Source organism: Plectropomus leopardus, chromosome 13, assembly GCF_008729295.1.
Source record: "Plectropomus leopardus isolate mb chromosome 13, YSFRI_Pleo_2.0, whole genome shotgun sequence".
Classification (NCBI taxonomy): Eukaryota; Metazoa; Chordata; class Actinopteri; order Perciformes; family Serranidae; genus Plectropomus; species Plectropomus leopardus.
Window position 1 is genome coordinate 11,985,099 of NC_056475.1, and position 66,477 is coordinate 12,051,575.

At 39.5% G+C, this 66,477-nt stretch overlaps 1 protein-coding gene across 3 annotated transcripts; it reads left to right on the forward strand.

The window, feature by feature from the left end:
- Nucleotides 1-5,229: 5,229 nt before the first annotated feature.
- Nucleotides 5,230-60,429, forward strand: larp1 (La ribonucleoprotein 1, translational regulator). 3 transcript variants are annotated; one of them, XM_042498755.1, is made up of 21 exons: nt 5,230-5,872; nt 28,654-28,718; nt 31,101-31,166; nt 36,660-36,731; nt 40,763-40,913; nt 43,628-43,762; nt 44,306-44,455; nt 47,586-47,748; nt 49,238-49,382; nt 50,118-50,292; nt 50,412-50,593; nt 51,512-51,601; nt 52,024-52,350; nt 54,229-54,352; nt 55,208-55,413; nt 55,575-55,681; nt 56,590-56,747; nt 56,894-57,038; nt 57,258-57,367; nt 57,549-57,676; nt 58,439-60,429. In XM_042498755.1, exons 1-21 carry the CDS (start codon nt 5,494-5,496, stop codon nt 58,661-58,663), a joined length of 3,303 nt encoding a protein of 1,100 aa, XP_042354689.1. In that variant the 5' UTR covers nt 5,230-5,493; the 3' UTR covers nt 58,664-60,429. The 3 variants fall into 3 exon arrangements, with proteins under 3 accessions (XP_042354689.1, XP_042354690.1, XP_042354691.1); XM_042498756.1 differs by having other exon boundaries at nt 50,412-50,578; XM_042498757.1 differs by lacking the exon at nt 36,660-36,731.
- Nucleotides 60,430-66,477: the final 6,048 nt, after the last annotated feature.

Consider the following 66,477-nt stretch of genomic DNA (forward strand, 5'->3'; position numbering starts at 1 on the left):
ATGCTTTGAGTTTTTATCAAATCAACTACTTTTTTTGAATGAAAGTGTTGGAATTTCAATTATTACAAAATAAACTGTAACATAATTTTGAATTAAGAAAGAATTAAGCTGTTAAGTACATTTTCCCCATGTTTTTTGAAAGAAATCAAACCAGATATTTCTCAGAGTTTAGGGGTTTAAATGCAATGTGAAAGGCATCTGATGCAGCACCAGAAAGCTGCTGTCAATCCAGGTGTTAAAAGGTTAATTCACATCCACAAGTTTCTTTGATGATGTCAGATATAATAATAGCATGTAATATTTATAGAAATTATAATATAAAATCAGTTGTACAGGCAGAGTGACAGCGCTATGTGTCGATTGGACTCATGAGTCAGCACCGTCAGAGTAGCACAGGTATGAGGAAGATCTGTAGGGTGTGTGTTAGTGTGTGAGATGTGAACTCGTGGTCACAAACAGCATAAGAGCAATTTCTTCCCTCTTTAATTATACGCACATTTCTCATCCTGTTAACACACCCCGTCATTCGCACACCAAGGAGTACAACCAATGCTGCACCCTTCACAACCATTTACAGTAGGCAGTGAGAAACTACACGTATGTCATGAAAGGTACTAGCTGACAGCATATTTGAAGTTTTAGTCATCAACAATCCTGCAGCCTGTGTGTAGCAGCTGAAGTCTTGTGAAGCTCCTGCACTGTTTGTCAGCACATATTTTAACCCAATACACTGCATATGTTTTTATATATTTTTCAATAATTTTACTGCAAAGATTAAACATAAAAAAACATTCTGGACAAACTAGAGTTTATTCAGGCAGACACTTAACATTTATAATGTATTTACATGTTTGCTAATTGCATAGCCCTTTTGTACGCCGATATCATGCTATATGGCCTTTAACTAGTCCTTTCTTTAGGCATCTTCTGCATATTTACACAGAACCAGACAACGGCATCACCATGCTGCTCCAGTGTGTAATTTTAAATAGCGTACCGGCATCGTAGAAGCAAAAGAGGCGTGACAGGCTGTGTTTAACACAACAGCATTGGCCTTCAGTGTGACATATAACATGCATTGGCAGCATATTCTAAACAATAACAATTGCATAACATAGCATAACAATCATTCATCGTCCCTGTTATGTGTTAGCTATTTTTCGTCCTCTGCTCGGATGGTAAAGAGTTCTCAGATCTCTTTTTTTTTTTCCAATTTGCAGACATTTATGGTTGCTGTTCTTCTTGTTGGCTCATCTTTCTGATTGGAGAACTGTAGCTTTGCCTGACAATTTTTTTGCAACTTTCAACTTTGCAATTGAACATAATATGGAACGTAGGTAGGAGTATTCTCTCAAGCTCTTTTTCTTCATTCTTTACTTCAACACAACATCATGAATAACTCTGAGGAGAGACTGAAAATATGTGCTCTTATCTCCATTTGTGGGATTTAACTTGTCCCACCCTTCTCTATCACAACAGGCTTTTCACCCCACCTTCAAGTGTGGCCATTCAGACCAGGCAATTAAACGTTTGCCTTAAAATGTGGTGGGATGAATGCTTGACATCTCCAGATAGTTGTGAACTGCCGCCTTAGGCCATACGAGCACAATTAAGATGGAAGTAAGAATTTACTACATGTACAAACACGATTTCTATTAGTTGAATTAAAGAGGCCTTTAAGGGTTTTTAAAATGAAAACAGCACAACCTAAATTATAAGTCTAAATGCAAAGTTTTAAAAAAAAATCCTCCTATATGAAAAAAAGGCTAGTTCTGGCAGTAGCAGTGGTATGGGTGTCGGCCTGTAGCTACTGGCCTCTGTTCATACATGTAGAGAGTCGTAAGCACAATTCCTGCAACTGTACATGGCATAGAAGATGATTAATGACTGTGGAGGGTTTAAAAACATGCCATGTCTGGACAGTTGTCTCTGTGGACAGTTGTAAATGTTACATCAAGATGTTATTACATAACTTATTATAGTTTATACATAAATAAAATTGTTACTACTATCAAATATTGTTTTTATTGTTTATTTTGTACATTCATCAACTTTATAATTTATCTATCTCCACTTTATGGTTAGAGACTAAACTGTATTTTTTTGTATTTGTTTGTTGGTATTTATGGTATGTTTTGATGCAATTCTTATAAAATTTAGTTATTTAGGTTTTGAATGCAGGGCATTTACTCGTAAAAGAGTATTTTTACAGTGCCTTACTGCTACTTTAACTTATGTAAAATATCAAAGTACATCTTTCACCACTGACTTAAAGCAGTGGTATAACAGTTTTGGAAGAAATGTTGCATTCAAAACCTTACTGAAGGAAATGTAGGCCTGGGTATTACTACCAGGATTAATATTAGCCTGCTGCTGCATTAATGTATATGTTGCATTTTATTGCTGTGTAGAACTTTATGCTAATTTTAACTCCCATTATATACTGTTGGTTATATTAATCTACAGCAATGCATCATATTCTATAAGATCATCATATGTTGGTAGTTTTGCTGTCCTGTGAGAACTACACATCTGTAAACAGTCAACTTTTCAAGAAAATGACCCCCCTGAAAAAAGCCCTGCTTTCAGCTTTGTGACCATACATTTTCCACCTAATCCATTTAGTTTAAGAACTTTCTCAACACACTTAATCCTTCAGTTTATCAAATAAATAAATACATAATGAATTATAATTAATAATAATAAATGAAGACAATAATAATAATATTAATTAATATTAATATTAATATTAATAATTAATATAATAATAATAATAATAAATAATTAATAAAACAATTATAATAAATGAAAAAAATCATATTTGTGATATTATTTAAAATCACTTCATTTGGTAATGCATGGTTGTCAGTGGATATGAAAGATGGCTACGAAAAATTGCAATCTCAAAAGTAAATAAAGCTGTCAGACAGATGTAGTAGAGTACCCTAAATGGTACAATATTTTCCTCTGAGCTGTAGTAGCGTAGAAGTAGGCTATACAGTTGTATGAAATAGAAATACTCAAGCAAAGTACAAATACATTGAATTTTGTATGTTACTGAGGTACACTTAGGCTCGATATAGGCCCACTTATAGACCTAAATAAACTGTGTTACATTCACTGTTTCACGCACACACTGAGTATCAAACACATGGTAAGTCCAACTCTTTTATATAATGAACCACACATTCTGAAAAAAAGGCCTTTTAATGTTGACCCGCACGTTGTAGCCTATGTCACTGAACGCAACACACACACACTTTACACACTCACTCAAACAAGCAAAGGAAACTGACTGAACAAAGACACGCACTTGAGCCTCCCTGTCTGTTATGATGAAATTCTAAAGTTTTAGAAAAAAACATGCTAAAATTTTGTGGAGGACTGGACTCAGAGCGTGAGCACACACGTGGAGCTCGGCTTTGGACACGTGTGTTCTGTGCAGGAACAGTGAGAGGGGTTTAGATACGCTTTCCCACCTTCTTTTAATGCTTTTAGAAAACAGAGAGCTATAAAACACAACAGTGAAGGACAAACAACTGCCAAGTCACTATCACAGCGTTTTGTAAAGTTGTGGTAGCACTAAAATCCTTGTGTTTTGGACAGATATTTATTAAGGTAACGGAGATTTGTTGAGCTTTGAGAGGGCGAGACCGACGTCACTCAGGGCTTCGTGCTGCGTTTACTGTTTTCGGAAAAATCTAATTTGTTTTAGAAACGTATTAGGTTAACAAATAAGTAGACTTGGTTAGTAAATGCAAAGGAAGGGAAAAATAAACGCAATATATACATCATATGTATATTAATTAAAAATACACAAATGATATAAATATTATATTAATTTAAATTGAATTAGCCACAAAATGTGCTGTCCCCTGGCTTAGTGGGCTAGCAATAGTGTAATAATAATGATAATTATAATAATAACAACAATGTGGATTTATGTAGCGCTAGTCAAGGTACCCAATGTCTTTTTTAGAGTAAGAAAATAGAAATAAATAAATAATAAAAAATCAACCAGCTACTAGGCTACAATAAAATGCTGCTTATGTGTCAATGCACCAATAATGATATCCCAATGATAAAATCAATTAAACAATACTATTCTGAAATTCACAATTTTAATTAACTTAAAGTATATATATATTTTAAACTCTACAATTTTTTAAATAATGACTTAGACTTTAAATTGAGCAATTTTATATTGTGGTTTCACAACAACAACAAGCCAAGTAAAGGGTTTTAATGCTTCTTTAACCACTGATAGCTTGTCTTAAATTAAATGGAACAAATGTGATATTAACAGATCAAATACAGACCGTTCTATATCTATGTCTGATTTGTGAATAGTCTTCAGGTCATATGCTACAGTGATAGGCTAATGTAGACCTTTGTATGTCTGACTGGCTATAGAGATGAATCACCCCCGCAGACAAAGAAGGTAATCTCATCAATTCACACAGATGTGACAAAGTTGATCTACATCTGGTAAAGTAAATAAAAAGAAACCAAAAGAAATTATAGAAATAGCAAAAAAAAAACATAAACAGGGGTACAAACATGCAAATATATAGGCTGCATTTAGTCAGAGGATTCAGGGAAGAAATTGGCTTAATTCTCCAAAAGGCTGACACTTTTTTTGTCATTGATTAATTCAAATTACTTAAGGAGAGCTTTCAGTTCCAGGAGGAAAGATACAAACTTGGGGGTTGACTTAGAGATTGTCTGTTTGTGAATGAAAAAAATAGCATTTGGAATAACAAAATTCATTAGATAGCTAGGTTTATTTCAGAGCACTATGGTCTGGATTTTTATAATAACATATAATATCCCCGAGGTTAAATACGAAGACTGAGTTTGAGGTTTCAAAGAAGTGAGAATCCAGATTTGTCCAAAATGTTTAAGATATTTCACATTGAAAAAAGACATGCATAATAGTTTCTGTGTTTTGTTTGCAAAAGGAGCTGGATGTGTCAATGTCTGTGAACTTATCAATAAGGCAATTAGCAGGGTATATTTTACATACATATATTTGATAAACTACTTGAACCTTATGTGAGATAGGCTACAGTACTTATAAGCACTCGGTGACTTCCGACATTGGAAATGAAGAGGTTTTACGATGAGCACGCACTTGAAAGCAACATCTCGACCTGACCCAAAAGCGCGCTCCCGGCTTTACGTGGCTACTCCCCCTGTTCACCGTACGTGCGCGCACCCCTCTATCGCGTGGTGGAGATCATCCATATTGCTGCTAGTGGAGGAGATAAGGTTGTAATCCTACGAGGCCCTCGGACACGTTTCTTTATTTTTATACATGTTTTAACTCGGCGCTGACTGCTCTGCGTCTTAGACTGAAGCTCTTTTGGTCTAGGAGCGACAGAGGAGCGGCAGACTCCGCGGAACAACTTCACATTTCCTTTAAATTGAAGCCGAATCGGGCCGGGGGGAGGACTGGTAATCCTGAGGGGGGAAGAAAGACGGTGGTGGGAAATGGCCACTCAGGTGGAGACTCTCCTGCCCGGCAACCCGCTTGCTAAAGCGGAGGAACACGGTAAAGTGATCCGCGGCGAGCCGGAGGTAGAGGAGGGCGGCCGGGGCGACGGGGCCAAGCGGCAGACGGGTGTCGCCGAGCAGGGGAGCAGCAGCAGCAGCAGCCCCGGGCAGGGAGGGACCCCCGGAACGGAGGAGCAACCCTCCAAAGAGGCGACAGAGGAGAGCAAAGGGGGTTGTGACAGCGACGACAAGCAAAACGAGGAAGGTGTTAAAAGCAGAAAGGAGTTTACTGAAGCTCCCCCGCCCAAGGTGAACCCGTGGACTAGGAAAATGAATGCGGTGACCGTGGTCAGCGTGAATGGACAAGCACACCACGGTTTGTACCCTCCCTATGTGTTGATTTTTACTGGCTGTCAGTGTTGTGTCGGTGTCTGTCCGTCCAGGTGTGGTCACACAAGATGACCGAGCAGCTGTCACAGATAGCATTTTTACTGAAACCAAAAGAGTCAAGTGAGTGCATAAACAAGCCCCGTCTGTGGTCGACCCCTTGTTGCTCCCTGCAAGCTGGATATATTTGGGAATGAAAGCCCCCCTCCTGCTAATGAAGGCTATTCCTGGAGTTGCGGATTCATGGCTGGCTGGTTGCACAAGGGATCACACCCTTAAAAAGTTGAAATGCTCCAAAATGTTATTTTTTTCTTTTAATAATTACATTTGCTTATCATGTGCACAAGGACAGTGTTGCACCCCTTTAAACACATGCTAAGCAATATCAACTAACCTTTTTGCCTATCTATCTGCTTCTCTTAGATCATATGAATACTTTAAAGTGCAATTAAGGAATTCGTCTTGTGTTGCACGTTGTGTTGTGGTGCAATGGTTGTTGAGTCGCTGTATTTGTCATTTGACCAGACAAACCATTATATTTTAAGTTTTAGTGTGTTTTCTTGTATTTTTTGGTAGGTAGAGCATGCTAACTTCAGTAGTGTCGCCATGCATGTTCACTGTACTGACTTTTAACTTAAGTCAGAGTATCTCAGATGTCACGTTTAGCCTGCTTCATCACTGTGTCGTCCCTGCCCTGTGTCTCATCTTCTGCCACCCAGACAGTCAAACCGTAGCTGACACACACTCTTCGTTAGCCAAATATTTAAAACCGGTACTTACTACTGTTTACACGTTTGCTCAGGGGCTGGTTTGTGATAGACAGCATCGCCAGACATTAATGAGGCATCCGCCCATGTCTCGCATTGCATCAATTACAAGAAAAGCTTGGTCGGGTGCATTAGCATGCTAACAATAGCACACTGACTCCTCTTTGGCCTAGCGCGTCGTCAAGCCCTTCCCACTCAGATGTTAGCTTAGCTTCCAGGTTATACCTTTCCACTCATTTTCTGTGAAACATGTCAGCTTTTTAGTCTTTTTTTAAGATCGATTTGCAACATCAAAACACCACCCATCGTGAAACTGTGCTGGTTTAAGCTCTAAAATGAGCAGGCTTGTTATGAGACATCACGTGTTCACTCCACGTGTTCCCCGAGAGAAAGGCATGGGCGCTGCTAACTTGTTAGCGAGCCATTTAGCTGACGAACTGCGCTTTATCCGTGCAAACTCGGAGACTATATATGATAAGAAGTTATCATGAGTCAGACTGACTGGTTGTTTCGTTGTTAATAACCCGGTTGTCACTTCGTGTGTGTGTTGTCAGCGCAAACCCGGCTCCTGTCAGCTTGTACTCAGCTAGCGATTATTAGCATGGAAGCTAACAGGCAGGCTGGTGAGAGTCATCATGGCTTCTGCATGATCTCACACACGTCAGAGATAGCACTACAACTAATTATGTTGTGTCACGGGATTTAGGCATGCAGTTTTTCTCAAATCAAAGGCCGATTGTAAAATCAAAGACACACTACTTGTTTATGTGAAGTGAGTATTGGTGATGCACATGAGGGCAGCTCCCTTCTATTCTCTGTGGCAAGGCAACGTGGTTTTCTTAGCTCTCACAGCCATGTGTGTGATTTTTCCTGGACAGTGTCTGCTCTGCAGTTGCACAGCCAGGTCATCATGATATTGGCCTGGGCCTGTCAGCGGTATCTGTTGCCTTTTTGTTTGCCAGCTGGGTTTGTTTGCTGTGTGTAACTGATGTAGACTTTAGGTTCAGGGTACATCCTGTTCCCTGAATCTGGACCAGTCTGGGTGGGTTGGATGGATGTGCTCCAAAAGCTGTCACATCAGCAAGTAAACCTGGTCTGGAGCCAGAAGTTGAGAGAACCATGCAGTGTCATGCCCCCTTTTTTATGTTGCATTCAAAGAAAAAATGCTTGATTGCCAATTGTCAGCTAGATTTTGTATTTTTGAAGCAGTGGTTTCAAATTCTTTCTCTGTTTTGATACTGTGATACAAAGCCAAGTTCTTCTGGGATGCTGTCGACGCAGGTTGTGTGTCTATGACTTGATTCTTTACGTTTGAGTGATTTAAAAAAATAAAAAATAAAAAACACAAGGAAGCAAAGCTATACATTGCTTTGCAAGGGAGGAAAACAAGGATGTGACTGTATCACAAGGAAACCTGCTTGAGTTTTAAATTAAAATGAAGCAAAAGTTTTACTGTTTCATTTTCTAGAGATAGTGGCATCCTCGGTAAAGTTACTGTCCTGGAATATTTCAATTTGGTCCAAATGACAGTTACCAAAAAATAAGAAGTTGTGTCTTCTTAACAGGTAGAATGCTCTCTAATCAGTTATGTGTATTCTGTGTGCCCTTGAACAAGACCCTGGACTCCCGTCCTGGATAAGAACACAAGCTGAAAGGCTGAAAAGGTATTTCCATGGCCAGGGCAGGCAGCTAGTTTTAGGATCACAGTGGGAGTGATCCTAAATGGATTTGGATCCTGAAAAAGCAGCACATTTTTACAGTCGCCTCAGACGTGCTACCACTGACTGGGTTTACTGTTATTTATTTGGGAAATAATCGTTTTAGCCAAAAGGATACAGCAGCAAGCATGTCACCAGCTTGATTTTCTTTCTCACTAAAGATGCCATTACTTTCTTGAATTGGACAACTGAACTTTCACCTTTTCTAAACTTCCTCAAAAAAAAATCTCTTTCTTCTCTTCTCTTGTGAAACCCACACAAAAACACACAGACCTGAACACTAGGCACAATAGATGCAATACATAAAACATACAGTAGTAATATATGTAAGACATGGGCTAAAACCTACCACATGAATTCAAGTGTAAATATAAAGACAGAAATAACAAAACTTGTGGCACATCCAGCAATTACAATCCAACCTAGTCACCAGTGACTAAAAATTATTACGGTCAGCCACCACTTTTTTTGTGGAAACTTGAACACTTTGTGATGACATGAGTAATACATATTATTGAGTTTTTCACCCTAGTAGACCTGACCTTTGATGCTCAAACTCTTCATACAGAGGCCAGACAGGATGTCGTCAAAAATTGTTTGAGACTTTAAAAATAAGAGACAGATCAACGACAGATTAACCCTACATAGGCCGAAAAAAACATTGCGATGGAGCCTGATCTTGTCATCTGTAAAAAATAGTTTTGTTCTAGCCTCAGAGAGGTGTCTCACCCATGTTTGACTGCTAGTGTTATTAGTAGTAAACATGATTGCGACTGTCTCGTCTGTGGGGTGTGTGGTGGCATTCTGTATCCTGTCACCAAAAACCACTGTTGGCACTCTGGCATGCAACAGTAATTTTCCTCAGACTGGCCTGTAAAGAGTGCTGACCACAGACTTAAAGGTGCCCTGTGGAGTTTTAGTTACATTCAGGGTCACTCACCAATATTTCCAGCATGTTTCCCTGAGGCCTGACAAACCAGTTGAATACATCTACCTCCTCCTTAATACATTTGCATAACAGAGTTTGTAAAACAATACAAATTTGTGTATTGTTGACATCCATCTTTGCTTGAAGCACTTTTCTTCATCACTGCTGATGTGCTTGTTTTGTTGTGTGTTGCCGTCACCAACTGCAGAACAGCAGAATAGAATAAAACGGGCAGCAGAATATGCATTGAGTTACATTTGTGTACTGCTGAAAACAATAGAAATAAAATTGTAACTCACTATGTCAAAACCTATGGGGTTGAAGGTTCTTCAAAGTTGGGATCACATTGGGTTTCACTCCCAATAATTTCTATGAGGAACACAGGTGAGAGGTATTACCTTAAGGTTGCGAGGCCTGACTCGTTGTGTTCGGTCTTATTGAACTTTGACAGGCAAAATTACAAGGCTCCCCAGGGTCCAGTCAGTTGAAGAGAGTGTGTAAGCCTTTGTCTTTTATTCTGAAAATTATGTTTGTCTATATCCTTGTTTACAAAATGCGTGGTGAGATAATGAAGGAGAAAGAGAGATGCTGCTTGGCTCCAGTGAGGTTAAAGCCACAGTCATTAACTTTTATGAAAATAAGTTTTTGTCATATTGTCACCACATCCACGGTCACAGTATTACATGAAGCAGTTAGTATGTGAAAAATAGTGTTCCTCCTCCCAGCTACAATACAGTTGAGCGAAAGCTACGGCTAGATCACAATCTTTTCATTTTCCAGCTAAAGAGAACACTAAAATATTTTTCTAGAAAAAATGAGGCTAGAAAACAAAACTCTGATTCATTTTTGATCAACACTGCTGAGTTTGACTGTTTGACTAAAGTTTACAAGCACTGATTAACATGATTGATAGCTGCGTTAAAGACTCCTTGGCTCTGATTGGTTGTTTTTATACACATGCAGTAATGCCATTAGAAGCACTGAGAGGAGGCAGAGCAATATGATTAGTCTCATGTACTACTGTGTGAATATAGTGACAGTTTAAGTAAATGTGACAAAAGGTAGTTTTATAAACGTTACCAGCTCTAGCTTTAATGGCAGCTTGATTATTGCAGTTTTTAGCCCTGCTTGCCTCACTTGTTGCTACTCTTACAGCCCTGCCCACAATACTTCCTGTGCTATCTGCCTTTGCTAGATCACGTGACTTAAAGCCAGCAGGTAAAATCTGGTCAGACTACGACTTTATTTGGGCAGCCCGGACTGTAGAGTTGAAGCCGGTCTGACATTTATGCATTTGGCATTTAGCTGAATGACTTCTCAGTTTGTAGGTCTTGTGACACTGCTTGTGCAGTGGTAAAGATCATCTACAGTGTTATGCTTGCACATTTTCCTGAACTTTGGGATTTGCTGCAGAGATGTAGACCAGTTGAAAAAAAAACAAACTTAAAATTAGTGAGGTAGTTGGGTAATCATGATTACATTTATCACACTAACCTGATGCAGTCAACGTCCTTTTTTGCTTTGTTTAAACTAAACTGGGTTCAGAACAACATTTCGGTATATTTTTGAGGTGTGTAGCTCAGAAGTTGAATTAATTTGCAAAACAAGTAGGCTCAGTTCCTCTGAACAGTTAAATTCTTCAGTGTATTTTAGCCCCAGAGGGAGTAAATGGTGAATTAGTGATAAATGCTAGCAGTGCTGTTGCCCGCCTCGTTCTGATTGGTCACCACAGAACAAGGGTTCTACTGTCTTTTATAAGCAGACCCTCTCTGTATAATTTCTTCCCAGAGTTCTTAAACATTATATTTCATTGATCCAGTTAGACAACATGGTGAAATGCTCTGGCTGCAAAGAAAAGCAATGCAAACATGGTTTTCAGCTGATTCTCGCAGCTGTTTTGGTGGTAGCAAAATCAAATGTACCGAGTAAAGCATGGTCCAATTGATCAGACAGCCCAGTGCACAAAATTATCTCAAACTGCCTGCAAAATAAATCCACTTTGGCAAAGCAAGTTGCTATGGAGGCAGTTTCAATTTTTAATTGTTGTGGAAATTATTATGTGAATATTCTACTTGGGAGATGTACAGTGTACTCTGAACTGTTGGGCGGCTTGGATGGATGTGCTGAACAGATGTTGATACTATAGGGCAATAATTGCTTGAAAAACACGGTGTCCGTGACAGGATTGACTAAACACATTATGACTGTTTGTAGGGCTGCAACAACGAATCGATAAATTGATTATAATTGATTATTAAATGTGTTGGCAATGAATAAAATTATCAATTCGTGGTGACGCGCATCATCGTTAGTTGCAGCCTTACTGTTTTTACACTCAAAGGCACATTTGTTAATTGCAAGGGCACAAATCGGCATTTTTGTTCATTTTCGCAGTGAAGACCCAAATCTGGTCAGTAAACATGATGCAACCCAAGATCCTGAGCTCTACTGTTTTTCAGTTCTATTTAATTCATTACTGACCACTGGCTTTCAATCTTACCTCTATTTACAACGTGACACACATAGATTCAGACCATCGGCCCAGTCAGAGAGAGAAACAGCTGATGAGTTTCGGCTGAAAATAACCAAATTGGAACCCATGAGAAAATGAATGTTTTCTGCTTTTAATGTATACATTTATGTTTTTAATTTCATCATCTGCTCCAACCCCCCCCCCGACCCCCCCCCCCCCCCCCCCCCCCCCCCCCCCCCCCCCCCCCCCCAGTCACAGTGTGATTTTTAAGAGTGGAAGTATCGAGAATCATTTATTTTTAACACAAAAATAGCTGGGAATCATAGTATTACTGCAAGGACAACACTGAGTAAAATATTTACTTTGCAGATGTATCCTTCGAGCTATGTGGATGTCCACTCAGCAAACAGGCTTCCCATTAGTTGATGTTTGTATGACTTTACTGTAATGTTTGGTGAATTGCTGCATTAGGTTTTTCAGTTATATAGGACTTCAGGGGATTTACAGCCGCAGCAGTGTGTAATGTAGCTCCTGTAATAAGTGCAGCAGACAAGACACATGATCAATCACAAACTAATCATCCAAAATAACTTAAACACTGTAACAAGATAGGAACATTACTTTTGATAATGATAGCCTGACCAGTTTTGGGGGTTTTGGGCTGGTATTAGTACAATTTATTGTTACTTTTTAAAAATAAACTTTTAAATTATGATTCTTTGAATCTGAATTTTTGAGTTGTTGCCACAATTTACTGAGCAGGACATTTGAAAGTTGAAAGCAGGATTTACCATAGACTAGCCCAAACTTTAAATATATAGTTTTTGACATAAGGTTGTACAGGTATTAAACAATTTACTATCCTGGCTTCAGTATTATTTTTAAGAATTATGCTAGTTTTTTCATGAAAAAATTGGGTGATTTTTATACAGTTGTTAATTTGAAGTATCACAAAAAGTACTGCCTTATTTTAGGTTTAAAGTCCAGTTTTTTTTTTGCTGTTGTGAAGAATGCAGGACGATATTTAACACTATCCCATAGATGAGGTGTGACCCCCATGGTCAAGGAATCAGGACTGACTGGCAGGTCTGGCAAATGAATGAATGTAAATGTAGATTAAGCTGTATGAATTAGCATTCCTTTAGCATCATGCAGGAACCTTAATTAACACATGCAAAAGCAGCCCTCTTTGTCTGAGTCTTTGGTTGGAAAGGGACTGTTGAAAGAAACGCTGCATTTTGTATAACATGACTTTTGCATTTGTTTAAAAGAAAGAGCAACATCAGAAAGGAAGTTATGATTTTTTTCATCATTATTTTACTACACGCTGCTTTGAGCAACGTTATATAGTATTTATATGCAGGATATAAACAGTAAACAGTTCATTTTTAACACTAATGTAGCTGTGCTCAGATATAAGGTTATTTTTAGTGCTTATTAAAGTGCAGTCATTTATCATTATTATTAATATTTCTTATGAAGAAAGACACATTAACTTAAGTGTTTTACTATCACTATCACTTGTTTATCCTCCACTTATTGGTGTCCACATAGGAGTTATAGTGCATGCATATAACTGCTAACAAATAATAATAATATAACCTACAACCCACACATGGGACAGTTGAAGTAAAGTTATTTCATTGGTCTTTTATAGAATGTTTTAAGAGCTTTCACTCTGTGTGCTCGGCTTTCCTGTTAGTTCTAAATTAAGCTGCGAATTTGAATGACTGAAGCGTGTGATGATTTCCGAGCTGCTTTGCATTCCTGCAGCGGCCACTTCTTCTCGGGGGTTGCCGTTTCAAAATTAGCATGGACACTTCACTTGTCTCTGACATTTGTCTCTACTCTGGGAATCTTGTCCTCTTTGTGGCCTTGGAGATTTAGACCCCCACCTTCCGTCATCAGACACCATTGGAGCTGTTTGTAGCCACGTTTTACGACCCGTCAAAGGTCACAACCTTTCACGTAAAGGGGTAAAGTGGAGCTACTGCTGCAGGACAGACTGCTGCAGGACAGACTGCTGCAGGACAGACTGCTGCAGGACAGACTGCTGCAGAACAGACTGCTGCAGACACTACTGTTGCTTTTTTTCAACTGTGTTGATGGGAGCTTAGCTGATTGATCAGGAGGTTGTGTCTTCATGTCAGCTAGTGGTTATAGTGGTCGACTAACATCTGACATGTCCTTGGTTTTTTTATTTTTGGTTTAATGCTCCACTGATGGTGAACTTAAGATACTAACATTGGTTGTATAGATCACACAGTTTTCGCTTTGTTGTTTTAACTCTTATAACTCATTCTTATTCTGACTGAAACTTACAATTATTTTAATTGTCATTTAGTCTGTCCAATATTTTCTTGGAAAATTGATTAGTTGTTTGGTCTACAAATATCAGAAAATGGTGAAAAACGTCTTAGACATTACTAGAGATGAAAAACATTTTCTCCTTTCTGGCCTCTCAAATTTGCTGATATGCTGTTTCTTTTAAAATAATATCATTGATTAAATTGCCTTTTTTTACGTAACAGTCAATCAATATCAACACATCAATTAATAATTACAACTATTCTCAGTTGCAGCCCTAGATATTAAAGAATCTTGGAAATGTAAATCATGAAGAATATTTAATATGCCTCATTTGTCAAAAAACTGAAGCACAAATCTAATTTTTGTTTGACTTGTAGACTGACAGAACCTCAGAGCAGATGTCCTCAGAGTGGAAACGCAAAGCTCGCTAGCAGCCTATCGTCTGTTGTACTCACTCGGCTCCACCTCTCACTGCTCACATCACACACACTCTGTCAGCTGTTTCAATGCGCCCTTGTCTTAAGTCATCCAACTCGAGCTGCTTTATCTGTCTCAGGGTTGTGTCTGGACTCGATGATAGCGGCACATCCCTCTGTGCTCAGGATCAGGGTGTGGACTGTTTACATCAAGGATGTGTCGAGTTAGTGTATTAAAAAACGTGACTAAGCCCCTGTAGTCAAAGGCTTCAAGAAATGAGTCCAGTGGGATTTACTTAAGAAATGAATGTGACGAAACAAGTTAATGAAAGTGTGTATTACTGAGCCATGAAGAGAAATGTGCCTACTACTCTGAGGTAGCCTGTACTTCTTTCATGAAGTATGGTGAATTTATGATTCTAGAAAGGACAAGACAGGATTTTATTTTCAAACAAAAAATACTTAAGTTTAATTGTTGGTGAATTGAGTTTATGCTTTCACTCCAAACCAGTATTTTTTTGCTGTGATGTCTTTTAATCGATGTGAAAAGCGTAAATCTGCAGCATCAACTCTGACATTTTTTCAAGAACAAGGTATAGCTGGCTGTCACTGCACTGGGCTTCTCCAAGTGTGAATACAGTGAACAGATGTGGCCCTGCTGTGTCCTCACTGCACCTTGCATCAACTTGCGCAGTGAAGCCAACCTGTGTCTGTCTCCTGTCCCAAATCAAGCTGTGTCTTGTGGAAGGCTGTGCTGTCAGTGCAGAGAAAACTGCTTTTAAAAGTCCCCTTGTGTTCAGATCTCAGAACATTTGTAGACAATAACTGAATCTCAGAGCTCAGTTTCACCACTGCGTTTTTGTGTGCAGTCTCCGATATCAGATATATGTGACATTCTGATGTCAAACAGAAGGCTTTTACTTTGGAGAAGCTAAAGCAAATGTAGTGTATTATCACAGTTAGCAGAGCTTTGTTAGTTGTGCTCTTCCTTCATGGTAATAGGTTTGCACAACAAAATGTGCAGTGGCAGTACCTCAGTCTTTGGGGACTTTGTTCGGGAACCAGAGGGTAGCTGGTTCAATGCACCAAGGGCACTGTGTTATTCAGCGCTATTATGTCAGTGTTGAATGAAGAACTAATTTTGACAGGTTGTTACTTTTGGTTTGTGAGAACACCTCCAAAACCCCTCAGGTCAAGAGCATTGTTTAACTCTTTGTACTCTCCAACCACAACAAATTGGAATCTGAGCTATTTAGATGACAGATGATATGTTTTACAAATGTATATATTACGGAAAATGGCCTTTGATGTCACTTTGATTAGTTGTTAAAACGTCAGGTTTTCCATATGTACCGGCTGTTGGCTAGACAATAAAACATTTCCAGCCAACTGTTTACTGAGTGTTTCAAATCATATCACCGTCATGTCCTAGATATTGTTTTTTTTGACACTACTTATTGTCATAACAAAAACAACACATCAGTAGACAAGCTCTGTTTTGTGTAAGAGGTACGATCCTGAAATGGGACAGAGTTGTCTCGCCTTTAAGCCGCAAATGGAGGTAGTAATAGCCCCAGATTGGCGTCTGTGTTAAAGGGACTGCCGGCAGAACGGAATGGGATGCGTGTGACCCACTTTGGGTGAAAAGTAGCTAGCAGCAGTTAGCCATTAACTCAAAAAATAAGAATAGTAGCTGAAAATATCACAAAAATGCTCAGGTTCAGCAGCTCCTTACTCTAAGCAGAGGATAAGATCAGACACTGTATAACAGGGATGGTAAATTATTGTTATTTTCATATTATGCTGTTGTTATGGTTTAGAAAACGCTACCAACACATTTGTTATATGTCACACTAGAGGCCAACGCTGTTGTGTTACATGTCATGCCTGTCACGCTTTTTTTTGTTTTCACGATGCTGGCATTCTGTTTCAAAATACACTCTGGAGTGGCATTATACCACCATTGTTTGGTTCTGTGTACAAATGCAAAGGCAGTGTAAAGAAGGGTATTCGTATAGCACAAACTTTAACAAGCGCTAATGTTAGTGTCAGCACAACTCAGCTATGGTTATTATTTTCACCCAGCTGGACATTGTATGCACTTGCTGCTTGTCACTCTCATGTTTCATGACCTGACTTTAGCATGTGTGTGGGTTGTTACTTCAACTCAGTGAATGCAGGGAGATGCCTCCCGGCCCTCTGCTGTCTGAGCTTTTTACTCTGCATGAGGTGATGTCACTGCACTGATCATGTGACGCCACGGAGAGTCTATGGTGTGTGTGTGTGTGTGTGTGTGTCTGTCTGGTGTGTGGCACGCAGGCAGTCTACCGGCATACGCTCTGACTGTCGTTTCCTCCATATTTGGTTCTTGCAGAGAGGCTTCCCTCCTCTGTCGTCACTCTGCTCTACTGTTAGAGCAACCGACTGCAAGTGGCTAGTAGACAATATTGATTAGATTTAAATGTTAGATTTTGTTATTTAAATGTTAGATTTTGAGTGTGAGAGATGATTAACCATTATAAGGTGACTATCACACATCCTCATCCAGTTCTTGTTGCCTTTAATGAGCAAATGAGACATTTTGGCTTTCTTAAGTGCCTTTTTGGGAACTTGGTGTTTCTCATTTCTTTCATTCAAAGACAAACTAAAATATAAATGTGTGTGTTGGTAATAAGGGTTTCCTCTGTTGGCTTCTGTGAATTTTTGTGTTGCATGTTATCCTGCAAGGATGATGACAGAGTGCTTCTTTTACCCCATAGCTAGCCACATTAGGTGGAAAATCCCAGAAAACACTGACCTCTAAAAGTGATTCTTTCAAATACAACATGACCTCAGAATGACAATAAAATGCATGTGGGAGTAAAAAAAAAAACCTCTTAGCCAAAGCCAACAAAAAGTCCCAGCATCTGGCTGAGGACTGGGCCTGTTTCCCAACACTACCACTGTGTTTATCTAAGACTGCAGAGCCGACGTGGCACAAGGTTTATTTATAGGCTTCACCAGCGATACCCTGTGGGCTTTGGAGCAGGTATCTGTGCTGCAGCACTCATGGGAATTTGTCTTTGCTCTCCACCTGAGGTGTGTGTGCTCTGTTGTGTGTTTTCTGAGAAAGAGAGAGGACGGCATTGTCTGTTGGGGTGGTGAAACTGGAGATAACAGTGAATGAAAAGATATTTGACAGAGAGCACTTCTGACAGTATGTTATGCAAGTCGATGTAATATACTGGGAGGACCCCTGCTTTTCACTTAAATTAAAGGAAGCATTTCGAATGTGCAAAGTGATCTTATATAGAGGCAACAAAATAAGTATTGGAGTAACAGAGGGAGAGGTAATGGTTAATGTCAGCTGGCAGGGGTTGATGGTTGCTAATGTTAATGTTAGCCTCTGGCAGTCAGCAGGCTGCAACAACTGGCTTTGAGTGCTGTGAAGAAAGATGCTGGGAATCAACACAGAGGAGAGTGAAATGAGAGTGAATGGTAAGGGGGGGGGGGGGATGATGGAGTCGACAGTAAGATGACTGACTAGTAATGCGTATGTGATGATTAGGGAAAAGCATGTCATGGATGAATATATTGTTTCCTCTGTCAGCATTATTACAGTGACAATTTTACATTTTAATCTCATGTCTGAATAGCTTCCCAACTCCATCTAATCTCATCATTGCCAACAACACACAACTCCATATAAAAACTACAACACACATTTTATTGTAGCCCAGTGAAGTACAAAAACACATTTTTAGTGCCTGCCTGCTGTAAAAATATTTTGTTTTGTTTCAAATCCAGATAAAAATATGTGTGTTTTTATGTGTTGCACCACTTTGTCAGTGTTTGTTCTCTGCTGTTGTGTTGGTGTTTCAGGTCATATTTCAGGTACAGCTCCTTTGGCTCAATGATGCCATTTTGTTTTGTCAATTCAGAATTTCAATGGAACGATACATTTACAGGTCAAACAAGGTAGTCTGTGATTTCAGGCTTCAGTGTGGGAGCAGAGTTTCAGTTAGTGCTGTAGGATTGTGTGTAAAATCAGAGTCAGAGTTTTGTAGAGATAAAATGATGACGTGCAGGTCAATGCTCTTTTTGTGGATGATATAGCTGGGACTTTGAGTACTGTTGTCTAGCTCCTCCATATGTAATTTGATGTGACATTTCAGATGGTTATATACTAGGACTGGTTATCGTTTTAAAAAAAAAAAGACAATCGCAGTATCAATACCAGTACACTTAAAGTGATACCGATACCATTAAAGTGCATCATTTGATACCCATAATGTGAATGGAGTGGCGTATAGTATAGCCATACTTTCAAACGTTTTAGTGTTATCTCGCATGCTCAACTGCCAACTCTGTCAAATAGATGGCACTCGCACTGTAATTCAATTGTTATTTCCAACATCTATTGCCAGTCTGTCCGTCCTGGAAGAGGGATCCCTCATCATCCTCTGCCGCGCTTCCTGAGGTTTCCTCAGTGAATAGCAGTGTTTCCTCTTCCTTGGGTTTGATACAATTTGTTCTTTTGATGCAACGTGGGGATAAATTAGGTGTACTTGATCTGCCTGCTAATGCAAATGCAGCAAAAACATAAACACTCCTGTTCTTCCCTTCTCCTCCTCCGCATGTCTTCACTTATCTTTTCTTCTTCGTATGTTTGTGATAGTTATCCATATGTCTCTGTAACACACACATGCTCACACACCCGATCTGCCCTTGAGTTTTAGAGAACACTTATCAGCACTCTTGTACAGTGGAGCAAATAATGTTAAGATAACAGCCTTCACTCCTACCCGTCGAGTCGGACTGTTCTTGATATAGTTTCAAGCCCATGGTGTGGTTTTGGGGAAATAATACCATGAAAGGAACAATAATTATTATGGCATCTGAGTTGGATTAGTCACCACTTCAGTTTTTGGAAGTTGAACTAGGGAGCACGGACTTTTTGGGGGGCAGGAGCTAGAATGTCCCAGAAACCAAATCTGGAACTTGCACTGTGGATTCCTATGATTAAAATGCATGCAAAGTTTATGTTTAACCAAAGTACTAAATAAAATAAAAAGGTCATGAGATTATGACTACACCAGAAGGCAAACTGCAATAATCATTGCTTGCATTCCTTGAAAAAAATGAACCTGGGAAGCATTTAAAGCCCTGAAGAGGCAGACTTCCACAAGACAAGGTCTTGTCTGAAAGCACTGCTGACTGTGTGACTGCTTGAGGGAGTAGCAGCTTATAGTTTGGCAGACGCCTTGACCGTGGGAGGCTCTCCTCTGACCTTAAACTATCATCTGATATGCACTGAACACTGAGCAGTCCTGTGGGCGATGCATACGTGCCCTTAGTGGGGGAATCTTGGTGCACGACTCAGCTGATCAGTAGAATGTTGCAGAGCTCGACAAACCTGCCGTTTATCACCGAACAAACACTGTTTGTTCACCCTTTACAGTGGTTCACAGACTGCAAAATTCAGTTAAGGGTCCTGAGTCACATTCGATGCATGGCTTATGGTCAGTGGTGCTCTGTGTTTGTTTCCTAGAAAGGCTTTCAAAGGATCTTTCACCAGATTGATATCAAACCTACCAAAGACTTTAACAGCTTTAGGGCACGGTCTCGTGTGCAAAATTAACATTGTATTAATATAATATTTATTAAGATTTTCCATGTGTTCACATTCATTCAATGTGAGTTAATTGATGGAGCAACATTCCCCTCTGCTGTCAAAGCAAATTGGCATCTTTGCATTATGTGAAGTTCAACTCTGATGAGCTTTGACTGCTGAAGTTACAGCCTCAACCAATAGCAAAGAAGTATGGAAGAGACATTGATTATTGCTTTGTCTAACATGCCAATATTTTATGATATTGGCCGTGAAAAATACAACATTCACCACACGAGAGATGCTGCCTTGCTGACAGCGGGTCGGTAGACAGGCAAGAAACATAAGAAATTGAAAATGTACCAAAAAACATGAAATTTTGCTGAATTTATTAGCAACATGTACAACATGTATTTGTTAGCTAGCAAACTAGTTTTCAGTGTTATCCACATCTGGCACTGCCCACATTTAGCATGAGTGTCGCTTCATCGGGCGACTGCATTACTCATGTTTGTCTGTGTCCTTATCGTTAATACTGTTAATAATAATCATGTGGTCTGTAACCATAAATAAACAAAAAAACAGGAGCCTGTAGCCATGCAAGCAGCCCTATGAGGCCTTAATAAGCCACAGTGATACTTTGACTTAAATTGTAATGTCAGCATGCTAACATGCTCACAATTACAATGAAAACGTGCTGATGTTGAGCAGATTAAATGATGGCATGTTCATCATTTGAAGCTAGTGTGTTAGCATGCTAACATTTGCTGGGTAGCACATAACACCTGAGGCTGATGGGAATGTCTTCGTTTTGCTGGTACTTTGTCATAAAACAAAGTTTTGAGGTGGTGATGGTGCTAGATGAAAAGTTATAATTCATCTTGATGGGAACATGAATGTGTGTGTCCATGGCAAGCCATCCAACAATTGGTGAATTATTCAAGTTGGGGACCAACCATCAGACATCACATATTGAAAACAAATGTGTGTTAGTTAACTTCACCTGATGAAGACCATTTGATCATTGCAGGTCAGCCTTCGCCTTTCGAAACGCTAGCACAAATAACTGAAGGGAGTAAAAAGGCTCCTGACCTTATTATATGGAAATTCTATAGAATACAAATAATATTTTCCTCCTGACACCAGATAACTGTTTTAGAGGCTGCCAGAGTCCTCTGTCATGATGACGAGGCAGAACAGTCTGGGTAAGTTGTCTCACTTCCTGTGATAAGCATTAAAAAAAAAGGCTTCAGGGGAAATCAGTGCAGTATTGTTTGCTGGAAAGATCTGATGCAAACCATGTAAATCTACCACCCTGTGTGTGTGTGTGTGTGTGTTGTTGTGTGTTTTTGTGTGACATGCTTTGTCATGCTCAGTAAGCAACAATGTGACATTTTTTTAAACTACCTTTCACACTTTCTGTTCAAACTAAGCAGATAAGTACGGAATAAATACTAGAGGAATTCCTGACTCAATTTAGCAACAGCATTGTTGCACAGAGTTTCTACTTTGAGTTGTTGAGTGGAGATCAGGAGTTTTTCTTTTTATGAAATGTGTGTTTACATGGCCCAGGTATGACTGTGCACCAATGTTGTAAACTTCTTGCAAAGACTGTAATTGGGTGCTGAACAAATGTGTGATCAGCTCCTGCCTGTAATGTTTGGTGAGTCAGTGGAAGTTGAAAAACACTGGAGAAGTTATCGAGTGTTTATATCTGCCAAAGAGGTTCTGTTTGTTAGGACCTGGTCACACCAGAGAGTGGCACGCTGAAACTAATCCCCATGTCTTTGCAATATGTTTGGTTCTAGGAGCTTAGTGACGACTCGCTCTGATCAGCTGTAGCTAGTGGGTGCGCTAACCACTAACATGCTAGCCATGTGGGACAATAGCTCCCAGAGCTTCTTTCTATTTTCTCTGTCATGTGCTGTTTGCAAATTTGTATGTCCTAGGATGTTCGAGAAATTGCCCACCCTACTCTGCCTCTGATTGTCTTACCCTGACATTCTTACCCTAACCAATCTAACTCCTCTTGCCTAAACCTAACCAATCTAACCAACGAAGGCAGCGGGTACTAGCCAGCCAGAAGGAGAGTATGGCAGGTCATGCCTTTGCCATCCCCGGAAATGCATGCCATTTTACTCGATTCCAGTATTTTGCTCTGGGGATTGTAGATTGTTCCATTCAATTTAAAGCAACTCCACCAAAATCAATTGTTTTTGTTAAGAAATTTTTATTTCTGGTAGGTGTTTAGAATTAAAAGAAAATGAATAAAGCTTTGGTGAAATTTTGTTGTAGAAAAGGGAGTTTTTAACTTCCCTAGTCAGGTGATTATTGAACATAAATGTGAATACTTGAGGAACTACTGCATGCATTTGGATAAAGGAAGCTGTATGTATCCCATGACTCCCCATCATTGTGTTTATTTTTGATGAGCATGATGAAATTTAAATTGAAATGACACATGAAGCCGATACTTTCGGTTCAGGTACTACGGTTTTATGGTTTGTGTTGGGGAAAAAGTCCTATGAAGAGGTCATGAGGTCAGGTGATGCTCAAGGGTTAACGCTCATAAAACCTCAGAAAGACATTTATGTCAGAAACGTGAGCCGCCATTATTAAATCAAACTTTTAATATGATCCTGATTCTGAGTTAGGGGCAATCTTGTAAACTTTGATCAGTAGTTATTTTTGGCTGAATGGTAGTTTCACGTGATGTCATCAGCCATGATTAGGATTTTCAGCAGGCTGTTGAAGCAACATTTGCCCACTGAGTGTGAGCTGTTGAGTTAGCCACTTGCAACCACACTAGGTTATAAGAAGCTTTTATTTTACAATAAAATGTAGGCAGGTTAAGAAGTTAAGCTGCTAGCTTCACAAAGCAAACATTTCAGTGTTGAATTAGTTCACACAGCCTCTTTATTAAAAAGGTTTTATAGACCAAAATTAAAAGGAAAGAGCACAAGGAACCAAAGTAGCTGCTTATGCCAAATATAATGGACTAGGTGTGCAAAATTGTTTCACTGTTATATTCAGTTCAGTGTGTCATTTCATAATCTGTAAAAACTCTTCACATTAATTCACAAACATGGTGCACTAGATCCTGGAGTTTCGTGTTTCAGAAAATTAGAAAACCCAACTTTGTGGATTTAATAAAGCCTAAATATGCGCTCACTGCTCAGTTGTAATCAAAGAAAATGTGCAAATAACTTTAAACTATAATTGTTAATGAGCAAGTATCCACTTAATTTAATTGCAGGATAAGTTGTAAATATTCAACTGTTGCTATCTGTCTTAACCGTATTTAGTTTTTCAGGTCGTTGTCCTACTTACTTTCTTATATTCAGATTCCATTTGAGCAAAACCTGAGGGAAAAAAAGAGTTTTATGGTGTATTAAATCAGTGTTCTTTGCTACCCAGTTAATGTTGCAGATAATCATGCTGGGGGGAGAACATGTGGTCATGTTCAATGATCATTATAGTGTATTATCTAAATATGTGCGGAACAAACACTCGCGCCCTCAACCTACTGTGGGCTCAGGCTGCATGATTGTTGTTGGATTTTCTGTCCTTGCTTGGATTCTTCTGGGCTGGCTCTTGATACTGGGTGTAATTTCCAGCCTCCTAGAAATTGTTTTAGAGAAACCTTTCTACCCTCAAAGTTCTGTTGAAAAACTCTGGAGGACACATGACCGTGACACTGTGTAGCCAACAAAATGAAGCAAAGGTCAAAACTGTAGTGTTGGCAAGTTTCAAGTTAAATCTCTTTCTGATCTCTGCAACTCAAAGCTTAATTGACAGTTCAAGTTTGAATTTCACAAGTCATGTAAGGTGATGTTCCTGACATCACCTTACATGCCTCATATTTCTGGCATACTAAAGGAGAACTTGAGAAACGAGAAACATAAGATGCAGCTGCAGTAAAGCATTTGGTATCAAGGACTGGCTCTGCATTGGAACATATTTCAAATATAAAGAGGAGTACTGCTGCATATTTGCAAAATGTCATATAAAAGCCTTTCGTGCTCCAGAGAGAGCTGTGTGTGAAATCTGATGAATAACTTTGTGATGTCGCTTGATTTAGTGCTGGCTGGGGTTTGTAAATAAAAAAAAAAACATTTAAAAAAAACTCCATTTGTTGGGACAGAAAGGTGCTCTCTTGCCAGACCTCTGCAGCCCGCTCCTTTTCCTTGTTGCAGGCTATAGGCTGCAGGCTGCTACTAGCACTTGATTTTTTGAGCTGAACTGTGTGTGTTGGAGTTGCATTGTGGGTAATGTAGGCACCAAGTTTTATCAAGGAAGAGGAGAGAGTGGAACAAAAAGATGATATCTCTGCTTCTGGATTTCAATACTTTGTTGTCTGCTTGCTGATCCCTGAAAGTGAAGTTGGACCTGCTGTGCTTCTGTTGTAATGTTGGTTACTTGTGTGCGTAGTTTTTAAAATATAGTGAACCAGAGATGGCACTTGAAAAGTGTGGCTGAAAGGGAGCGTAGATACGAGGTCTGTACCTGACTCAGAATAATGCCTGCTGAACCAGATTTGGCTGTTCAATATGAATATTCAAAAAAAAAAAAAAAAAGTGTTCTCCATATAAAGCTTTAAAGTTTGAACAGGGCTGAGCAGGACGTTCAGTATGACACTGCATTTATGCCATACAGTAAACAAGCTACCGGCGCAAACAATGGATCGCAAATGTGCAACATTTTTTGCTGATATTAAATATCAACAAAAGCTAGAGACTGTATCCTATTAACTTGCTGTGAGCTGTAAATTCCCCACTTTTATACCATATACAGTGTGGTCTCTCCCTCCCTCAGTGCTGCTGCCTGCATCTTGCAGCTGCAAAGAGTAGTGTGAAAGTCAAGAGCACTCACTCCAAAGCCAAATCTGTAGTGAAGTAGTACACCACACAGAAAAAAAACAAATGCTCGATTCGAAGCAGTCTGTCATCTGAGGGTCTCAGACTGATGATTCGAGTCTCTAACTTTCAAGGGGCAGCCTTAGTAGATACAAATGCAGTGATAGCTCAAATATTGTCATGCAGGGAAGTGACATTTTGTGAGACGTAAGTATTCTTGTGGGACCCAAAATGCCTCAAAATCAGCTTATTTAATAGAGTCCAAACCCTATTGTTGAGTTTATCTCTTTGGGGTTGGAGATCTCTTTTGTTGCAGTTCAGGAGACAGTTTTGTATCATGTTAAGTTTTGATTACGTGGAGAGCATTTCAGTGACTGCACTCGCTACCTTTTAAAGCCTTATTTTCACGTGCTTCTGTACAGTGTTTCTTTCAGCTTGACAAACCCCTCAGTGTGGTCATACACTCATGCTCTCTGCAAACGTGACCTCCAGTTGGTCACAATTTTTACTTGAGAGATTGTATGGCTGTAAGTAAGATCAGTGTACAGTATAAGTGCTGTGCTTGCACTAATCTCCCTTTCAATGGACTTAACCCCACAACATTTCTGACTTCACTTCTCTTGTTTTGAGTCAATGTTATGCAGGTTTGGCTTCTCTCAGAGCTGAAAACTATTTCTCAAATCCCTTTTAGAAATTCAGATTCTCCGTCCGTTTTCTCTGTCATGGAATTACAGTGTCTTTAGCAGGACCTTTTGCTTCTTATGATCTTCCTCTCAATGGCGTCTGGTCTGAGGAATGTGAAAAATGTATTGTACTCCAATGTAAGCTGATGGAGAAACTGACATGTGAGCACACTTGCAGCCGAGGTTTGCTCCAGACGTTCCGTAAAGTCGTGTGTGATGTGCAAACACAAAAATGCAGTAGAGACATGGGCATGATATGGACTCTGTATTTCATAACGTGGTAGGTACATTAAGTAAATGTGTTGTATTTTAGTATAAGATAAGGTTTATATCATGATAAATTCCCAGTTATCTTAATAAGACAGAATGTAATGATATAACTGTATAAATACGTCAGTGCAGGATATTTCCTGTCTTGTTTTGACTCACCTCTGATGTGTTTTGGGGTTTTTTTTGCTGTTTGACTTACTTAAAGTTGCTGTTTGACTAACTTAAAGTTATTTCCATTTGCAATTAATGTATCTGTTGTGTTTTTGAATAAAAGTTTATTAATTTCAGAAGAACACATTCAAATAAGAACGGCAAATATTTTGAGTTTTTGCTTCACCTAAACAGTTGATTATCATAATTTTTCCAGCTTAATTTTCAGTCCAGAGATTCACTGATTAATCAAGTAATGCATGAGTTGATTGCCTAAAAAATAATCAATTAGGGGTGGGAATCACCCACGGTACAATAGTGTCTTGACACTTAAGTCACAATACAATATTATTGCGCTTTAAATGTTTTGCAGTGTACCTACTAGTGGGAAAACATTTTGTTTATTTTTTTAAATCTCTTTTTATCTTCATGTTATGTCCCGAAAGAAAAGTTCATCAACATCTGAATTATCCAACATTTGTTCATCTCACTTCACTCTTTTTAGTGTAGCAGTGTAGCAAAAGTATGCTTCTAATCACAGAAGTTAAATTTGTGTTTGTAATATTTATAACTATATTATAAAAATGACTATATCAATATCAACCCCCCCCCCCCACCCCCACTATTATAATCCGGCTTCTTAAATATCCGAATGTGTTGCTTTTCTTTGCCTTATGGTAGTAAAGTTAATATATTTGTGCTTTTGTACTATTGCTTAGACAAAACAAGACATCTCACGATGCCACAGTACACTGTGAAGGCTATTAATTGTTGCTGCCTCATTTCAGTTGATTCACTAATTGTTTAAGATTTTGAATCTCAGTATAATTACTTCGATTCCAGATATATTCTGCATAATTCAGAGGGTATTTAGGTTGCAAATGTAAATTAAAAGTAGATCTTAGTAAATTAAACTCCCTAAGAGATTCATCATCTGATTAATGTGGTCTATTTTTCAGCCCTTTATGTTCTTGTTTTGCTGCACAAACCTAAATCTCTAATCTGATTTTGCTCTCATGAGTACACACAATGAAAGCTTGGTACACTGCTGCTCTTAGTGTTGTTGTTGTTGATGGTTAGTAGTCTGCCAAAGGCTTTTATTACCACCCATCTCTCTCCTTCTCTCACTTTCTCTGTCTCTTTTTTTGGCCTTGTCCCTCGACATGATCGTCGTTAAGGAGCTTATGGAGATTTTCTCTTTGGTGTAAACTGCTGGGCAAAGTCCCTGTGAGCCGCTTTCACTCCCTCGTAGTCAGAGTGTGGTGACACTGCAGCCAAAAACGGCAAGAGGCAAGATCTCTTCAGGACACAAGACAGTTTAGCATTAGGGTGAAGTGAGCTTCTGACTGTTGGTTTGTTTTTATGAAAATTGATGACCCCGCTACACATTGGGCTGGCCAAGTATTGCTTGTTTTCATGAAGAAAACAATATTTTTTAGGAATCTTTCAGTTTTATTCGATTCCTCTCACTATGCTGGTAAACAACGGTTGGTTATCCTTAAATGCTTGCACATGTAAAACATGTAGATGCAACTTGAGGACAGACCTGCTTCATGACTGAGTGTGCATATCTCCTTATTGTGTACTGAAACGTTGCTGTATTGTTGTAATTTTTCATTCATTGTCAGTTTGTTGTTTGAAGCACTTTGCTGCAGTAATTTCGTGAATTCTACCGTCAATCATTTGTTCTCATTTATTGATGATTAATTAATTGATTGATTATTAATGGTTGTGTGTTGTTATTGATTTAGATTTTTGCTTTATGTGTGTCATTTGCTTTTGTTTTATAATTTTTTCCTTGTCATATAAACTAATATGTGACATTTATAGACTAAATAATTAATTGTTGAATCACTCTTAGACGTTTTTTTTTAGTCCAGCACACTGATAAGTACTCTTGATGACTGTTTGTGTCTGCTGTTTGGTTGTACTGATGTGTTTCTGTGATCCCTGGACATTTTCTTCATGAGTTTCCGAGTTTTCTCAGTGTCTGTGATGCTGCTGGTTGACCTGCTTCAACCGTCTTTTCACTGTGTCTTCATGCTGAATTGCTGTGTTTCAATTCTGAATAAGTATTCCGATGGTTTTGCATTTTCTGTGTTTTTGTTTTGTTTTGTTGAAATGAGCTTCTCTTGTTGTTGAGCTACCTGGTTACAATAATGACAGGGCAGAAAAATGATGGGACTGGTGTCTGGTTGCTGCTGTATTAGTTCAGTTTATCTGAAAGTGATGCCACAGCTGCACATTAAGAAAGAAAACCTGAGGGTAAAAAAGCAGATGATTTATTGAGGGCTTATCTGCCACAGGTGGATAAGACAAAAAGTAGTGGTAAATTTAAAAAAAAAAAGCAAAGGAGTACACATACAAAACTGAGACAGAAAAAACAATATTTTCTGTATTTGATCTCACTTTTTATGGTGTTTATTTGTTCAGATAGTTTTTACCACGACCGTCATTTTCTAGAAAAAAAATCCAGCTAACATCCAAAGGGAAAGTTTTGTTTCCTGCTTTACTCTCCATTAGTTGCTATTGCTGATGATTTTTAGAGGATCTGTTTTCATGTATCCAGAGCCAGTTGTAATGTCGACCATCTCAATGTCTTTCCACAGAGTCTACCGGCCCTGCCAAGGTGGTGAGAGCAGGGAACCCGCCCAAAACCAGACGTGGAGGAAAGGTAATATTCTGTGTGTCTGTCTGTACAGCTGTGTGAGAAAATAGTGGTGGATATCAACAATAATGACATTATGCTGTCTATATTAAATAAAACAAAACAATATCAGTAGGAACATGGCTTGAGTGGTAGTTTACAAAAACAGACCTACAAAGCAAATGAATAAAACTGCTGGGGTTGAATACTGAAGACAAAATAAACTAGAAAGTGAAAAGTAAACTATCTCAACAGTTATGTAGCTCATAGTTTTCTTGTAAGAGTCAAGTTTGGTGCTTTAAAATTAACACTGATCAAAAATGCAAGCAGCGTCTTTTTGTCAATGTGCAAAATATTAAAATAGCTTTTTTTCAATTTAGAATTACAGTCACTCAAAATATTGGGTGTTTCAGGGCTGTAAAACTGTGTTGAATCATATCCTATTAGTAAATGTAGGAATGAAGTCAAGGTTCTTTAATAAGGAATAAACTGAGTGCTATTTTGCACTATTATTTATATCAGTCTAACAAATCACATCAATACTATAGTATTTTTGGATAAAAATAATTGCATGTAAAAATGTATTATGATTTTTTTTAATTCTGAAAAACATGCAGTGGCTCTGCATGCTCTGGTTATGGCCTGCGGGCCTTCATTCAAGACAGCATAATCCAGCATACACATTTTATGGGACGGATATCAGAGGGAGAGGAAAGACTCCCATGTTATTGATTCACAGGTGTTCCTTTCAGGTTGGTTGTATGTTTACAGAGTTGGTCATGTGAGGATTAAAACACTGTGCACTGATATCCGTTTCAGGCATCAGTTTGTGACTTTTTGTCACAGGCTTCCATTAAAGCTGACTTTTAGCCTGTTATTGTGTTGCTCGTAGTGTGAAAGTCAGCATACGCCTGTAGTCTGGACTCAGTAGTAAATGCATAGATAGAGTACTTTTCTAAACCCTAAAAGTGGAAAGGGATACACATCAGGCATATGCAGTATCCGGTATCAAGGTATACCAGGGTATTTAGAGTGATTTTAAATACGTACATGCTCGAGAGGCTGTATTGAGGATATTCTTGCATGCCATGCACATCACATGCACTGGTGGGTATGGCCAGGCCACACTGCATTCATGAGAAGAGTGTGTTTACATTGGCTGTGTGTGTTGTTGCGGCACTGCTGCAGAGCCGCCCACTTTAATAACCACTAAATTTCCACAATAAAAAGGACATACTTCACTCATTTATGAAGCCGTGCAACCCACTGCATCATCAACAACAAATAAATACCCTTTTCACAGTCTATTTCTGCTGACAACCGCATGCGTCATTAAGGAAAATCTGCAAAACACCATTAAAAAAAAAAAAGAATATATAGATATGTACCACTTAAGCCTAATACACATACCTAGCAGTGCAGGAGCAGTGTTGACTGATAATCTCGTCATCCTCTTAGCCATAATTTGCATCGTATTGCCTCATTCATAGAAGTTAATATACATATAACATGAATGTTATATAACATAACACAAGCCTGGTCATAGCATACCGTAGTCCTTGCTGTGGGCTTCTTAATGATATGTTGCTTGATGCCAAGTGGCTTTCTAATAAATAGTGCAGTGCTCCGCTAAATGGAACTGGCATTGTCATGTTACTTTTTGTCAAGCTCACCCAACCTAGCAACAGTAACTAAGGGGGGCAGGACTTAGGATCTGTCGATTCAAGCAGAACATCTTCACGAGGTCAGAGTTTCTTTACAGCTTAGTGAAGATATGTGCAGTCACAGTGCTGGTATTTATCTGTCATGCCTCAAGCTGTGTATTAACCTCCCTTCACACTTCCTGGAATGCAAATGTGAGTTCTTGGAGAGCCAATGGCTCAGCAGCAGATAAAGCAGACAAACTCTCCCCAAAGTGTTTCATTCACAACTTCCTTTGATTGCAGACACAGTGCTGCTGTCGTACTGCAGGGCTGTTAACCACACCTTGACCACAAACTTTTACGACATCCTAACGTTAAGAACAGAATTGCAGAAACAAAAGACTGAAGTTGACAAATCACAGGTAATACAACTGTTAAGGATGAAAAAAGTAGGTTGTTGACAGCAGGTGAGTTAGAAAAACAATTAAGATTAGAATGTATCTTTGTTAGAGCCCTACACAGGATTTTAAAGCTGTGACAAGAAATTGAGTCATGCTTTGTAGCTGTGAAATGAGTTTTACTTTGCATTTAACATTTAAGTAGTGTTTCTCCCCTTCACCCCACAAAGAAAACATTTGAATTTATTGATCCAATTGGATGTGTGTTATGGTGTTTAGTATCAAGATAACCTGTCCTAACATCTCAGTTTAACAGACACACGTGACACTCCTGCTTATTTAGCTTTGTTTTGTAATTTGTCGCTCAGGTTGGAGATTTTGGTGACACCAACAGCTGGCCAACTCCCGGAGAGATCGCGACTAAAGACATGCAGGTGAGTGTTATGGTTTGTTTGAGAGGTGTTAAGTCACAGGTTGGTAGAACAGTATACGGGACAAACTGATGAGATAAGGGTGGTGTGTGTTAGCGATTTGGACCACTGAACTATTTCAGATTTTCTGCTTTTTTGTAAGACAGCCCAGAAGACGGCTGCTGTGTCTCGAGCTCATTATTAGACTCTCATTTCTAATTTTCCTTGAGTGTTTTTTTCTTGTAGAAATATTTGTTTGAGCATTGTCATCGAAGCCTGAGGTTTAGGAATATTATTTGTTGTGCATAATTGTGTATTTAAGTAATGTAAATATAGACACCAATATCAACCTCATGTCTGCAGGACACACCTGTGTTAGAGCTAGGTGGTTATAACAAACTGAAATATCATGATACTTTTGACTTGATCTTGGAGGTAATTATTTTACAGTATGGGATGCATGACTTGATTCTTTCAAACAAAATAAAAGAGTGGGTCAGCTGTTCTCCCCTCCCTTAACCCCACATACTGTGTTCGCTGACGGTGTAAGCATGGAGACTGGAGAAAGTGTTAGCTTGTGGCTTGAAGGTGGAAGATGGTGATGTTTTATTGTTATTAAACTTTTATTTAACATGGTGAAGACACATGGAGATTCAGTGTAATTCTGCATTTGTACTGTATAAACACAATTACAGATCCTGCAGTAGATGGAGGTCATCACAACAGCTGGCAGGAATACTCGTGCACAGAAGCTAAACAATGTAGCATACTGCTGTGGACGCCATGTTAGTTTGGTTCTTAAAGTCACACATTACAACAACTAACCAATCAGAGATGGTAACTTCTGAGTTTTTGTGTTCTTGTGCTAGGTAAAATGAACGTTTCTGTCAAAGCAGTCTGGTGGCCGAGGATGGGAGTAGCAGCTACATGTAATTTAGCCACCTTAAAAAAAAAAAAGAACCTCCTTGAAAAAATCAATATCATTTTAAGTGCATGTTAAATTTAGATTATTTTTACTGTTTTATTTTGCCAGCAGATAGCCCTTTCCAATGGGGAACTGAAGCCATTATATTGCCCTTTTCAATTCCACCGAACTCAATTGACAGAAACAGTCAGTTTATTTCATAGCACATGGGAGTTGCTGGTTTACCAGGACTCAATTGTTAAGTTTGTTTGTGCTACTGTGTGACTTTCTGTATGAAAATAACGGGGCATCCATAGCAGCACATAGTTTTATAAGTAGCAATAACATCATGCAGACAGCTATGCCAGGTCACGAGGGAAAATGTTTTTAGAAGGGAAAATAGCATTTTGGCGCTAAAACATACACATTTCAAAATGTAAGTTTCTACTTTGAATACATAAGGAACAAAACTGGGAAGCTACAGAGTGGTATAAAAACTTAAAAAATGACAGAAATAATGGAGCTGCCTTTTAAGTTTAATAAACAGGATCTGTGGTGGTATGATAACAGGAAATATTCCTTAATAATGACAGCTAGCCAGTAACCCGGTTGTTAAGAGATGCAGAACAAAAGATTTGAGACTAATTCAACGTGGGTGACAACACAGAGCGAGGTGTTTATAAAAAGGGAATCTTGGTCCTTAATTATAATATTCACCAACCAATCAGAAGGAGCTGCTCAGCTTGTCCAGCTACACTTTGTCTAAGTGGATGTGTGTAGTTTTCTACAACAGGTATTTTAGTGGTTGTGGCTGTAATTATACAGAAGCTAAACAGCACATCCAGACAGAGCAGTCTGCTGCTGCTGGCCCGACTTTGTGTCTTCAGGACTGCATGTTTCCTTAATTTTTTTTAAGGGAGAGGGTAAATCAAGACTGTCCACTATGGCAGGACCTCTTGGACACATAGGAGACAAAAGAGAAATGGCTGACCTCAAAGCAGGCACCAGGCAACATTTTTTTTTACACTGAAATCCATCTTTTTAACGGGAATTGGGGGTTGTTAGAAAAATCTCATTCGGAGGAATAATTACTGTAAAAAATCCTTCTGTCAAACTGATAAAATTGAAAAAAACCCACATGCTGTCTCACTTACTGTTAGCACACGAATATATTCATGACTTTTCAGGTAAATTGAGGTATTCCATAGGGTATATTCTGTATACATAAATGCTGGGTAGCATCGCACTAATACTGTCATATACTGTATAGGTATGAAGTTATAAAAAAATGGATACTGCCCAAGTCAACTGGGTAAATTATCCAATCAGAAGCCCTCAGAAATAAGTTTTATTGTTTAATGAAGCACATTGAGCAAACACATACACACTAGCATTCAGGAAAGTAGGTAAAGAGTTGTTTTTTTAATTCTTTTTAAACATCAAATATGCTAAACATTCATCATCTCAGTTTTTCATTGGTCTTTTTCTTCTGATAATCAATTGAACATCTTAAGGTTTTTTTTGTTATGGAATCAAAACAAGCTATTAGAAGATGTCATCTTGGGTGGGTGATGGCCATTTTAAACTTTTTTACCTGACATTTTTGTAGATTTGTAGATTAATGGGAAAAATAACCATCAAATTAATCTATAGTGAAAAACATTCAAAAGCAATTAATTGCAGACTGTTTTCACCTCATTTGCTGGCTGTTCAAGCTATAGATGCCGGCACAGAAAGGAAAACTAGGACAGAAAAAAGTGAGATATCAAAAGAAGCCTGAAACACCTGTCGGTCTACTCCAGTTTAGACCCAGTCCACCTTTCACCACACACCCAACATACTGACCCCCTTCCCTCTATACTCTCTCGTTCCTTACAGCTGTTGGTGCGACAGGGGAAGGGATGCGTCTAATTTGTGTCGTCTTACAGTAGCAGCATTAGTCAATCACCCCTCAACGCCGTTTTCTATTTTTGCTCTCTGGGTGATAGTGTGTCACCAGGAGACCGAGTGACCCCTGCAACTTCCCCTATTTTAGGCAGCCAGGTCTAAGCGAAGATGAGGGAGCTGCACGTCCCAGAGCAGTGAAATGTGGGTCATATCATCGCAGCCAGGAATAACCGGCGGCTCCGGTGGCAGAAATCATAAGTGGTGGGATGGGGGTGGAGTCTGGAGACGGTGACCAAAGCCTGGGAAGGGATGTCCTTTTAGGGATCCCCCTTCAATAAACCACCCCTGGATCAGTGCTGCTGGTTCTATTCTTAGGGGCTGGTGTTCACCGCCACCATGAACATTTAAAGCTGCAAATCAGACGCGTAATTCCTCAGATTATGCACGCCGGTAAATAGACACTGACATTTGATAAAGGAGGGATTTGTGATTTGCAGGGTGTTGCTTTGGAGGCTGGTGCTGTGGTTAAAGCTAACTCTGAGATTCATGCAGTAAAAAAAAAATTCTGTAACTTGATTAAATATGTGCTTATGGCTTTTTCTCTTCTCTCCTTCATGCACCATAAAATATACTTCAGTAGCATGTTGGTGTGACAGATGTGTCTTCAAAGCACCACAAACACATTTGTGTGTTTAGCTGGCAGCAAAAATGTAAGAGATGTAGAGTATATCTTAACACTGAAAGATGCAGAAAGCCAAAAAAGAGCCAAAACAGTTAGTAGACTATTCAACAGAAAATTACTTTTTTGGTTATTGTTAATCAAGTTGGTGTAACTTTCTCAGAAGGGGGATGAGGATGTGTCGATTTTTTTTAAATTCAGTTTTATAACATGAATATGTTTAAGTTTGGACTGCAGATCAAGCAAAACAAGCAATTTGAAGATCATCTTGGGCTTTGGGAATCTGTGATTTCTTATTTTTTAATTTTATTTTGTTTGGTTTGAAATTGTAGATTAAAGTAAAGTAAAGCATTTTATTATTATTTATATTTTTTAGCAGAAAAGTCTTGCAGTTTTAGAGCCTCTCATATGTGAAAAAATAATCATTTTCTGTGTCATGCATGATTGTTAATTTATTACCTTTGGGTTTTGAACTGTTTATCGGACAAAAAAACATTAGAAAATGAGTCTGCAAAAACATAGATTCACTGATAATCAGACAGCACAGTTGTGGCGAAAAATCAAGTCTTAGATGCACAGTGATTCTCTTTTTGAAAGATTATGTCTCCATGCAGAAAAGTCAGTTATTTGAGATTTAAACCTAATTCTTGACATTTCTAAGTGCTGCTAGGATCCTGCTTGGCAGCAAGGTAAAAGGACGGGAAATACATTATATATAGATATAAAAAGAATGCTGAAATTATTTTAGAGGTGATTGTAGCCCTCCGAATCAGAAGCAAATCTAATCATGATGTGCCGAAAGATTCCCAACTCCACTCTTATTGTTATTTTGATGGGCTGATCCTTTGATGAATTTGTTTAAATTTTTTTTTAAGTCTTTATAATAAAACTGGCCTCAGTAAAGATGTAAGAGGCAAAAATCACAGTAGGCTACTTGTTCTGTGCAAAAAGTAACAGTCTGAGACAAATCAAATGGGCAGCTTGTCTAACGGGTATTTAGTGGCATCTGCTTTAAGTATGTAAAACCACGTGTCCGCCCAAAAGTAAGCACCCCTCTTCCCGCACAATCCTCAGGAAAAACTTCACATATGAGCACATGGCTGTGTTCAGCCTGCAGTGTGTGCATTAGGCTTTCATGTGTCTGTTGTGTTATCACCTCATTTCTGTTCAGAGTGAAAAGATTGCCCGCATGTTGTTGGTTTCTTGTGTTGGTTGTTGGTATACTGCAGCCATGTTCAGGAGTCTTTTATTTTGCGCGACTTTAAACAGAAGCCAGATCAGTGGCTTCCTGTCGTGGTAGAAGAGTGAATCAGCACCCCCCTGATCTCAGTATTACTGCCGACATACACTGTCTTTTATCGATTCAGAAAACACACTCACACCTGAGCTTTGAACAGTCGTCTAATCTGATGGCTCATTTCCGTCACTTCCCACCCTCTCTGCACTCGCTAAAAATAATCGCCTCTTATTCCCATCTGTGCAGAATCAGAAGAAATAAACCACAAAAACACGTATGCTCGTCTGCATGTAATGACACAACATTAGCCATTTAGCCACTGAGATGATATGGGATGTACTTTATGAAACCCAGAGGGAGCTTAGTGGACTGTAGACGCAGCAGATGCTTCTTATTATCCACAGCTTGTGCTGCATCCATTTGGCATTTTCACTGTGTTTGATGGCAACAGGAAGAAGAGTTTTGCCCTTGTGTTGTTGGAGCAAAGCAGCACAACACAGACAAGCTTTTAAAGAGGCAATAATTGTTTTTTTTTCCACCCACCCAGTGCACAAAGTGACCAGATTATAACTGCAGGGGCTTAGAAGGACTCGCAAATTCACTTTAGGGCCAAAAAATCCCCAAACATTGAAGGGTTTAAGATTCCCCATTCACATTGATACATAACTACTTCACAGCTGGGCTTTTTCTTACAAGCTTTGTGTTTTTACATTCACTATGAGTGTGTGTGTGTGTGTCTGTGTGTGTGTATGTACATCATGGTCCCACCTCATTGTCTTCTCTAAACTGCTCTTCCCTCCCTCTGTTCAGATCGAGGCAGTGACACGGACCGTGTCCTGCCCGCCAGCTGTCAGGCAGGTCAGAGACTCATGGAGATCCACTGTAAGTTCAACCTGCAGCCTGTGAAACCTCCAGCCTGCCTACCTACTTACATCAGTACAAGCAAAAAAAAACAAAAAAAGTAGAAATCTAACACTGCACAGAGAAAGAAGCATCAAACAATGTCATACAGTCAGTCAAAGCCTGCTTTAAGTTACACTAAGATTTTAATTATCCTCACTTTTTATGCAAGGAAGCCTGAAACTCCCTGTGCTGACAAGTTTAAGTGGAAGCCAGTTAGCCTACCTTGCTAACGTTAGCCCTGCTTAGTCATGTATGCACACTCAAAGCTGTGTTCGTCCCAAATTATTTAAAGTTTTTCTTTATGACATAATGAGAGAGAGGACACCTGTCAACATCACTTATTTCCATTGTGATCCATCATGAAAATGTAGCACTGGTGCAAGAGGTCATGTGCATCATACCACCATCATCAAATCCATAAAATAAATACAACGTGCACCATCAACAAAAATATGAGTTTCTTATAAGCCACAGTTTAACTGTCTTTATAAAACTGGGGAATTTTTTAAATTTTATTTTAATGTTTTAAATGAAGTGGTAACCAGTTCAGATCATAAATTCTAATATATTTTTCTTTTTTTTTTGTCCCACAATGGCCAATTTCAGCAGATGATCAATAACACCGTGGTATATTATATGCATTTGAAAACATGACGTGGTTATAATGGCCCCTCTGGGGGTTCTAGTGTTAGGATAAGACAGGTTTAGATATGTTCGTAGGCTGTCTGTAAGTATTTCCATATTCCTCTTGTCTGATGTTTTATTAACCAGTTCATTCAGATTAGGGCTATTTTCATGATTTGCTGCAATTTTTAAAGCGCAAACATTTTTTATCAGTTTGACAAATTACAGAAACTTTGCAGAAACAGTATTGCAAATAATTGCATAAATTACCCAAAATAAAATGTTATTGTATGTGTCAGTATAGGTTTTATATGCACCCTAGGTGGATTCTCCTTTTTCCTCTTAAATGGAAGTTTGGAAATGGAGGTTTAATAGAGCATTAAATTCAAGGCCCTAACATGTCATTACACACATAATCAAACCCGGATGCAACCAAAAGTAAAGTAGGTGAGGATCCAAGCCTGTGATAAGTACAAATTCTTAATTTAGATAGATTTGAAATGTGTTTCTTCAGCTTTCCAAAATAATTTCTGCATGATTCTAATGTCAATAATCTAAAAAAACGGTATTTTTAAAAAGGTTACAGTTTGCACAACAGAATTGATCGTGTTGCCTTTATACAGTTGATTACGAATTTCACTGCATGTTTGAAGTGGGTCTTTGAGTTCCTTGTTATTAGATTAGTTTGCAAAACAATACCTTGAAGGCTGAGCATGTCACTGTCTGAGGGTGTGTATGTAGACAGAAGGGTTTGGGTTGAAATGTGTCGTGCCTCTAGTTACTTGCTCGACTTGACTCCAATACTTTGCATGAGTCCTATGCAAACCCCTCAGGAGTGTCAAACTTTGCAGATACGTGTGTGTTGCTGATAGCTGAGCTGCCATAGGAAAGATGAGCAGTTGAACTCTGTTTGATTTGAATAAATGCGTATATCAGCTCTGCGAGGAAAAGATAACCAGAACAGGCAATTCACATTTTGTGAACTACACTGTGTCCGTTACTGCGTGTTAGCTCAGGCTCGGCTGGAGGACAGTGGTAGTACTGGTGCTGCTCTGCTGCAGTTAAAACATTATGATGAGACAGAACATGAGACGACATAAAGAAATCCCTAAAAGTCATGTAAAGTCTGCTTTGAGGAAGCTATCATTGTAATTTCAACATTAATAGATAAAGTGCTTCAGTTTGATCTGAATATAAAACCTTAAGTTGTGGATGCAAAACATATTAATATACTGATAACAAGTTATTCTACAAGCTAGATTGCTGGGAATGGTATAGTAAGAAAATCATTTTATTTATTTTACACTTGCCCTTTAGATTATAAATGCTTTATTTGGTGTGTGAGGCTGCATTCACATTTAATACTTTTCTTTTTAAAATCCATAACTATTGCTTCATTTCCTCCTAGCACCCACCCTGCTCCGGGGTATTTGAATCCCTAAAATGGAAAAAATTTGAAAATGATCTCATTATTGTTTAAAAACGATTGCATTTTAGTGTGGATGCGTGGAGACAGAGACTTTTGAAAATGCTGAAAGACGCCCACTTTAGCTTCTTGATTGGGTATTATCGGTTTACCATATTTGCTTTGTTAACACCTTCCAATCTGTTTTCCACCGTCTTTACCGCCTTACCCGTGTTACTGTCAGTAACAGTTCCACTTTGTTGTCAGTCCAAACAACAAAAATCTTTGGTCTTACTTTTTGCAATTGCTGTTCTCCCTCCATAGCATTTTCTGCATCTAAGCAGCTAACTGTAGAGAAGACAACTTCTGTTTACGCTGGCAGGCCCGTGGCCAGTGTTCGTGAATGGTCTTGTGATATGTGTTTTTAGATAAATCATTTTAAAACGCTGTTTTAAATGAAAACATATCACTGTGGATGAAGTTTATGGGTCTGTTGTTTACCAATAGAATATATTAACGATTTTTGTCTATTGCTCTGATGATGATATTCAAGAAACACCATCATTTTCTACTGTCTTCTGTTCGCTAAGCCCCGCCCCTACCTCAGTTACTGTTACTATGCAGATTTACCACTCAGTAGTTCTGGTCATGTTTTTGAAAAGTCAGTTGGTGAATTCACAGAGGCTGACAAAACCGCCTCTCATTTCTAATTGGCTGAAATGTCAGCTGTCTTGCAGGCTGCACACATGAAATGTTGAATGACTGAGGCTAAAGTTACAAGTCACAGGCAAATCAATCAAAGTTTATGGTTCTGGAAAAGCTGTATGTAAAGATGATGCCCTTCAAGTATCACTGTTATCAGAACTCCATGCCCACTGCCTTGGCCAAAGCATAACATAACTAACATAGCTTTATATTTTGGGTGCTAGTTATGTTTGCTAAGCTTGGACTGGGCAGTGACTGTTGAGGGGAGGGGTTAAGCAAACGGTCTATTGCTTGACTGAAATCTTGTGCATGTAAACGAATTATTTAGCCACAAAATGATCATTTGTATATCAGTTACTCAACCCATGTCACCTTGAATTTATGAAGACATTTTTCTTGCACGCCCTCTTGCTTCCTCAATGATGAACCAACAATGCAAAAACTGTGAAAGTTCTTGACAAATTGAAGTAAAACAGGTTTATAATTGATATAAAACTACATTAAAAAAGTCTGTTTACAAAATCTCCCACAACGCGTACAATACGACCCAAGTCTCATTAGCGTAGTCATATATTTAGTAATTTTCCTAAGACGTGCATTTTTGCTCAAACTTTAAATAGCTACAATAAACTACTTCCACATATGAATAGCAAGCCTTGGCAGGCAGGTTCACTTAAGCTTTGCTCATGTATTCCACTGAGCTGCCCACTCATCAGTGCATGAGACTGTTTATGTGAAAATGTTAGTAGTGATTTGAAAGTAGTGATATTTTGGTGAAAATGCATGTGTTTTGGAAGTATTGAACCTACAGCCTGACAAATGAGACTTGAATTATACTACACAAGTTGTGTGAGAGTTTGTAAATGTTTTGATGTAGTTTTGCTTTTGTTAAACTTTAGTTTGTAATGAATTTTCTCCGTTTTTGCATTTCTTTATTCACCATTCAAGACATGCAAGAAAAAAGTTTTCTTCATGAGGGTGAGTACTTGAAGAACAAATTATCACTTTGTAGGTTAAGTATTCCTTTAATGTCCGGTTCCACGTTGCTAAATCGGGGAAATAACATGGCGTGTATATGAGCAGATATTGTTGATTCTTTGGCACTAATTTTGGCCGCTTTCATTTTCTGTAAAAGTGTGCTACTCCAAATTAGTTTAGTGCAAAATCCCTTATAACTCTGACCTTATTTTAATGCCTTCAGTATCCTGTGATTGCCTGAAATGTTTCTACAGATATTTTCTTAATGTTTATCTGTCTGAACCTGTTTCCTCTCCAGGCTCCAAAAAAGACAACGGTCAAGAAGGAGGCAAAGGAGAAGAGAGAGAGCAACGAGGAGAGCAAGGAGAACCTGAAGGCCAAGTCAGACGACTCTGGAGAGGAGAAGAATGGCGATGACGACTCCCAGAAGAACGGACCGAAGAAAAAAGGTGAATATCGTTCGGACAACTGGCACGTTTGCTCCCTAAAAAGGAAATTGATTAATACCAAACAGTAGCATGTGCTAATGTTAGCATAAAAACAGGCTTGTATGTCTCACACTAAACCTCAACATGTTAACATCCATCAGCAGTTTACATGTTAACGCACACACGTCTGAACATAAGTTACACCTGTGAATGCCCTTAGTTTGACGAGTCACAAAATGGACATCATACAGAGGATTTTTGTTTGGGGAACAAACACTGGCACCAGTTTTTTCCCCTCTAGTGGTAAGAGTCTTTATCCACCAGAAATAATGGCATGACCTCAGACAGTTTTTATAGATTATGTGTGTATTTGTTTATTTAATACATAGTTGTTATGCATTATCAAGTTTTAAAGCTTTAAAGAGGCCGTTGGTTATGGTCAGGTATTTTTTGTAACTCACCAGCTTAAGCAGCTTGTTGTCTCCTCAATCACTTCTTTCTTTCCCCTCTAATTTGGGGGTTTCCCTGGTGTTGTCATCCTCATATTTCTGTGTGGGTTTTTTATGATAAGCTTAACTGGTCATGGGATTTTCTTTTTCTCTTGACAAAGGTATGACCGACTTAAACCATTAAAGCTAAAATAAGCCGTGGTTGACAAATTAAAAATGTTGTTTTTGGTGTCACTTAACCCAAACTGGACAAAATGATTAATAGCTCATGTCAGCAGTGAAATAAAGGATGTGAGGGCAGTGCAGTCAGAAGATGCCCTCGTCCTGTGTCCAGTTACAGAGTAATACAGAGTAATAAGGCAGTTTGTTTACTCAATGTGTTGTCTTTAATAGGAGTGCAAAGTAGTTAGAAGTAGTTGTAAGATGTTTTCATGATAGTTAAACTAAATATATATATTATAAGTTATGACAGTACAAGCAAATGTACTTACTCATAAAGTGTGAGGTAATGGCGCTTGAAGTCAGATACAGCTTGAGCCAACAACAGATGCCTTAGTGGAAGTTTGTGATGGCTGGTTGCAGTTTTGGCAGCAATGAAAGGATTTAACTACACCAGGCAGCCAGACAGTGAGTGTTTTCTGATCCTCACAACATGATTACCCAAAAAGTGTCGGCTTTGTTTTGGGGCAGCTTCCTGCCCCTTTCTGGCAGTCGACAAGACGTTTTTATTCCTTGAAACAATACTGGCAAACAGAAGGTTATGGTGAGGATTTCACCACAGGCATTTTTCTTAGTTGTCATTTCACCAATGTGTTCTCAAAATATGTCCGTAAGTATACATCTTCTGTATATTTTAAATTATTATTCCATTTTATTGAAGATGCTAAAACCAAATCTTATGGACATGTAGGGGTCCAAATTAAAATGTATATATTTTTTTTATTTCACGAGGTCTTAAAGGCTTTTGTCTTAAAGGTTTGTGTAACAGTAAAATTCTGACTTTTCTTACTTCATGCGATTTATGGGTCAGACTTCACCTGCAGACGTGCTGTTGAGATGATGAGCTCTTCATGTCTCTTCTCTGACTAAACATCAATGAGGAGAACTTTCACAACTCTGATCTCGGCATTGAAGCAAACAACACAAAAATCTGTTTACCACTTATGCTAGACCCTACAGATTAACCCTAAATTGGCCACACTTGACTACTTTTAGAACCAGGATTTTATATAGTTGTTAGACATAAAGTTTGATAGAGGTCAAAGCTTTATTAATAAAACAAACAATCAAAATTATGGATGCATGATATATCTGGTCATCTATCATCTGCAGATTCCACAAAATGTGTTTTCATGTTACTGCTGTCAAAAATCTGTTACTGTCTAAATTGTGGTAATATCATTTCATATTATTCTATCAGTATTTTACATGCTTCTACAACAGTTGTGACTCAGTAGCCACAGTGTCATCTACAGGTCAATATTTTTCTTTTAACCCCCTTTATTTCCTCCCTTGTTCCTTTACCTACTGGGTCAGCAGATAGACACGAGGCCACGTCACTTTAAAACTGGCCGTCATTTCCTCTCTCCCATAGTTTGTGTGTCACACACTCACCCACACATCCACATAAACCCTCTGCAGCCAGATGTTGGTTCAGACAGCAGATCACTGATGCGCCCTGCTGGCCAGCTGAGGTACTGCAGCAGCCATAATGCTGTTTCACCAGTAAAAGACTTGGCAGTATTGAGCACATTTTGTCACAGCAGAAGTTAAAAATAGCTAATTCCCCAGTCTTCAGAGGTGCTGCTGTATCCCAAAAATTGATCTGACTGGTAAACTGGTTAAAGTGGACAGCTTGACTGCCAGTCACTGTATGTTTAAGGAGGCCAACTGACGTACTTTCTTTCTTCATAATATCTTTTCTTGTCAAACAATCGAACAATAAGTATTTAATGTCTACACGTGAGATTGTCCCACTGATTGATCCATAAATGTTTGCATAAGCATAAGCATTGATAGTATTGGTTCATACCTTTTGATAAATATGAGATTGTTAGCAGGAAAAACGCTCAAAATGTGGATATATTTTTATTTCTAACAAAAAGTTCAAGTGTATTTTAGTAAAAGTTCACATTATATACTTCCAGCAACATTTAGCTTTAAAGGAGATTAAAATGTCAAGTTATGATTAAAAAAAATAGTTAGGTAATGAATTCAGAGTTGAATTGTGGCCTAAATGACAAAATCTTTCCTAACTGCATTGCTTCTCCCTGCCGTTAAAAACAGGTAACAAGCAGAAGTGGGTTCCTCTGATGATCGAGGTGAAGTCCGAGGGTCCCAGGGAGCGCTCAGCCTCAAGGAACAACAGCAGACAGAATGAAAATCCCCGTCTGCCTCCCAACGCCAGGAACGATCTCAGAGGTCAGTCTGTCCAGTTTACTTTCTGCAGGTGACAGAAAAGGTATTTGCAAATGAATTTAAAGTGAGGTGAAGAAATCCCACCCAGTCTGTTTAATATGAAGCTTTAAATGCCAGGGGTTATTAGCTAGAGCTGTTTGACTTGTGGCAACATGTGACAGCAGATTTGAATGCCGTGCATTGGATGTGTTTGTATTACAGCATCTGTACATGCTGATCTATTGGCAGACATTACTGCTGGTTGAGACATGACTCAGCAGCAGGATGTGGAGAGATCTGTGTGTGCTCCTGCTAATTTGCTACTTCTGCTTTGAAAGCTCAGCTGCTTGAATGTACACAGAATAAAGAACTTATTTTCTTGTAACCGGTAAGGAACTGACATGTGTTGGATACTGAGTGGACATTTGATCCGTTGGTATGCAGAACATTTTGAGTTAAAAGTCTGATTAAAAGCAGTCATCTTAAGATGATTCTGCACCTCAGTTTTTGTTCTTCTCGTCCAGTGTGCCGGTGTGTTTGTGCTGAAGGCTGTTGGTTTCTCTGCAGACTGGCACAGTCAAAAGTATGAGCGGGAGTGGCGCGATGACCACGACGAGGTTTCCAGCGTGAAGAGCGAGGGAGCGCCGTTCCGTGGAGGGTTCAGAGGTCGTGGACGTGGAAGAGGAAGAGGCAGGGGACGAGGCAGAGGTGGCAGAGGTATGTTTGTTTTTTCCACCCTTAGACAGATGTGCAGAGAAATGATTCTAAAACACTAAAAATACTTTACCACAAGTTTTCTGTCCTCAAAAAATGGACTCTTCTTTACTTGGCCTTTCTTATGTGGTCGTCCGCCTCTTATTTTGTGTTTTCTGAAACAATACTGTTGCTGGTGAGGATTTCACCACTTTTCCGCTTGTGTGTGTGTCTTAACTGGAAACTTTTTTTTTTTGTTTTTGCGCCAGTGTAGTGACTTACTATGACCACGGGCAAGAGTGTGCCATTATGAGCATAATACTTACAAATTAACAATTCAAAGTGATGTAAAAAAAAGGCAAGTGTACAATTATAAATGGTGTACTGTTACCAAAAGGAATTTGAATTAAATCCTTTTTACTTCATTGGACCACTAAAGAGTGGGCAGGCTTAGGAGTTTAGCACAATACAGAGCTACAGAGGGGTGGACTTGGCTCCACACACACCTCCCCCACTGTTAGATCAGGAAGAGGACAAGGGACAGATGAATAAATAAGACTTCCATCACATTGTTTGGGAAATTAAAACAAAGGTTTTGACCACAGATATCCAAACAAACATCGCTTCGTGTTTCTCTCCATATTCTTCTGTTAGTCTCTACAACCACAGACGGTTTGCTACAACCCACAAACAGTGACTGCATACCCGTATTAGCAGTGTGGCAAGCTAAATAACCAAAGCCTCGTTTGATTGGATGAACTTTTGGAAACGCCGGACACAGAAGTGCAGGAAGAGTCACCAATACTTTAAGCCCTTTTACCACCCTTTTACCTTGTTTTACAGAAAGAAAAAATGGGATTTTGAGGAAAAAAATGCTCTGATAACTGATTTTTATTTATTTATTTTAGGTAAATGATCAGTTACCATGGGGAAAAAAGGTCACTGGCTGATTTGTTGAACACTATAAAAGCAGAGCTTCTCTTACGTTGTGAAATGTATAGGTCCGACTTTTCGTGCAGACGTGCTGTAGAGGTGATGAGCACTTCATGTCTCTTCTCTGACTAAACATCAATGAAGAGAACTTTCACAGCTCTGATCTCAGTATTGAAGCAAATAAAGCAAACAAAACTAAAATAACTTAAATCATTCTGAGTTAGGTCTTGGTGATATAAATTATATAAACAGGTTCTCAATAAGAAGATTGGAAACCTCAAAATACAACTGGTAAGTTGTAGTATTTAACAACACACTAATAATGAGTCACGTTGCAGTCCTTTAGAAACAGACATTTAACTTTACAAAGCTAGGCGCGTGCCGCTGTTTTGATGTCAAAAGTTGGATAGATGGACAGGAGAGATGAGCTCTCCCACTGAGGAAACGCAACAATCGTAACCTTAAACTTAAAAAGAGGTGTTGTGGATAAAAAAAGTAACATAACATAAGTGGTTTGGCAGTAGTTTGGCCACTCAAAGCCCAGTCTGGACCCAACAGGTCTTGGCTACATACTGATGATGTATGCTGTCAATGCTGCTGAAAAACGGTGCCAATAAAGATGTGAAATGCCACCTCAACACCTGAAGCACCTCCATCCTATAAAGCCCTACATAGATATTATTAGACCGGTCACCTGGAGTAAGAGGCGAGGCACTCCTGCAGCCAATGGCAAAGACATGTGCAAACAATTACTTGTGGTTTTAAGGAGAGTTATATTTTGTAATTATTGTACATTTGCAGCACAGTGGTTTCCCTGAATTAAACAAACAAGATATAACATGTTAATTAGAAATATTTAAAGTAGCTATGCTAGCTGTTACCCTGCTTTCAGTCTTTTTGATCACCTAAGTTTGTCAGTGGCGGACTGTAGCTTCTTATTTTAACGTACAGGCATGAGAGCGGTATCAGTTTTCTGATTTCCTAAAATTTTGAACAGTTTCTGTCAATATTCTTAATCCTCTTCTTGCTACAAGGTAGAAAAGCTCAACAAAATGGAGCACGTTTGACAAACTACTGTCTGGCCAGTGTGACAGAACTGAAGAGTCTTCTATAGTTTTGGTTCTGTTTCAGCTCTCAGACTGGGTGGTTGGCGACCCTAAACTGGCCCCACTGAGGCCGCAGTGAAAACAAAAAAGTGCAATAACAACCAGTGAGTGTTGGAATGAGGAAAGGCCTTGGATCCAGCAGGAGAAGCAGGTTTCCCCGAAGGCCTGTTAGTTTTGGCAGGTTTCTTCTTCTCTCCCCTCCCTGTTGTTCACTCTCTTTTCATACATATTGTCTTTTCTTACCGTCCCCCTGCAAACGCTCTTCTTAAGCTCAATTTCTTTTCCTGCCTCGTCCTTCCTTATTCCAGCCTGAGGCAGAGATATCACTGCTGTCTTTTTAAAATTTTAAGAGGGAAGAAAAGCGTGAGAGAAAACAAAGATTAAAATCAACCCCAGGAGGAATAAATTAGAGTGACTGTCCATTAAGTCCAGTGTTACGTCTCCTTGAGGACAACTTGTTTACTTTCGGCAGCGCTGATGAAATGGTCAGAGTTAATGCTAAGCAGATGAACTTGTCTGTGTGTGTTTTCTTGGCCCTCGCATGTGTGTGTTCATACACAATCAAGCACACTCACACATTTGTCAGTGAATACATTCGCTCTCTAAGCTCTTTTTTAAATTTAAATATAATTTGATAAGAACACTTTTTAAAATATTTTTTTATTAATCTCTTGCATAGAATTGAGCCAGAAGTACAGGAGCTACAGGAAGCGCAATTTCGGAACCTGTCCATTTGACGATGATAAGTCTCTGGGGGCAAATGCCAATATTTTTAGGGTTTTGGTGTAGTCAGCAGATATCGAGGCCAAGTCATTCTCTTGCGTGTGCCAGTCATCTTGGCTATGGATTCACTATATGAATCCAGATAATTTTAAAAAAAGAAGCTAATACCATGCATAATCATCATCGGACTATAGGAGATAGGTTTAGAGATAGCATACTCTGGCTGATGCCTGTTTACCTGTTACACAAAGGTAATTGGTAATTATTTTTCTGACTACAAACAGAAAACAGAATTCTTCAGATACTATTAGTTTGTACCATCGCCTAAAGATCCTGCACTGTTTGAATTTCAGTACCTATCTAAATCGTTAATCGTTCTCTGTCCTGTCCAGGCCACTATGACTACCACTACAGCTACAAGTCCTACGACGTGAAAGATGCACCCTATGGTCAGAAGTTTGGCAACACGGTGACATACTACTACGACAACATGAGCAGCAACGACCTTTACTCCGTCGACCAGGACCTGCTGAAGGACTACATCAAGAGACAGATGTAAGTTTAACTTCTGTCTTAAAGGAATGAGACAAGAGCACCACTAAAACACCAAACACAGCAAAAAACACGGGCTGTTGCTGTTTATGCAGGATTGCAGTCTTACCTGTAAATGTGCTGTAGAAGTGATGAGCTCCTCATGTCTCTTCTCTGACTAAAAGCCACTGGAGAGAACTTTCACAACTCTGATCTCAGCATATACATGTATAAAAGTACAATAAAAGAGAGAAAATGAATGTGTGAATATGATCATACATTTCCATGCACTGAGAGAATAGACACTGCTGTAAAGAACGCACATTTTAAGCTTTACTCAAATAGTATGAGAAGCGGCTTAAAAAGTCTGATCCCATCTGTCCAGCTGTTCATCTTTGCTCCGTCTTCTTACCCGACCACAGTTCAGCCTGAGCTTGTCTTTAGCCCAGGAGGCTGTTTAGATCATTTTATCTGTAGGTCTTTGAAAGTCTTGGAAAAACATTTAACTCAGTGCTTTTAAAAAGGCATTTGGAGGTATTAAAAAGTCTTAAACTGAATTTACAAAGTTTTGAGTATTTTTTTTTTTTTTCGCTGAAGGCAATAATGTTAGGTATACTTATTTTTCTGTAAGGGGTTTTCCATAGTAGTAATAGTGTAGATAGTTGTGCTGACCCATATTGTGTCTCAATTCTCAGACCGGTATGACCATGAAACGGTATTAAATTGTAATCTATGTGATGTAAAGAAAGGTCTAACAATGCAGAAACCCTGTGAGATGATCACCAGGGTTGGCTATCGTTTCGATTTCATCAATTCTCTTTTGTACAATTTAATATGATCTTAGTAAGAAAAGACACCAAAATATGAGGAAAGCAAATCAGCAGATCTTTGTTGTTATAAACAGTCGACTGCAACAAATAGTGAGATGATTTGTGATTTTTATTGATTAAAATAGTAAGTAAATGTTACTATGCTCTCTACTTCGGGCTCCAACATACCAATGTTAAAAATAAAAATACTCGCCCATATCCTGTCCTTTACCCAACCACAACAGGTTTGCAGTTAGAGTTTGGCAGATGAAGACACTTTGCTGTGTGTTGAGACGGTAGTATTTTGGCACCTAACTGAGGGAGTGTAACAGTTTCCTTGTGTGCACTCAATGCCCCCTTCAGTTTAAATCTGTATCAAGTTATTCAGAGACTTTGATCCTGTCAAATATTCTGTTTTTGGTTAGTCATTCTCTTGAAGATATTTGGCTCCATGAGGCACATATTTGAAAATCTGTGTCCAGTACATTTACTAAATGTTTTCTGTGTCATCATGCAGTCTTGTGTCATCTCCCCCTTTTCTCTTCGTCATCTCACTGGGTGATTCTCATGTATCTTAACTGTGTCCTTGTTTCCTTCACGTGTGTTGTTTCTTTGTGTCTAAGTCCTTACCATGTCAGATGCAGGAAAAGATGAAAGCACCAAACAATTGCTGAGTTGTTGCCCCGTTTCTCTGCCCTCTGTAGTGAGTACTACTTCAGCCTGGACAACCTGGAGCGTGATTTCTTCCTGCGGAGGAAGATGGACCAGGAGGGCTTTCTGCCCATCGGACTGGTTGCCAGTTTCCACAGAGTGCAGGCCCTCACCACTGACGTCAACCTCATTCTGGACGTAAGCACACTTAAAAGTGACCAGTGAAGTTGGAGAAGGCGAATCTGAGAGGATACTTTGGCCAAAGAGCCAAAAATGGTTTTAAACAAAATCAGAACAACATTTTTTTTCCCAAACTTAATTGAATTTCGGAAATTTAAAGTGATTAGACACAAAAATCAACTTGACACACAATTAAATCACTATCACAAATCCCAATCAAATCCAAGTCTTCCGTGGCAGTGGTGAACCTGGTGTAGATTATTTGCACCAAGATGTTTTATGTACAGATCTGCTCACAGATTTACTACCATTTCATGAATGAGACCCATTGTATTTTAGTAAAATCTTACTTAGTATCTCTAAAGAAGTATTTTGACTTTTGGAAAATACATTTCGTCTCATACAAGCCAGCCCACAGGTGTGAAAGCAACCTCCATTTATTTACACTGAGCTTTTGCTTGACATTTGACTAAACACTACAATATATAGCATAGTGTTTAAAATATTAAACAGCATACATTAGTTCGTTAGTGTTTAAAATATAGGCTGTAACCTAATGATTCAAAGTCACACTTATGGAGTTGATCTAAAAGCTCTCTCTCCTTTAAGCTCTTCATAAAACTGAAATACTGCTACATAAGCCTAATAAACATGTCTGTGGACATGAAGAAGAGTCTTTATACAGAGGCAGTACGGTATATACTGTATTTCTGTCAACATGCAGACTAACTGACTCATCGTCTCTTCTGTCAGGCTTTGAAGGACAGTAAGGAAGTGGAAGTAATCGACATGAAGATCCGTCGGAAGGTGGAACCAGAGAAGTGGCCTCTGCCCGGCCTGGCCATGCCGAACCAAACCCACACCGATTTCTCCCAACTCATCAACTGCCCTGAGTTTGTCCCGAGGCAGATGACAGAGGAGCCCAGAGGTGAACAATCTGTTAATGAAACGGAAATAATGGAAAGGAATCGAGTGTAATTTTTCTTGACTCCACTGTGGTGATCTGGCTTATAAAATGTTCTCTGTGACCCTCTGTGTCTGCCGCAGGCTCTCCCAGGGCCTCCACACCGGTGAAGCAAAACAGCAAGACAGAACTAGACACCTCCAACCTCAAGACTATGCCCAAGGGCCTCTCCGCCAGCCTCCCCGACTTGGACTCGGAGTCCTGGATCGAGGTCAAGAAGAGGCCCAGACCGTCCCCAGCCAGACCCAAGGTCAGCACAGAGAAGGTGAAATTCTCTTAAACCTGGGATTGATCATTTATATTTTTAAGTTTTCCATTCAGCAATTTACATTGACCCTGATGCCGTGTGACAACTTGCCAATAGAAACATATGTTGCTATAAAGTCAGAGCACAGTGCTTGTAAACTTAAATTAATTCTTAGTGACTTCATCATTGAATTTTTAGATTAGTAATTAGCAAAATAGATCTAAAAAAATAGTTTTTGGATTATTTAGTTATGATAAAAGATTAATAACAATGTTGATTTTAAAGCTAAATAGCTACTTTTGTAATTGGTGTGAACTGACTCAGATCTCAAAGATTTTTGTACTGTTGACAAAATAAGAAATTTGAATACGTGAACACTTTGGGCTCTGATACATTGTGATGGCCATTGTCCACAAAGAATAGATGATAAATTGAAAAAAATAATTGATTAACCCAAAATGAAAATTATTTTCTAAATATACACATTCATGCTAGCAACTGGCCCTCAGGCATTGTTTTACACTGAAAAACACAGGAAAGACAAAGGAAAAGAGCTCACTCACATGGATTTTAATACATTTGCATACAAAATGTAAGGGTTTTGTGTGCATAGACAAAGTCTTAGAACTCTTATTTCAACTGGTGTAAAATGAAAACACAATCAAAAGTGTTTAACTTCTGTTTTTGCTCACTGTAGAAACAATGGGTTTACCTTTAGAACCACACTGGCAGCACCAGTCTTTTTTATTACAATATTAAAACATTTAACACATCTGCACTTCAGAAAAAATCTGTCTTCTTTTGCACAAGAAAACTCCTGTCCTCAGCTTATACTTAACATGTCATATGGGTCTCATGCTCGCTCGTTCACTTATTTTCACACCTGCTATCTCCCTCTCCTCCTCATGTGTGGCTTGTGTTGGTGTACTGACGTAGGCCCCCTCGTTGCAGCAGAAGGAAAAAGACGACTCAGTTCGCTCTCCGGTACCTCAGCCCGGCTCTTCACCCTCACCTGCTGGAAATAAGGTGAGGAAAAAAATGTTGAAACTATGTTATTTTTTTAGTTCTACATTCTTTTTAGAGATGCAGTTAATTATTTTATCTCTTTGTTATTTTGTTGATAAGTTATTAAGTACTTGCCAGGAAATTTCACTTAATTGGACAAAGAATATAAAACACAGAAAAGCAGAAAATACTTACATTTGAGAAGCTGGAACCAGAGAATAAATGCCATTTATAAAATAAATCACAGCTATTTCTTGCAATTTGTAATGTGCAGGCATGTTTGTCTTTTTAATACACCTCAATCCATTAAATTCATTCGATTCTATTAAACTGTCATTAATAATTTCCCTAATTAAATCCAGTAAACACAAGTGATCAAACAGAGTCATCAAAAAAGGTAATCAAAGTTTTTTTTTTTTTTTTTTTTTTTTATCTCTGATCAGGATGGTGCGGAGCAGGACGAACCAGAGGAGCTCGACTTCATGTTTGACGAGGAGATGGAGCAGATAGACGGACGGCGCAACACCTTCACCGACTGGTCGGATGAGGAGACGGACGGCGAGATCGACGACCACGACGTCAACAAGATCTTGATCGTGACACAGACGCCGCCCTACCTTAGGAAGCACCCGGGAGGAGACCGCACGGGAAACCACACATCACGCGCCAAACTGTCCAGCGAGCTGGTCAAAGTGATCAACGACGGGCTCTTCTACTATGAGCAGGACCTGTGGGACGACACGTATGAGCCCGAGTACGCCACCATCAAGGTGAAGTCTTTTTTTTTTTTTTTTTTTTTATGGTTGATCAATTAATTATTTTGCACAGTTGAGGTTTTGTTTGATTTTATCTTAAAATACGTATATACAAATATACTTAAGCTTAATAATCTTCATGATGGAATAGTTAGCTTCCAAAACTGTTACAAAGCTGATTATAAGAAGTGGAAAACTCTGCTGTTGTATTTTAAGATAATTTTGGGTTGTTCTTTGTCACTTCAGTACTGTCCGGAAAAAAATCCAGGAAAAGCTGTTGTACAGCAGGTGTCACTTCTGTTGTAGTATTAAAAAGTCTTCATGTTTTGAATTTAATTTTTATAAATAATTATTATTATAAATAATTTTATAAAATATCAGGCAATGAAATTCATTAAGTTTGAATTTGTGGGGTCTTAATTGCCTCAAACATGTTATCAAATTTCATTTATCCATATTTTAATTTATTTTTGTCAAAATGAGTCAGGCTTTCTGCATAAAAGTCACTTCTGATGTTACAAATCTTTAAACCTTTTGACCCTAATTATGTCTTTTTACCTAATACTAAACATCTTTTGACAAAATGTAGGTTAACCTGACTCGCTGTAATTACCTTATTCCCACAGAAAACGTACCTTTGCACAGGACTACATACTATACACACTACTGATCTTTATACAGAAAAATTATATTGTAAAGGCCCTAAAAGCAATAAATTTAAGTGTTGGATAATTGTCAAAATAGACTTGTGAATTGCAGATTTTTTAATCATAAAAAATGTAACACATGAACCTTCACCATTAATTAAAAAAAAAAAAAAGGACTCCAACAGATTATCTCCATTTATCAATCGAGAGTTTTGGGATCAAATGATCCACCTGGAAACTTACCTGAGGAAAGCATAACCAAACACACAACCTGTAGTGATACATAACTCAAGTCAGGCTCTTCTGAGAGCTTCCATGTTGCCTTTTTGTCATTTTGGAGTTGTTTCTGCCCAAGACCAGATGATGAGTAGATTTATTCTTCCTCATTTAGAGCTGTTTCTGGATATAGAAACCCGGCACAGAACAGAAAGTTTTTTTTGTTTTGTTTTTGTTGTCATTGCTGCCCATTGTAGCATTGTTGCACTCATTGTGGGCCCTTCACGTGCTCGCCGGCACACATCCAGCTGCGCGTGGAACAGAGGACGCTTGTTTATAAATAAACCCCGCATACGAGGCCTCGGCCTGAGGCGTCAAGCTGCCGGGCTGCAGGGGGGAGACAAAGATGGACGCTCAAAGATCTGAGGATACTTGGTGGAATGAAGGGGCGAGTGTGAGTGTGAGTGTGAGAATAATCCAAGCGTTCAGGACTGGTACATGACACTTAATGTTTTGGTTTTTTTTATAGAAAGATTTGAAACTTTGAAACAGCTGCTGCTGTTGGGGGAGGAGCAGTAACTGTTTTGTTATTAGGAGGTCTTCACTGGCGGAAAATTCAGGGTTTTGTATGCTGATGTAACTCAGCTGGTTGGTGTTCTCGTGTCAGTAAGAGGCTTCATCATGAAGGTGAAAAGAGTGTTTTTGGCAGCCATGTTTTGCTGTTGCATCTCAATCTCCAGATTACTGCAGATAAGGTCTGTTGATGATCCAAAATCATTTTTACAGTTTGAAAGCATTGTTTTTATATACTTTTTTTTTGGTTAAGAGCTTTTGTGAGTTTTTTTTTTTTTGAGAGAGATTTGTTTCTTTTCTGCGTATGTTAAACAACGTATTCCCTTTTCCCCCTTTTTTAAACACTTTTTTATCATTTAGCCAAAATATAAAGACATTCTACAGATCCTTTTCTATCAGGGTTGTTGGAAGAAAAGGTTGTTGTCATATTAACACTCAATTTTTCTTCTTTTTACAGCAAGAGGTGGAGAACTTCAAGAAGGTCCACTTGATCAGCCGCGAACAGTTTGACTGCCTGACCCCTGAACCCCCAGTCGACCCCAACCAGGAAGTCCCTCCAGGCCCCCCCAAACCCCAGCAGAGTAAGGACTCAAAAACACATAAAACACACATATGATGTCGAAGTCAAGTGAAACTGTAAATAAAGAATGAATAAATAAAAATAGCTCCCTGAGGCTTTACAGAGTAAAAGTTCCTCAAATGCTACACAAGAAAGATACACTTTCTTTGCTTTTGTTAATTAATTTTATCTCATTATCATTAAAATAAAACACAGATACAGATAATCAGCGAAATGCCAAATATTGGCCCCGATAATTGGCCAGGCCAATAATCTGTCGACCCCTAGTGTGTTGTATTTACTTAATTTTATTGGTGCGTGCGCGTGGTGCTCTGCAGGGCTCACTGTAAAGTAAAATCGGTGTGTTTTTCCCAGCTGAGCTTCTTGTGAGAGTCTGTCTGATCTGTCATCTGTCTCATCTATCTGTTGTTGTGTGACTTTCACACATAAATTCCAAAGAAAGTGGTGGCCAGTACAGCACCATGGGTCTCTTTTCCTTCTGTATTTCAGGAATTGTTCTTGTTCATTGTATTTAGTGATGAAAGTTGTCTTACTTTTCATTCTGGCTTTCATTAAATGGATCTGAAAAAGTCATAAACTCATGTTGATTAAACCTGAAAACATTCTTTTGAAATGGTGACTGTTCAAACACTCAGCCCTGTGACTCCATAAATGATGCCTTTAGATCCCTGATGTTGTGACATAAGTTTGTCTCTTTTAATGACTTTCAAAAGTTTTACTTCAGGATTGGTGAGATGAAAAGTGAAGCACACTGAGTTACGTTTGAAGTCTTAAGACATTTGTATAGAAAATGTACGTTGTGTGAGCAGTGCTGGTTTTGCTGCCTCAAATCAAACCTCCTCCCTCATGTCTTCAGTCCCCACAGACGCTTTGGCGAACAAACTCTTCGGTGCCCCTGAGCCCTCTTCAATAGCCCGCTCGCTCCCAACTACCGTGCCTGACTCACCCAACTACCGCAGTGCCCGGACGCCTCGCACGCCTCGCACACCTCACCGAAAGGACCAGACCATGACGCCGCGCTTCTATCCAGTGGTGAAGGAAAGTCGGCCTGTAGATGCCAAGGTAAGATGTGTGCTTTGTGAGGCTGAAATAAGACTTATTTTGTTGGAAATGTGCCTTTTGGTGCAGCAAACACTTGGTTTTATGGTTTTAGCGGGTCAAAAAAACACACAGTCTGAAACATTTGCAGACTAAACATGTTGATAATGTTTATAATTTTTCAGACACCCAGGAAGAGGAAGACCCGACACAGCTCCAACCCACCCTTGGAGTGTCACGTTGGCTGGGTGATGGACTCAAGAGAGCATCGCTCCCGTACTGCCTCCGTCAGGTGAGACTCACTGCTCTGCGCTATTTTTTTTAAATGAGCATTGAAAGATTTGAGAAAAAAATATTCTGTGTAATTAGTTTCTTGGTATGCCGTTTTTTTTCTTTAAAAAATCTACCTGATTTCATTACCTGCTCTCATTTGTTCCTTTTAATCAGTGATGAAAGTGGTTTTATTCATTGTACCTGGCATTAAATGGATCTTTAAAAGTCCTAGATCTGCTGAAAATATGAATCAGATCAGACTAATAGGAGCAGACTGAAGAGCAAAGGCAACATTTAGGGCTTTACTTTAATATCAGTTAAAGTCAACTTTATCATACCTATACACCTAAATGTTCAGCCTCTTTAACAGTGAAACAAAGGGCTTTTTTGCTGCTAGCAAGGTTCCCACAGTCATGGTCAAGTCATGGAATTTCACAATCATATTTCCAGGCCTGGAAAGTCATTGAATTAGGGAAAATTCTTGAAAGTTTTGGGAAAGTCATGGAATTTTTTTCTGTGAAATGAAATTCTTAAAGTAATCTTCCGTGGGCAACCTAACATAACAGAAAATTCAATTACTGTAGCTGTTGATGTAACATAGCTCTAATACGCATCCATGTGTGACTGTTATTTCAAATCACACGTTTTGTCATTTCCTCCCCATGTTCCACATGCTGAAATAATGTTTGAATAGTTTTAATCTGATGTGTTTTGAAATATATATATATATATATATATATATATATATATATTATGGGTCCTTCAAAAGTAATGAATACTTTTATATCTTATCCATCAAAATGTGAGGGAACGCTGTAGTTAACTTCAGAAAGCATCAGACTCAGTACTAACTTCACCCTGTAAGTAGTTCTGACATTTAATGAGGGATGTACTCTCTCTGTTCTCCTCCACATTTCTCCTAAGCAGCTCTAATGCCAGCCCGTCGGAGGGCACCCCCGCCCTGGGTAACATTGGCTGCACACCTCAGTCTCTCCCCAAGTTCCAGCACCCATCACACGAGCTGCTCAAGGAGAACGGCTTCACACAACACGTTTACCACAAGTACCGCCGGCGTTGCCTAAATGGTACACATTTTGTCGTTGTTGATTCTGTCTTCAAATTTTCGTAAAACCTTTTCTGCATTATTTATTAACAGCAAAGGATGTCTTGATCACCTTGTATTTTAAGTAACCCTGTCTGCCTTTTCTCTCTTCTCTTTGACCTGTTACAGAGCGAAAGCGGCTGGGAATCGGCCAATCACAGGAGATGAACACGCTCTTCCGCTTCTGGTCATTCTTCCTGCGAGATCACTTCAACAGGAAGATGTACGAAGAGTTCAGGCAGCTGGTGGTCGAGGACGGGAAAGAAGGATACAGGTAAGAGTCTTGACCAATGATGAACGGACTTTATGTAAACATGTTTATGTAGCAGTGGCACTACCATTTGAATTTTGAATTTAGAAAACTATGTCAAACATAAAATCTTCTCTTTTAAAACCAGCATTTACAAAGATCTTTAGGTGGGCTGGTTGATTGGACCAGGTTTATTTATCAATGACAGAGAAAGTAGACTTCTAAAATGTATGAATGTTGCAGGTACGGTTTGGAGTGCCTGTTCAGGTACTACAGCTACGGTCTAGAGAGGAAGTTCAGGCCAGACATTTTCAAGGACTTCCAGGAAGAGACCATGAAAGACTACGAAGCTGGTGAGAAAACCTGAAACATAAGATACCAAATGATTTCTTAAAACAGCACAAATACCAATGCAATTCTGTTATGATTTTAAAGTGAGGTCCTGTTCCTTTTTTATTGAGAAAGGCTCACTTTCAGAGTCACCTCATCCTCTGGACTTAAGTTTTTGTTGATTTTTTTCTTTCCTGCTCTCAGGCCAGCTTTATGGACTGGAGAAGTTCTGGGCCTTCCTTAAATACTCCAAAGCTAAGACTTTGGAAATCGACCCCAAGTTGCAGGAATACCTGAGCAAGTTCAAACGTCTGGAAGATTTCAGAATTGACGTGAGTAGAACATGCTTTGTGGTCAGTAAAGGCTGATAGAATAGAAATCGTCAACACTGAAAAGACGCCTACGCTCATTTTGTTTTTCACTTGAACATATGCCACATGTGGTAGTTAGATCGATCGTGATTAAGAAACGGCCCCCCCAATACTCAATGGTTGTCTGTTAGCTTTTAGCAGTGGTGGCCTTTTTTCCAGTACTCACATAAAATACAAGCTTTAAATTGTTGAGTTATTTTCCACTTTTTAGGTAATAAAAGTGGCACCTCCTCTTTGAAAAGTTGATTAAATGACAAAAATGGTGGAGGCAAAGTTGTTGCTTTCATTGTGGTAGTCTAACAGTAACATTATGTCATATTTGTCTCAAAAAGAACAGTGCCATCTATTTTTGCAGTACAAAGTTGGGTTTTTAATCAGGTTCGGGCCCAAAACTGCTGCCATGGGTCAGCCTTAGGCTGGGCTTAAACAGAAACTGTACGGGTTTGTGTATGGTCAGGCCTGATATTTTGGGTCTGGTCAGAGCTCTTAAAGGGAGAGGTAAGGAAACTGCAACGTGGCTAGCTAGCAACATATAATAAATCAGCACCCAAGTACCGTGATAGTATTGAATAGGGAGATAAGCATATCAACTCAGCCCTAATGTGAAAGCATCTCTGAGTTTGGTCACTTGAGCACATGTAAACACACTTATTGTGTTTAGTTGTTGTTGTGCTTTTTGAACAACTGTCCATATAATCTCCATCTCGGTTATTTTGGTTCCAGCCGCCTATGGAGGAAGGAGGCCGCAGAAGACACTCATCCAGCGGGGACGGTCGCCGCCGGCACCCCTCTCAACCCTCCAGTCGGCCCCATAGCCAGGCCAGCTCAGGCCCCAGCCCCGCCCCCACCGCCCACGGCCCTGCAGCCAAGGATGATGCCAAACCCACCAGCCAGAAAGCCCCTGCCCCAGCTGCTGACCCCGCACCAGATGCCAAGACACTGAAATAACTCAACAAATACATCGGCCCACATGGATCGACTCAACCACGTCTGTAAGTCGCTGGTTCTCTCTGCGCCACAGGAGGAGGGGAGGGGGGGGGGGCCATTTCTCAATTCAAGCATGAAAGTAGTTTTTTATTTTTTCCTCCCCTTCAAAGACTTTTGACTGAGAAATAAGGAAGACAAGTAATTAATATGGCTCAGTTTATTAGTTATAAGTTTTTGAGAAAGAAAATACTTTTTTGTCTTCATGAGGCAAGAAATTGATGTAGTGTCAAACACATTCTTTTTCTTTTATAAATACTTGCCAGTCCACAGTTTATTTGATGATTTACTACCTTGGAATTTTTCTTTTTTTTTTTTCTTTTTTTTTAAAAAAAACATTTTCATGTTGACCCCCCTCTCTGTCTCTGGGACCGCTCTTTGATTGTCACTGTCCTGCTGGCTGAAAGATATTTGATTCCTCTCCCAGATCTCAGATTTATGATTATTATTTCGTTGGCATGTGGTGAGATTGGAGACTTGGAAATAGTTTGAACAAGACTGAGCATCTGAAAGCCCCGCTAGTGGCCATGCTGGAGGCCTTGCTGCTCCTGACATCCAACCGGACCAAAGTGGTTTGAACCGAGCGACTGACATTTCCATCTGCAGAGCCCCCCGGTGCTCCCAGTAGAGGGGCTAAAAATTAAAAATATTTGATTTACTTTATGGCTGGACATTGAGGGGAAAATATTAAAGAACCAAATGATAAAAAGAGAGAGAGAAAAAAAAGAACTAGTACCTATCCCTCAATATGGACACGATCATTGAAAGTTGCCTTATTTTAATGGTTTTACTGCTTCTAACTTGTGCCCGCCACCTTATTGTCGATTGTACAGCATTGAAATCAACCATGTATCTGGTCACCATTTTCAGCTGGTGCCACTAGGTGGTGCTGTGTCTGCCAAACCGTTTCATCCCCCGCTCCCTTCCGTCACCTTTTCTGAACTGTCTTCCAAGTGTCATTCGGTCTGTTACAAGTCCTGTAATTCTTCCCTGTGTTTGCAAGTCGTGGCTTTTCGTGCTAAAACTGGTGGAAGTTCGTCCCTTACAAAACAAAAGAAAAACACTTCAGTGGGGTTGAGAGTTGGGAAGGGAGAATCCCTGATGATCTCCCTTATGGCTGCTTCCTGACTTTCTCTGCGCCTCCCCGTCAGACGAGCTGCATCCATCCATTCATCCATCCGTTTGACATCCATCCATCAGTCGACCATCAGTGACAATACAGGACTGGAATCATCAAATCTGGATTACTTGAAGAAGCGATGGTTATGAGGAGGGCTGCCGTGCTCTGTTGTAGGTGCTCTGGGTGGAGCATAAATGAGGCTCAGACGTTTGGCCTCCGACTTCACCTTTAAACTGAGGCTCGCTCAACCTGATTGGGCCTTGAGTGCTCCCCTACTCTTCCTGTTTCACACTCAGATACACACATCAGTTGCAGGCATGAACACTGACAGGTGTAGTCGCACGCAGGTACAGATGTAGCAGCATGAGCAAGATGAATACAAAACACAGACATCGCTCAATGTCTTGCCTCGCTGTGGACAAAAATTCAAGACTGGACTCTGTTCTGTCGTCACGCTTCCTACAGTCAACCATGTGGATAGCTAAATCTTTATCCGACTCGAGTACTGATGATATCAAATTGAAGAGTGATTCTTTTTTTCAACATCCAATGTAAATGTGAATTTGACAGATGAAGAGAAATGATTACAACTCCCTGTTCCTTGTTTTATTGTTTATAGAACAAATTATATATTTGCCTTAAATGTGTACGTACTCTAACTTTTTTTTAATGGTCTCATGATTATCTTTTAATGCTTTTTAATTTCAATTTGCAGTGTTTCTAGCGTTGATGTTATGATGGAGGTGGGTTTTTTTGGCAGGCTGTTAAAAACATCTGTGGATTTCAGAAATGGGAACATTATTTACAACACAAAAGGGAAAGATGACATCAGGGCGTCAACGGATATTCAGTGCAAACACTCAATTTGTAACCATATAGTGTTTCACATTGAAATCACTTAATTTGCTCTTTTTTTCTGTTAGTAAAGCTGTTTTTGCTAGGATGACTGAGCAGAATTTCCAACAACAAACTCACACTAATTATTAAATCTTAAACCTCCTGGGTTTCTACAGATGTGTCTACAAACTAAAAAATTGCATAGAAATTGTTTGATTTTGGGGTTCAAATTGAAGTTCACAAAATTCTGGAAAAAAAGTCTTAATACACATATCCAGATTTTTTGTGAAATAACCCACTTTCTGTGACATACTGCAATGTTTGTTGTTGCAAATCTTTTGCTCTCAAGTGCTGAACTATTTACAGTCAAACAGCCCAGTTACATCAGTAAAATGTAAGAATTTGGGAATTACCTGACATTTTTTTTAATCAAGCTGTATTGGTCATCTGTTGTTTTTTTTTTTTTTTTTTTTTTTTTTACGTCCTGGTCCTTTTGCATAATAATTGTTAGCCTTTTGGTTTGTGTTCAACAGCGTTGAGGTCCTGTCAGTGTTTCATTTTCTTCCTCTTAGTCAAGAATTGTTGAAAAAAATGAAAATGCAAAGCTCTACTTGCTTTTTCCCTTTATTGTATTGTTGCTTTATCTTCAGGGAGATTTGGATCAATTTCGTAGGCTTACAGTTGATGCATGAAAGTGTTTACTGGAGGTTTAGACAGAAAAAATAAGAGCTACAAATATTCAGAAAGGTAGAAGTCCATGCTCAATTCCCAAAACCAGTAAAGCCTTTAAATGAGTGAGCTTGTGTGTGGCTACAGACATGGCAGTCTGTCACGGGGGGAGAGGGGCCTCTTCTTGCTTGGATAGTCACATGATCCCTCCCTCTAATGTGATCACCTGTCACATCTGGAGGTTTCAGGTGTGTTAGGAGTCTTCAGCCTTCTCTATCAGTATATAACTCCTGCTAGGTGTCCAGGCGAACTCTGGGGGGGAACCACACCCTCGACTCATCAGTTTTACACGGACTTGGCCAGCAGGTCGGACACTGGAGAGATGAGAAATAGATGCAGGGAGGGAGAGTAGAAAGGAAGGAGAGAAAGAGCCCAACCCAACTGGGATTTGTGATGTTGTTCAGAGGAATATGGCTGGTTATGATGTCTGGAGACTGAAAAAAGGACAAATTTCCATAAAGCCATATGAATAAGAAATAACTGTATATGAACCATTAAAATAGTTCATTACATTACAATATATCCTAGGCTTGTCATGAGGAAAAAAAAGATGAAAATGAGGAAAAAAGGAACAAAAAAATATATAAAATGGAAAAATGTAAAATACTTGAATGAGATCTTGTATTATAACATTTAATATTCATAATATCTGCTTTGTAGGCTGATGTGATTCGCTATTAGTGTTATTTGTAATTTGTAGTAATTATGCTTTTCCTTAATAAAGAAAAAAAACACAAAATGGACAAAAAAACCTTAAAAAATGGCCACTGAGTGATTATTTCTATCGTGTGAGAGTGAATAAGTTTACTTTGCAAAGAGGTTTGTAACTACAGATGCTTGATCTCTAGTTTTTCTAGGTCCATTACTTTTACTTAGTAATATGTATCTAGTAGTTTCAAGAGATTTTGTATGTCTTGAATAAATTATTTTCTGTTGTGTCCAGGGTGTCTGCAGGTTTTAAAAAGTGAGATATGTATGTATGTATGTGTATATACATTCATACATTGTCGTCAGCTTATCCTATGCCGGGTCGCAGAGGCAACAGGCAGAGGAGAGCATTCCAGACGTCCCTCTCCCCAGCAACGCTTTCCAGCTCCTCCTTGGTGACCTTAAGGCTAGGCCAGACAAGATATGTAATCTCTCTAGCGTGTTCTGGGTCTGCCACGGGGCCTCCTACCAGTCGCATTGCATGGAACACCTCCCGTAGAAGGTGCCCAGGAGGCATCCTCTTCAGATGCCCGAACCACCTCAACTGGCCCCTTTCGATGCGAAGGAGCAACGGCTCTACTCCAAGCTCCTCCCAGATGTCTGAGCTCTTCACCCTATCTCTAAGGTAAGGCGATCTCATCCCTTTGGTCACCTTTTGGTCCAACGAAACACATTACTGTAGAAGCCACACCAAACCGCCTGTCCGTCTCACACTCCATTCTACCCTCACTCGTGAACAAGACCCCAAGATACTTGAACTCCTTCACCTGGGGCAGCAACTCTTCCCCCATCCAGAGGGGAAAGTCCACTGTTTTGCGGCAGAGAGCCATGGCCTCAGATTTGGAGGTGCTGACCCTCATTCCGATCGCTTCACACTCTGCTGCAAACCGCGACAGTGCATGCTGGAGATCAAGGTGTGATGAGGCCAACAGAACCACATCATCCGCAAAGAGCAGAGATGCAATTCTGAGGTCCCAACACTTGGACCCCCTCCTCCCCCCGGCTGTGCCTTGAGATCCTGTCCATGAAAACCACAAACAGAATCAGAGACAAGGGACAAACCTTACAACACCAACTGTGAATGTGTTTGACTTTATGTTGAGTATGTGGACACACTCCTTTCTGAAGTCGTCTCACAGTTTGCCTGAACCTCCTTGTGGCCAGCCAAAAGACCTCCTCCATGGCCTCCAGACTCCTCCCACACCCAATTTTTTGCTTTGACAGCCTCAGCTGCAGCCCTCCCGGCCAACTTGTACCCATCTGATGCTTCAGAAGACCCAAGATCCAAGAAAGCTCAGAAGGCCTCCATTTTTCAGCCTAACGGCCTCCCTCACCCCTGGTGTCCACCAGCGGGTTCTTCAGTTGCCGCCACGACAGGCACCAACAACCTTCTGACCACAGCTTCTAGCAGCCGCCTCCACAGTGGAGGTTTTGAACACAGACCACTCCGATTCCATGTCCCCAACCTCCCTCGGGATGCACAAGAAGTCCGGAGGTGTAAGTTGAAGACCTGACGGACAGGGGCCCCGCCAGACATTCCCAGTTTACCCTCACAACATTTGGGTTTACCGGGTCTGTTCAGGAGCCTCCCTCGCCACCCGATCCAGCTCACCACTAGGTGGTGATCAGTTGACAGCTCTGCTCCTCTTTTCATACGAATGTCCAAAACATACGGCCGCAGATTGGATGATACAACCACAAAGTCAATCATCAATCGACACTATAGTATGTCGAAAAATGTCAAATTTTGACATATCAAGAAAATGGCTGAAAATTACGTAGAATAGCATATGGAAACACGTCATGGCATAATATGTCAAAGAAACGGCCAAAAAAGCATAATATAGCATGTTGAAAAAGTCTTAGTATAGTATGTTGAAAAACATCAAATTTTGGCATGCCCAAAAAACGTCTGAAAATGACATTGAATAGCTTGTCGAGACATGTCATAGTAGTATATGTCGAATAAACAGCCAAAAAAATCATAATATTGCACGTCAAAAGAATGGCTGAAAACGCCATAGTAGAGTATGTCGAAAAACTTCAAACTTTGACATGCCCAAAAAAACAGACGAAAATGACAGCATGACGATACACATCATACTATAATACATAGAGGAAAAAAAAGGCAAAAAAGCCTCAACCCTCTATATAACATATTATGATGCCAAAAGTTTGGAGTGTTTGCAGGCAACATTGTGCCATTGTGCAACAACCTATTGGAATGAATATGTTGAAGAGTCTAAGCATGTTTCACGTTTCTGGTCTCAGTCATCTGCGTCTTTCCTGGCACAACTAATATCAAATTTATGTACCTGAAATTGTAGAGATGAAAATTATGATAACAGGTTTGGAACAGCATACATACCTAAATACACAATACCAAAATGTCATGATATCATGGTGAATCCATAATGGTGCATTGTTGCCTCAAGGCAACATTTGCGTTTAAACAAGTTTCCGTCACTTCATTAGCAAATAAAGTACATTAAACTATTAGAAATTAAGCTTTAGTCATATATTAGACTAAAAAGGCTGAAAAAGGCTGAGAAATGACGTTTTCAGACATTTTCTGTGGAGAGAAATCACTAAGCTGATCCTTGAAAGAAAGTCTGCAAAAAGGATTCAGCATGGTCTCCAGAGAGCCATCTGACAAATTTAAACACAGATTTAGGTTCATTATGGCTTGTGGCATTTTCTGTCATTTTTTCGACATGCTATATTATGGTGTTAAAGGCCGTTTTTGCAACACTGTGCTGTTGCGAGTCTGGGCACGCTGTTTAAGTGGCGTACACCCTGGCATATGTGTTTTTGCCCCCCGCCCCCCGCCTGTTTGCTTCTGGTTTCCAGGTGGATGCACCAATGGGAGGGATAAAAGACGGGGAATGAACAGGCGGAGCCTTCCGCTGTCTCACACTGTCGACCGCAGCAGTGACTGCACTGTCACACTGGAGCGGGGCGACGGTCATATTTTGACTTCTTGCCTTTATGTTTGTTGTTTTGGTTTGGTTTGGGAATCACCGGCAGTCTTGGTTTTTGTGATCTGGTGCGATTATTTGTTGTGAGTTTGAACTGTGTCAGTGTGGCTTTTGTTGTCTCCACGAGCTAACTGACGCGTAGGTTGGCAACGGTGTGTCACGCTGACACTTTGTGTTGCTTGTACTTAATTCGTTTTACCTGCTTGTGTGCGAAGTGTTGTTTGTAACTCCTTTTTTTTTTGGTCTCTCCACGTGTCATTTTGTTTTCGCGTTACACCAACACTTTATGTTGTTTGTGGTTTTATGCACTTGCGCTTTTGTACGCTGCCGTGTTTTTAGTACTACTTATTGGACTGTTTTGGTCCTTTTTTTTCGTCCTGTCTTCTCTGGTCTGGTGTTGGCTCTCTGCAATGGAGTTTGCATTGGAGTTTGTTGCGCAACCGAGCGTTGATATGTTTGCATCAAAGATCATTTAATTGCTCTTGTCGTACATTTGGATGTTGCTGTGACTAGACAATTAAGGAAATCGGCTATTTAGCGGAGTTGTGGTCTGTTTTGGCTGACAGGGGGTTTTCGCCACGTACCCAGATCAATCGGAGACCGGGCTCTCCTGTCATGACACCAGCTGCGGAAGCAGTTTGCCAACTCCTCAGTAAGGGAAGTAGCTATTGGCTCTCCCAAAAGTAGCTAGATGACGTAATCAATCAATTTGCATAATATGCAATTCTGAGAGGCAAAACTAATAGAAAAGACTGACCAGGTAGTTTACAAACTACTGTAACTATTCATGTATTTACAAACTTTTTTGTTGCCATATAACTATAATGTTAGCTTTTTTTCTTTTCTTTTTTTAGTGACCTAATGTATGTAGAGCAAAAGAAAAACGTGGTCTTGTAGCTTATTCTTGGCCAGAGGAACGAGGAGAGGAACAAAGAACTGAGTGTGTGAGTGAGACTGACGGAGACAGTGAACTGTGTGAGGGATTTTGGGTTGTTGGGCTAAAAAATAGTAAAAATTTAAACAAAAACATAACGTCTCTGCTGTAACCATACAAAATCATTGTGATTGGTGGTGAGCTGCATGCGTGTGATTCATTTGCAGGGCAGGCAGCTCTCGAAGCGGTCTCAGAGTCCGCTGCAGGTTTGGACTGCCGGGCTGCTGGTCAGACTGGCTGCATGAGTGCTGTATGAATGGAGAGGTGCTTTTTGCAGAGCTTTGTCAACACAGTCATTCCCCAAATGACCAGAAAAAGTCGCTAGATTTGTTGCTGGTCGCTTTTGATTAATTCAGTCGCCAAGGGGGTCTAAAGAGTCACTAGATATAATGACAGAGTCGCCAAGTTGGCAACATGGTCGCAACGTCTCTTCCGCTCAGAGACGTTGCGACAAAGTTGCCACTTTGTTGCG

Bases quoted from the DNA above. Each gene is read 5' to 3' on its own strand.
- larp1 (XM_042498755.1), top strand. From the start codon at position 5,494: ATGGCCACTCAGGTGGAGACTCTCCTGCCCGGCAACCCGCTTGCTAAA. The intron at 28,719-31,100 runs GTAATATTCTGT...TTTGTCGCTCAG, and splicing joins AAACCAGACGTGGAGGAAAG to GTTGGAGATTTTGGTGACAC. The intron at 51,602-52,023 runs GTGAGGAAAAAA...ATCTCTGATCAG, and splicing joins CCTCACCTGCTGGAAATAAG to GATGGTGCGGAGCAGGACGA.